We start from the raw sequence: 72,089 nt of genomic DNA, 5'->3' as shown, positions 1-72,089 counted from the left end.
ATTTGTATGTTTTATTTGTTTAAATGTGGCACTGTATTAGTGTAGTTTGATAAGGTTAAGTTCTCTGCCTAAGTTCTGGGTTTGTTAATTAGTAATGTACACATGTTAGACCCTGATTGGTCAGGTATTTTAATGAATTGGTAATTGACCTGAACCGGAGGGTATTTAAACTCAGCTGGGGCTGGTGACCAGTGAAAAGGTTTTGTAGTTAGTGTCTCTGCCGCATAGTCATTTGGTGTCAGAAAGTAACAATGTTTTAAGTCTTAGTCTTTAAACAGTTGTTGTTCTTTAATTGTAAAGTGGTTTCTTTGTTTTTGTTAATTCACATATAAGTATACAACGACCAGCGCTTAAAAAGCAGCGTTGTGGGCTATTATCCCTGCCCTGACCACACCATCCTGACCTCTCACCCTTACATTTTCCTATGTGTTGTCAATAAGCCCTAATGGCTTTCTTTCCTTACACGGTTTTCTTTAATGGCAGTAGCAAAAGGGCAGCTTCAAATGTATGAGCAATGGAAGAATGGCACCATTGTGGTAATACTGTTAACATACAATATCAGTATCAGTATATGACCAGTATGCAGTGCTAATGCTATGGTCTGAGTAGGGTTTCTTCAAATTAACAGACTAGCATTATAGCAGTATCCCAGTGAAATAATTTCTACAAGAGCTGGCCTTATTATGGATAATATCTGGTCACTAGTTATATACAGTATGAAAATAATGTACACAAGTACAAGAATAAAAAGTAATCTTACAAACAGGAAGATGTCAACCAGTTTGACTAATAGAAAGAGTCTTTCATAAATTAGGAATAAAGAGAAGAGAATAAATTTAGAGAAGAAAAATATATCCATAATACATTTACCTGACAACCTAGGTCATGGAATAAAAACATAATTGCTTAAAAGACTGCAGGCAAGAGGAAGTGCAATTAACCCAGTGACATGAGAGAGAGAGTGAAAACGTTTGGCCATTTAATAGAAATAACTTACTGAGGTACCCCCAAAGCATATTACAGTCTAAATACTGATAAAGAGCTATGTTAGACAGGGGGTGTTATTAAAAGAAACTTATCTCTACTATAACACATTTATTTTCAAAAAAAAAAAAAGGTATATAAATGATGGACATTAACAAAATGTTTTTGGCTTCTTTTTAATCACACAATCATTCATCCTTGACCATGACTCGCTTGAGTGACTATGACTGAAGCATGTGCCCTTAATCACCTGATTAGTGAGACAGTTGATTGGACACTGGATATGAAGTGATTTCAGCTGTTGAATTGCAAGTTTGAATAAAAGCAATAAAGAAAATCACAGAAAAAAATCAATATGCCACGTCTGTCGAGAGAGCAGCGCCTTCATGCAATTGGAGACTGGACTAGGGCATTGTTCTGTGGCTTGCCATCTTGGGTGCTCACAGCCAGCAATTTCAAACCTGGCGAGATGGTATAACCAGACATACTCTGTCAATAGGCCACAAACTGGGAGACTGAGAGTCACCACACCTGCCCAAGATCGGCAGATCATCTTCGTGATGTCAATTGTTAATCAGCACAATAAAAAGTCAACTACTCTAAAACAGAGTTTGTCATTTTTCAATCACATCTAGTGAATTTTATCCAAATATAAGTGATAAGTTTCTTTTGATGCTAAAATATAAGTGATAAGTTTCACTATGACAGTTAAGGAGATGCAGAGATCCCTTTAATTGGTAGGTTCTGCATATCTATGACTGCACAGATTACTACTGCTTCATGAGGAACAGTTTTTTTAAAGTGATGACTCTACGGGCCATTCTGAAGAACACGCCCGGCTTCACTTGAGGGATTATAGGAGGAAACTGAGCAATTGCAACCCTTCAAAATAATTCAAACTCCTTACTTGTCACATTGAATAAGAGCCATCCTGGATCCTGTGGTGGATTTACTGTGTTAGGGCAGGTGTTTTTTTTTTTTTTTTTTTGTATATCTCGATAAATTTTAAAATAAAAGAGAGGCCGAGGATATAATCCAGAGGGACACTCAGGTTGACCTCATCAGTTGAGGGAGAACATTTTGCCACTGGTGACATTAATAAGAGTGAAACCAAACCAGAAGGTAAAACCCAAGAGACGAGTTTACAGGTGGTCCAGTATTATTATAAATGGTGTCTGGCAGCTGTAATATCCAAAGGACAAGCCATGTCATGGGCTCAATGTCACTGCTACCACATGTGTCATTAGTGATTCTTAGCAGAGCTGCTCTGGTGCAATGTGCTGCTTCTACGACCAGGAAGGTTAGAAAGTGACATGACATTTTGCATATGCTCTTGATCTAGCACTGGCTTTTATTAGTCAGTGTAGCCACCACTGCAGTTTAAAACATTGTGAGAACAAATGCCATTTAAAGAGAGATGCTCATGATATTACTGTAGCTATGACAGGGGCTGGGAAGGTTCATGTTTAGGAAAGATATGTTTCTATAACTCCACAAAACAGTATCAAGAAATAACTAAAAAAATCTCATGAATTCCCATTAAACTTAATGTTTTTTTGATGTCTGATCTGTTTAATATGTTAACAATGTAATGTTATTGCACTTACTTTATTATAGTTTTGCTTTGGAATTTAGGATTGCATTTTTTGGGGTTTCATTTCCTTCACTTTGATTAAAGAAAGATTGTTGTCATTATATTTTTCGATTGCCGCCAAACAAAGATAATGAATTGTTATTACAACAGGTAACTTTCTTCTCATTATGTCTTTGCATCTAACTTGATTATTTCTGACATGATTATTTTTCTGTTCCAAAGGTCTGTTGTCCCAGAAACAGTGTCATATAGCCTTATTTTCAAATTTAGTTTTCACATTTAACAGCCTAATCTATACTTGCAGACAGATTAGACCAATAGACTTGGACATCTTTGAAATATTTTAATACAATCTCAATGACTTTTTTTTTTTTTATTATGTATGAATTTATTTTACTGAGCTTTATATAGGCACATAAGGGCATTATGTTATGAGGATCCCTGGGAGCAACAGTCTCTTACATCAACACTTTTCAACTATTACACTCATGCCTAACCCTGTAAAATAGTTTATTTCATTAGAACACACATATTAAAGGAATAAACAACCCAGCTATTCAATTTTAAAATAAAGCCTGCTCAATGGATTTCCATCCATTGCTATGACAATTATTCCCTCTGATATCTGTAGCATTAGTTCAGTGTCTGATTAAGTTAGACACAGCAGACAATATCTGTCACCATGACAATAACAATAATAATAATAATTAAAAAAAACAAGTTCAGCCAATGAAATTCCTTTGCATTCTTTAGGATACAGACACATCTATCCATATCCCACAACACAATCAAAAACTATGCCAAGAAAACATTGAAGAAGGCACTCGCTGAAACGTTTTTCTACAATCCAATCCCAATCGACAATTGATGCATGAATTAATAATAAAAGACAGTCACACAACCACGGCCTGTTGGTAGCTGATTGACTCCGCAGCGCATTCTAAGCTGCAGGTGCAGGGATGGAAACATGACTCCTGTTGCATAGCTGTTTAATCCATTCCTGGTTTTGCTATGAGTTTAATAAAACACACCTGCGGTTGTTGCCTATATCCCTGGGCTAATCAGGCTTGTATTAAAACCTGGAATGAGGGAATCTGCTATGCATTAGGAGTTTGGTATGTTGCTATTATCACAATGCTTTGTATTTAAGGAACATGTATGTTGACTGGTAAGATATGTTTTGGCTCTAAGCATTATGTTGGACATACTGAAATAGATCTGTAGCAGTCAAGGTCACTCTGATTAGAAAAATCTATAAAACTTAAGAGAAACATGGCATTCATTACTGTCAAAATAAAATACAGTACCTGAAAAAAACACATGGATTACGTACAGTATTAACCACAGTGGAATGTATAATAATTGGGTTTGCCTGTGGTATTGGTTTCTGATATTATAGGGTTAAATAAGTTACTTCTAAATTGCATTTTCAATCACGAAAGACATTTCAAGTAAAATGTGCTAAAGTTTACTGCTGGGATAATTAACTATATCAGAGACAATCATGTTGTGTCATTTGGGGTTTAAGTGACTAAATCCTATTACAACCAAAACCCAGAAATAAATTAAATATCTTAAGCTAATCATTTATTTGATAGAAATGAGTTGCTTGGAGATACAGTGAATACATTGTTCACACAATATATTCGTTGTGTGTGTCACAGAAAGCTATTTGCCAGCAATTCTATTCTTACAAGGTCACTCACGGTATAAGTGTATAAAGTTCATAAGGTACAATAGGATAGCTTTATTGTTAAGAAGGAAATAATGTCTTAGACCCAAAAGCAAAAACCATCCATTACAGTAATTGTAGAGTTTTTCAATGCTTATACTATGCATTTGCACGTACTTTGCTTTACCTTGATTTTTACAATGCTTTACCATAGTTACCAGTTATTCACCCTGGTTTATATGATTTTCTACACTTTGCAATGCTTATACCATGGCTTACCAAAGTAATTGTTTTTACTTTTTTTTAAATAAAGGGATGCCTGATCTGAGCAGGTAAAACATTCATATTTTCAAAACCCTTATTCGAAACTCTAAAGTAAAACAAAACAAAAAAAAAAGTCGACGCTGAAGCAGGTCTGCTCCGAAATGTTTTTCAACAGTCATAATGCAATTGACAATCAATAAATTAATTATTTAAAACACCCATGCAAATTTGATCTGTTGCTCCCCAGCACACCCTGAGCCACAGATATGTTTCTCATTGCATGTAGTTGTTTAGTATGCAGGACACAAAGGCTCATCATTAATGCACAGCACAGCCTTTAAGGTTATCAGGCTCCAATGCCACTACATTGGAACACTTTGATTTCATCAGCTGTTCTGATTATTTTAAACAGCATCAATCTATTATTTGAATGAAGTCCCAGTTAGTCATGGGAAGGATTGGGGGCTGTCTCTTTTTGAAGCAGGAATACGCTTAAACAGCAACCCATATGAAGTGTTCCTGAACGGGCTGTAGTTATTATAACAAACAAAAAAAAACATCACGTACTGTTGCTGCCTGCTGTTTAATTTTCATTCAGACAGCATCTTCTCATATAGTTCAGTGTCATTTTTTTAAATATCTTTTTTACTTTTCTAGCCGTCTTTTTTATTTTTATTTACTGTCATTAAATTACAGTAGTTGCAGTTGACAAAGCCTAACTATCACATGCACATAAAAAGTAAATTGGCACTTATTCTTAGGGAGCAAATAGAACCTCCTCAGTTAAACGTTATTATCAGGGCACCATTATGCTTTCTCAGATCCATTTCTTGTGACCTATTAGTATTGAAACTGATGCTTGTCAGTTCATTTCTTCGTGCATATACAGTGTTCTGTGTGAAAATGTATGAACATTTGACAAAAGTAATACTTTCTAAGTGAGGTTACCCGCGGTTGGGCTGTTCCGATCCACACACTGAGGTACCTGGGCTGGGGGAATTCCATACAACTGTCATTCTGGAACCTACCAGCAGGTTGAGGTGTCCGTTCTGGATACCTCCAACTCCTATAAAAGGAACCGAAATCTGGATCCCGGGGTCGGACTGAGAAACGGAAAACCGAGAAAGAGCTATAGAGAAAGAGCTAAAGAGAAGAAAAAGCCGACTTGTATAAGTATGAGCTATGGCTGACAGCAGCTTTGTAAAAGTGATTTATTAAGGCTAAAACAAATAAAAAGTTTAGCCTTGAAACCTTGTCTTGTATCTTTCTTGACTTTGTTATATATATACACATACACACACACACACACACTCGCAAGCATTTTCTACAGAAGTGAAGTAGAAATAGATAAATAGATTAAATCTTTTCTGTGGCAGCCCTCCATCCCAGACTGGGGGTCTATGACAACAGCAGATGTTGTGAGATATCAAGGACCCAATGTGAAACAAAGTGTGTGCAAAACTGATTTACCAAGGGCACGTGAAAAGAAAAAAGATTGCAGAAATATGTATAACACAGCAGGTAGCAACGTTAAATATTGTGTTTTGTGGCAAACCCTGCAGCCTGTTCAGTAACACCTTTGCAGAAAACTTGGGTAAAATACATGGATAAATTAGGGCTGCCAGTTAATTACATATTGGAGATAGAAGATATTTAACAATGTGGAATTGTTGTTATTCACAATAAATAAAGCAGTAACAAAGAAAACAAGACAACTACTAGAAAATTTGATAAAGTAATCAGCAAAAAAACCCCAAAAAACAAAGAAGGGCAGGACTAGAGCTTCTCTTAAAATTGATCCCAAGGTCCTTTCAGCCTCCTTATTTGAAGAGGCCCAGTGTTTCATATAAACTGGATCCAGTAGAAATAGGAGACCAGGAATTCCTGTTTGATCCCAAGACCTAAACAGGAACAAGACCAAACAATTCTGTGAAACTAAGGTGGTAATGCTCACGATGATGTTTAGTTGTACACAACTATACATTTCCTTGTTTTCTGTTAAAGGCATTATACCTCAGATTATCAGGGATCAGACATTGCTGGTGTCTCGGCTTGTTTACACTCCCTAAAGGTGGTGTGCCAAAACTGGTGGCGACGCATTGCAGTACATTTATGTCAATGTGAAACTGGAGCAATAAGGCCCCATTAGACCTTCTTGCCACTCTGTAAACAAAACAGGCTTTGACAAATTACTTTTTGTAGCAGCAGCAGGAGATTATGAATGACATTTCAAGCTCAAGTGTAGCTTGAAGCAGTACATACATGTAAATAAAGAATAATGGGGAGGATAGTTATTTCTACATCATATTTTTATTAAACTAATTTAATTGATAATATAAATTTTAATTGTTTTTCAAAAATACAAAACTAAATACTACCCACCCACCATCACCACCACCAACAACAGATGTACATATATGGTTACATATGAGCACAGAAGAATAACTGATGTATTCAAACACACAACTGCTAAACAATACTAGTTAAATATATTAACATGTATATTAATATTTATGTGTTTTAATTTAATGTCATCAATTTGGTTCTTTTAAGAAATATTTTGTCTTGGAGAGTATGTTAATTTTTTATATTCATAAAATATCTATTGTTAAATTAATATATGGCTTTGTTCTGTATTGCACAGGTTTTATTGTATTTCCCTCATTTATATAAATATAAAGATATATAAATAGATAGACATTTTGAACATGACTTGAGTCTTCTTTAGGTTCATTTTCAAACCCACTTTGATACTAGCCTTGTGTAATTCTTGTATTCTTATTTGTTATTCTTCTGGGCACGTTATAAATATGAGGATGTCATCAGCAAATTGTAGGTGATTTGAGTAGGCTCCTTTGATCTTCAGCCCCTTATTTTCCCAATCCAGTGTTTTGAAAATGTCTTCTAGGGTGGCTGTGAAGAGCTTTTGGGAAACTATATCTCCTTGATGAACTCCTCCAGCAATTGATGTCAATAGAATCAAGCTTGACAAAGTCAATAACTACGTATAAGTTAGTTTTGGCAACAAAGAACCAAATGTGTGAAATCAACAGAACAGCAAAAATGGGCTAGAGTGCCTTTGGAAGATTAAGCATGGTTCTGAAAGGGAAACTACTCTTATGCTTCAATAGGAAAGTCTTCGACCAAGTGTGTGCTGCCAGCGCTAACTTACGGATGCAAAACTTGGACACTCAATGCAAAAATGACTCAAATTACAAATGAGGATTATGGAGAGAAGCATGCTGGGAATAACAAGAGGAGACAGGAAAAGGAAGGAATGGATAAGAGTGCAAACAAAAGTATGCAATGTTATTATAAACTGAAACGGCAGCGGTCCGGACATGCAGCAAGAAGAACAGACCACCGCTGGACCAAGGAGATAATAGACTGGATCCCAAGATATAAAAAGCTACCAAGAAGACCTCCAGGAAGATGGCAAGATGAAATAAGGAAACATGCCGGAGCAACGTGGATGAGAGACACAGCATGCAGGCTTTTGTGAAAGAATCTTGGAGGCATTCATCTAGCAGTGGATTTAAAAAGGCCAAATATGATTATGATGATTTTTTTTCTCAATCAACAGAGCTGTCAATAATAGATTTCTTTAAGGAATGCTGCAACCTCATTTTTGTTACACCAGTGTAATTTACATTTTAGAATAAACAATAAATAGTAAATCCTAATCATGTGCATTGCAATCTTTAAGTAAAAACAGTCACATTTACATACATTTTCAAATGGAAGAAAAAAATGTCACCACAAACCTATTGATTCACAAAGTTTTATCCTCAAAAAAAAAACAAAAAACATAGCTGCCAGCATTTTAAGGGATGAAAAGTAGATTTTGTGCTTTTGAAATTGTACTCATTTAAGTGTTCATGCTCCTACATTTTATTTCATTAACACATGAAATATGTGTGCATTTAAAATCCCACCCTGTGTTGCTGAAAATTTCAAATCCCTTTCCAAAGGCACACATTTTCCATCTCAGGGCTACAAATGTGATGGAATAATCGGGCCTCCCACTGAACTGAAGGAGGAAAACAGCTTCATTGCATTTTCTATTTGCAGTGGATGGTGTTTGCCTCTGAGAGCAGCAGAAATTTAACATGACTCAGAAAGCAAGATACATCTTTAAGTTTCTCCGATTTTATTGTTCTAACAAACTCTCTTTGAGATAGTCTAAATAACATGTTAAACCAGTGTAATGATTATTTCAATGACAGGTGAATTTCTCAATTATATACTGCATGGCCAAGTCGTCTAAGCCTTGTCCATTATTTATATGAGTGTGTGTGTCTCTCTCTCTCTCTCTCTCTCTCTCTCTCTCTCTCTCTCTCTCTCTCTCTCTCTCTCTCTCTCTATATAGATATATATATATATATATATATATATATATATATATATATATATATATATATATATATACATACAGTTGTAGTAAAAAGTTTACATACCCCAATGGAAATTTATAATTAAAATAGTTTTGCTTTTGTGGATGAGGAAAAAGTTACAAGAAATAGATGTCTGCAATTATTTATTTCAGCATTTTTTTTTTTTTTTTTTTTGCAAAACTCCAAAAATGCTAATTCAAAAGTATTCATACCCTTTGATGCAATGATAGTATTGTCTACAAGGTGCTTGAAATTTCAATATGGTAATGCAGAACCTAATTCTAGAAAAGTCTAGAAAATGCTGGATTGTAGGTGAATATTCATAGAGAATATAAAAGTGTTAGGCATAGGATGATTGCTGTCATTACCAATAAGTCAATACGGGAAAGAGTAAAGTGTTATCTAAAAATTGTAGGCAGAAAATTATTTTTTGGCATAAAGCTGGAGAAGGATACAAGAGTAGTTATATTTTGAATTTTCAAATAGTTCATATTTTTGGCCTTTAACATCCTGTTTTGAGCCTTTTGTGCTCTTATCCTGTCTCCCAAAATGCTTTTGTAACCATTCTCGATGAGACTTAAATGAACCTTATTAAGGGCAATCATTGGAGCAGCATGCTTATTGAGAATGGGGTCCATGGCAGTGGAAACTCAGCTTGACTGCACATACTGGGACTTTAGATTTTACCAGTTGCCTGGTGCAACTTTTCCTGAGTATTAAAGAAACTGACAGCTGTCAAGCAGTTTCACTGAAATCAAATAATCTTATTCATAAAGAAATCTTTATAAAAAAAAAAAAAAAAAAAAAGAAAAACAGCTTTGCCAATAGAGTCCATTAATGCCAATTATTTTTCTCAGAGGGACAAATAACTTTCTACATCAATTTGCGATCAACTTTGATAAAAAGATGCTAATTTATAAGACTTCTAGGAATAATGTGTGAACCAAGATAAATGACTCAAGATAAGAACTAATTATTTTCATGGCAATTTTGTTCACACAGTTAGGCCCATTTTAGGAAGCAAAAGATAAATACATTGGAGTTTGCATCTCATGAACAAGACAGAGGTGACAAGCAAACAAAGCTTTCTGTGAGGCAATTAAACACACAATCTTATCATGGTTATCTGAATAAGAAAAACTGTTTATTAATAATTCATCACTATCTGTAAATTAATATGAGAAGGGAAGTACAGTAATCCTGGATGATATGCAAATTATAGGTAGAAGTGATTTTAAAATTAGATTTCCAAACAAGCATAAATCTGGCATATTCACCATTTGTGAAGGTGTCCCATAAGCCAGGCATCATAGGCATATATATTAATATTGGTTGTCTCTTTATTTCCCAAGGAAAAGGTCAACATTTTCACTTTGGTCTGAATACACTTCACCTTAATTCGGTATGCTCGTGCTCTGCATTTGTACACAACCTCTAGAAAACATTTTATGACAACAGACACTGGCATTTTCCAGCCACTAAAACTTCCAGTAACCTTGTTTTATTTCTAAGTTACAATAACATAACCTTTTGTAACATGATTATCCCTTCAGCTCTAGGGTCACCATCTGAACAATTTTGCACGACTTGTAGATGAAATGGATTTCTAAACATTTGTCCAGTGCTCTGCCCTGTACTCATCAAGAATGTAAACCAGAGCAATTGTTCAGGCAGATAACTCCACTCAACCAGTCAGTAAATCCTCAATTAGCAAGCAACCAGTCATAATCAATCTGGGGCAATAGAAATTTACAGCTCAACTTCAGTATCACAAAGGGCTGCTCAGAATGAACTGACAAGCTAATCAGTCACTCTGCCAAGCATGTAATACACAAATATAATGTTTTAGTCATTATTATTTATGTGGATTTTTGGCATTTCGCGAAAAAACTGAAGTGTTTTTTCAGCAAAATGTAATGTGTTGCTAGGCTGCTTCATAGCCATATTTAAGGAGCATCAATTTCTCGACTAGATAAGGTCACATTACCTAAAGTTCAGTTTAGACTAGAGAATAAAAGGCTTTTCAGCAGTCCTATTCAATTTCTTTTCTCGTTTTAAACAGCATCTAAAAAAGCACATGCAGGGACATTAAAATAGCAATGCAACTGTTTGTACTAATGGACAGTTGCTGCATAAGGGCAGCTACAATAATATGAGCAATTGGTAGAATGAAACAACAGTTGTAACTTTTCATATTATAACATATCAATGGCTTTACAATGACGTATACCAAAACGCACTGGCTGTCTATTGCAATACAATGTCAGTGGATATTTCCTTAAAATACGAATGTTGTGCAATTGGTTTCTTCACAGTAATATAGTGGTATTATAATGGTTAGCCCAGTGATATTTGAAAACAGTTAACATTTACATAGCAGCCCTTTAAGTGATTGTAGCTAACGAAAAAAAACAAAACAAAGACATTTTCCATGCTATATACCCATTAATTTTAGAGGTCTCAAATGTGAATGACATGACCTTATGTTTCACCAAACATGTGTTTTCTTTTTAAACTGTCTGGTACTACACATGTTTGAAGAAATCTCGGATTGCCAGTTTTCATTTTGCCACGAGAGTTGAGTTGTCCCAACCCCTTCAGGGATTTCTGTCCTGTCAATAACCAACCAGCTGCTTCCCTTAGCAGCCAATAAGATGCTTGACACCAAAGATACTGCTTAAGTGAATGACCCAGAAAATAAAGATTTCCTGGACTGTAAGGTAAGCAAACTGATAACTTTATTTTACCTAGTATATGTCATAGTTTAAAATATATATTTGTGGTATGTGTCTCTTTCAAAACTGCAGGTTTGAGAAGTCTACAGCAGGTAAATTAATAAAAATAATTGCATTGCAGCAATAGCTGTCCCCTTAATCCTTTAATATAGATCACATGTCAAAGATTTACAGCAAAAAATATACTGTAAAATATGAAATTCGACCTACAATACCAGCAGTGTGCAGTTACCCAATAAATAATTGATCTTGATCAAGTGCTTGTCTAGTTGAATGACATTAGACTGTAGCGAAGACATGATATATAATGTGCCAAGGTTAAAAAGTCTCTGCAGGAAGCTTCTCTGAATCTGCTGAGCGAGAAAACTGTTCATTTAACCATCAGAAGGTCAAGAACTCTGAATGATTGAGTCTGATGTAGTGGACAGCCAGCCCCCTGTAATCAGCCCCTGATGACCTACAGTGGCTATCTATTGGCAATAAATTATTTTTTGCTTTGTTTAAAGGCTGGTGAGAAGAGAGTGACAGGGTAACTTTAATTAATACTTTTAACACTTAAAGCTAAAAATCTCATTTTGATATTGTTTACAAACCCCTTATGACAACATTTTGACCTTTGAGCATAGAAATAACTGATGTTAGCAGTGATCCCTTCACTCTTGATACCTTTCTAAAATATTTACTTTGCCCTGCATGCTTTCTTAGAGTGCACCTACCTTAATTCAAGTTTAAATGAGCATTACTTATACTTCTTTTTAAACAGTTCTAGTTTATGCTGTACCTTGTTGAGTAGAGCCAATCTGTATTTATATGTCTCACAAAATCTTTGTTTGAGGTTAGGACAATGAATTATGTCTTGCATTTTATATAATTGTTACCCACAAGCCACTGGTATATTAGTTGCACTTTAATGACACAGTGATACATGGTGCTGTAATCACTATATACTAAATCCTGTTCAGCAACTAGAGTATTGCTGAACATCATTTCTGTTATACGAAAAACAACCAGTTTTCTTTTAGGCCGTCTTGTGTTTAATTTGACCCAACGCAACGGCTACGTTAGTCTAATGCTTTAATGGAGGTGAACTTTAAACTTATTGCACATTATTAAATATTTTGAACGTGACCTGATCTCTTCAATGGGAATGAATCAGATGGAAGACAATCCCATTTGTAACACATCAAGCAACCAACGTTAATTGAAGCGCAACTGGAAGCCTGTATATTTATCATTACAGTATATGCTAATCGACAACCCTTCTGAGGTAATTAGACTTTCCCCACACTTAGAAATGCCCCTGTTTTGAACTCCTGCTTCTGTTACAATTAAACTATGAAAGAGCTTGCTGTACTATTATATCCTTATTAAAGACATTCTGGTCTTTTTCACCTTCAATTCTGAATGTGATAGGATAGTGCATATCTGTGTTTGCTAGCTCATACATCATATAAAAGTTATAATGGTAATTATTTTAATGTAGGCAAAACATTAAGGACCTCATTTCTAGGAGCACTACCTGCTTGGGTTTGCATAATAAGCTCATATAATCTGTCACTGGTGTAGTTTCCTTATTTGATCCCTGACTCTTCATGTAAATTTTAATGGCCCGATCCACGGTTTTTGATCATGTAGAGCTGGTCTGTTTTACAAAATGACAACACAGTTAACTATTGTCATTATTTACAGTCTTTACATGAAAAGGTCCAAGAATCAAGACTCCTGAACTAGTGTCTAATTACTGACAGTAGACTTCTCGTAATCAGGTCGACTAAAATCGTCTAACAATGCCTTCAATGGTTGTTTGAACTATTCATCAATTGACTGTATAGTTTGCTTTGAAAGTTACACTGCCAGCATGTTGTTCACATGTTTGTAGTGTATTATTCTTTCAATATTTCCATTCAAGAGAAACAAGGCCCTATTTTTATTAGTTCAGCTTTGCAAGATGTATTCCTCCCTGAAAATGTGCTATTTTATCTGCTTCAAAACAGGACCTGACAGATGGTAGCGACTGAGGTTTAAACTCCCAGAGGATCTTGGCTCTGTTTTGCATAGCAGACAGCGTGTTGGTCTCTAAACTTGGTCTCTATAGATGGGGGGTTTGAGCCTCAGTCACTACCTTTTATATTGTATCACGGAACCTTGAAAGTCACTAAAGACACTGGTCTTCACTAGGATACCAGAGGGATTGCTACATTAGCTCTGGTGCTCCAGTAGGTTAGAGGCAAAACTGTCAGGGATTGTTTCTCCATAATCTTGCTACTGTGGACCCTTTTGGTAAGTGCCTGATGAGCTTAAACAGACACATGCAGGGCTGACCTTTGTCCTCCAGAGGTCTGTAGCTAGCTGACATCTGATTTCAAGTCGCTGGTTGTGAGACCGGAGGACCCTCACTGACCTTCAGTTTACCTGATCTGTGTGGGGAATTCCTGTAGTGATGAAACATGATTGCACATTCTTGTGGGTAAAACAATAAACAAAACAGTAAAAGTGGCATTGCCATTTATATAGGTACAATATACTAAGCAACTTACATTTTGTATTGTTGATAAACTGCACTAGGAAGTAAAAACAATAATGCAAATGGTAAAGTTCTCCCTTGGTTTCAAAACATGGAAAGACAAAGGTATGTGTTTCTCTCATGCAGGACTACCTTACATGCATTACCAGACTGCATGTTAGGTAAAAATGCAAAGTGTCCTGTTATAGGTAAGAATTATTGATAATAAAAGGTCAATGAAGAGTGCCAATAGAAATCTGATTGTATAATAAACACAGTGTACAGTATCTCCAAGCAGTGAAAAAAAGAACCACACATGTATCACAGACAAATGCTCCAGAGAAGGATTAAGCTGCAGTCCTGACTGAATCCAACTCACAAACACTGTCAGTGCTAATGAAGGCTCTGACCTTATCTCAATTGTGCAAGTGATTTTTTCTAAAGAAAGGGGTAAAGCATTATTCACCAGATTAAGAAAGATTCCTGTACTATGATTTCCTACGAGTACTCGAGAAGAAGCACAGTGTATTTTTATCCACTAAACCAAATCATCTGAATCGATTGGGCTCACCTTGTGTCAGCCAGTGAATGTCATTCTGTCAGAGTCAACAGTCTTCATGTCTTGGCAGGGGGGGAAAAAAGCTGTGCCGTGTTTGCTGCCAGCTCCCAGCACTAGAGACCATACACTTGGTTGCTTCCCAAAAGTTATGAGCAGTAAGATCTATACATGTTGCAGAAGCTATTCTATCTGACATGGAGATGAACAGTTTCTGACAGATAGTCCAAAACTTCATTGGCGGGGATGGGAATAAAGGAATTGATTGTGTGTGTGTGTGTGTGTATACATACACACACATGGCGGGTAGCCGTGTTATAAGCGGTATAAACCACTTCAGACAGTGCGGTTTCGATGATATATACCACTTCTGGGGTGGTTAAATATACCACTCCAGGCATGGTATATATCATGGGAACTGCACGACCAGTCGTGGTTTATACTATATAAATATATACTGTATATATTCACACTGAGTGTACAAAACATTAGGAACACCTGCTCTTTCCATGAAATAGACTGACAAGGTGAATCCAGGTGAAAGCTATGATCCCTTATTGATGTAACCTGTTAAATCCACTTCAATCAGTGTAGATAAAGGGGAGACAGGTTAAAGAAGGATTTTTAAGCCTTGACACAGTCGAGACACGGATTGTGTATATGTGCCATTCAGAGGGTAAATGGGCAAGACAAAAGATTTAAGTGCCTTTGAACGGGGTATGGTAGTAGGTGCCAGTCATGCTGGTTTGAGTTTGTCAAGAACTGCAATGCTGCTGGATTTTTCACACTCAACAGTTTCTCTTGTGTATAAAGGATGGTCCACCACCCAAAGGACATCCAGCCAATGGCAGGCCAGTGCTCGAAAATGGCTCATTGATGAAAGAGGCCAAAAGAGGCTGACACAAATTGTGCAGAGCAACAGATGGGCTACAGTTAGTCAACTGACAGTCCAGTACAACATTGGTGCCGAAAGACTCACAAAAGAATGCACAACTCGTCATACCTTGACACGAATGGGGTATGGCAGCCGACAACCTAACAGAGTTCCACTTCTTTCAGCAAAACACAAGAAACTGCGGTTGCAGTGGGCTAAGGAACGAAAACACTGGACACTGGAAGATTGGAAAAACATTGCCTGGTCTGATGAATCATGGTTCATGCTGTTTCATGCTGATGAGAGGACTAGGGTATGGAGAAAACCACATGAGTACATGCATCCATCATGCTGAGTGTCAACATTGCAGGCTGGTGGTGGTGGTGTGATGGTGTGGGTTGTGTTTTCATGGCACACATTGGGCCCCTTGATAAAAGTGGAGCAACGTTTGAATGCCACAGGCTATCTAAACATCATTGCCAATCAGGTGCATCCCTTCATGGAATCAATGATTCCATCTACTAATAGATTTTTTCAGCATGATAATTCCCCCATGCTACAAGGCTAACATTGTCCAGGAATGGTTCCACAAACATGACAGTGAATTCAGCTTACTGCGGTGGCCTGCCCAGTCACCAGATCTCAATCCAGTTGAGCATCTGTGGGATGAGATGGAACAAGCTATTCTGAGTAGAGATCCACTACCAGCCAACTTGACACAACTGTGGGAAGCACTGGAGTCAACATGGGCCAGCATCCCTGTGGAACGCTTTCGACACCTTGTAGAGTCCATGCCCTGATGAGTTGAGGCTGTTCTCAGGGCAAAAGGGGGTGCAACTCAATATTAGGAAGGTCTTCCTAATGTTTTGTACACTCAGTGTATATATATATATATATATATATATATATATATATATATATATATATATATATATATATATATATATATATATAGGCAGAGTAGGGAATCCTCCATTCCCGGATAGATGACCTGATGTAGGGTTTACGGGTATCAGAACAGCAACCAGTCCTGTCTGTGTTAAGGCTGGCTCTATCAAAGACGACGGAGCTGGTATTGTAATAAAGCTATAGTCAGCCAGGTGTATATAAAGCTGGTCTGAAATGTTTGAGGCAGCAGTCTGTGTTAAGGCTAAAGCCTGCGGAAGAGACCTGTGTTTTTCAGACCTGAAAGGTATTGTAATACTTTTATAGTGTTTGGTCACTGGTAATGCCAAAGCTGTTCGGTTTATACAACTGCTCTGTTAGTCTAATGTTAAAAATAGGTAATGGGTGGAGTTAGGTTTTGTTTTGTTTGATTGTTTGTAAAATAAAAATACATATATAGGCACTGCCCTGTTTACACCCCATCTATTTCAAGTACTCATTTTTACAAGAGTGGGTGGAAAAGGTCCCGAAGCGTGGCAAAGAAATGCCCACTTTGTATATATCGTTATATTGTTTATATATATAAGCTTTTGATTTTAAATGGCATGTAAATTCACGGCATGTGGAAATTTCAGAAACATTTTGACCGATTTGTCTGCCTGTCAATGGTAGAATTGTACAATATTCTGCCATTTGTTACTGTACATTGCAATGTGCAATGTGAGACAATATTGACAGACAGATATTAGTTTCTCAAACTGAATAACATCATGTATTTTAAATGGGGTTAAAAGTAGTAACCAATACATTTTAATGCCTCCCCTTTTAATATTATTCGCATCCTTTTTCGTTAATTTTGAAAGCCACACTTGAGTATCCCTTATTACTAATTATTGGTCATGTGTTTACATAATAATTACATTGCAAATACAAAACCATATGTTTAAATGCAATGTAATTGCAAAAACAAAAGAGGTACAGAGGCTGTAACTTTGAGGTTATACTGTATATGTAACGTATTAACTGATGTTTTTAATAGACAAAAATTAAGTACTGTATGATGTTTTGTGGTTCATTAAGTCCATAACAAATCTTACGATATATTCACATTTCAGTCTCACATTTCCTTTGTGAAAACGCATACTTTGTATCAAAGGTGAAGTGATGCTAATATATATTTTAACATTTACATGAATTATTTTGTTAGCTATATGTACTTCTACAGCTATGTATCTCACGGGTAACAATGCAATTATTTTTTTTACATTTTGCAAACTTATTAAAAATGAAAGAATATTTGGATATTTAAAATATATCCTGTGTGGATTTCAGAAGTCTGTGTCTAGTTACAACAAATCAACACCCACCTCCAAAGCTTCATGCTGTGTTGCCCATTTTTGGTTAACATCTGAGTTGCCCTTGAGAAAAGAGTAAGACTTTGACAGGGATATTTACTGCTAACAGGAAATTGTATTTAAATCTGCCAATCAGAGTAGTGATATTATAGCAGTGGACATCTGATATGCACCATAGCACATAACAGGAGCACAAGCACATGGAGGAAGGCAATTGAGAGGATGCTTTCAGAGCAGATGTTGTTAGGTGAGATGACATGTTGTGACAGAATGCGAGATGTCATGCACAACTGTCTCTGACATGTACATAGAAAAAGAAAACAGGAATGTAGTGTAGTAGACATGCACTTTCACTGCTATGGTTCCTTTCTTACTGAATTTGGTATGTGTGGCAAAGTGGCTAGTGGAGGGGAACAGGTATAACGGTGATGCGATGCAGGAGTGACAGGCAGACAACAGTTTCCAGTGAAAAGGTGCTTTTATTTATAATCCAGGTCTGGTGACCGTTAAATAATAAATCCCCGGCTATACACAACAATGTGTAAAGCACGGGGATAGCAATAATACAGACACAGTCCCGAACAAAACGAACACACGGTCACCAGTCCTGGGTGAGTGCAGACGTGCTTGTGGTGGGTGAAGACACTGTATTTCGTGACGGTTCCGTGCAGTGGTGATCCGGATTGTGCTGACCCTGGTCGACAGCTCCGGACCGGTGAGTTAACTGTCTGGTGGTGCAAAACGCAGACAATTACAAACAAACACAACAAAACACAACACGTAATTCTCTTTACAACGAGAGCTCCTCTCTCGCTCCTTCTCTCTCCAAGCGTTAACCCAAACGAAGGAAAAGACCAGCGTTACCCTGGCCCCTATATGTAATCCCGCATGATATCAAGATAAACGGTTGCAGCTGCCTTATTACTTGCAGCTGCCTCTCGTTTACCTTTCAAATCAATACGGTCTTACAACAGAGTCGCGCTTCCCTCCAGGCTGACCCACTTCCCTGACCCGGAAACGAACTGTCAGGCCAGCCCTTCCAGATACTTCTCCTCCCGTTCTTTAGCGCCCTCACAGGTTGGGAGGAAGATTTATCACCAGAACTCATCTTTCCGTCACATATCCCACCGCTCAGAGTGGAGCCGAAGGAACACTCGGCTAAATCTACCTTCCCCATTACTCCCCCCTCCCGGGAAAAATAATCCGCATTTTGGTGGTCTTTCCCCGCACGGTGTACCATGTGGTACATGAAGGGCTGCAATGCCAGATACCACCGAGTTATCCGGGCATTGCTGTCCTTCATTGTGCTTAACCACTTGAGTGGGGCGTGGTCTGTGACCAGATCAAATGAGTGTCCCAGCAGGTAGTATCGTAAAGAGTGAGTAGCCCATTTAATGGCCAAACACTCTTTTTCGACTACGGAGTAGTTGCGTTCCCGAGGTAACATTTTTTTACTGAGGTATAATATCGGGTGCTCTACTCCAGCTACTTTTTGGGACAAGACTGCACCCAAACCTACATCCGATGCGTCGGTGTGGAGGATGAATCTCTTGGTGAAATCTGGAGTAATAAGAGTGGGGGCCTGGCAAAGTGTACGCTTAATAGTATCAAACGCTCCCTGACACTCAGCTGACCATTTAATTAAATTTGGAGCACTCTTTTTGGTGAGGTCGACTAACGGGTTAACCACTGTGGCGTACTCGGGGATGAAGCGGCGGTAATAACCGGCTAAGCCCAGTAGTGACCTCACCTGAGTCTTGGTTTTGGGGATCGCTGCATCAACCAAAGCCTGGATTTTGGTGACTACAGGTCTCACCCTTCCATTCCCCATTAAAAATCCCAAATATTGAGTCTCTGTTTTGGCAAACGCACATTTCCTCAAGTTAGCTGTCAGCCGGGCTGCCCTTAGAGACTGAAGAACGGCTGCAACCCTAGCCAAATGCTCTCGCCAGGTGGAGCTGTATATCACCACGTCATCAATATACGCTGCTGCATATTCATGATGTGGGCGTAAAACCTGGTCCATCAGTCTCTGAAAGGCAGCGGGCGCACCATGTAGCCCAAACGGCATGGTTTTAAAGTGGAACAGCCCTTCTGGTGTTGAAAATGCGGTTTTCTCTCTGGAGCTGCGGGTTAAAGGGATTTGCCAGTATCCCTTCGTCAGGTCCAGAGTGGAAATAAACCTCGCTTTTCCCAGTCTGTCTAAAAGTTCGTCGACCCGAGGCATGGGATATGCATCGAACTTAGCAATAGCGTTCACCTTTCTGAAATCCACACAGAAGCGGTTGGTGCCGTCTTTCTTAGCCACTATGACGATCGGACTGCACCACTCGCTCCTGGAAGGCTCAATCACCCCAAGCTCGAGCATATCCCATACCTCTTTGCGAACGCCACTTCGTCGACTTTCCGGGATCCGGTACGGTCTCTCTCGCACTGTGACACCTGGTGGAGAGATAATGTCATATTCAACTAAGTTTGTCCTGCCGGGCACGTCAGAAAAAACATCGCTGAACTCCTCAATAAGCTTACGCAGCTCTCTTTGCTGATCCGGAACCAATTGTTCCCCCATAGAAATCGCTCTTGTGCTCGGGGTCTCTGAACAGGGACCTAAATCATCCTCCATATTGCCTGGGGCTATAAATAAGACCTCCCTTGCCTGCCAGGGCTTTAATAAATTGACATGATAAATTTCACGTTCATTTCGGCGATCGGGCTGTCTAATTTCATAATTTACTTTCCCTATAGCCCGAATCACCTCATACGGCCCCTGCCATTTAGCACACAGTTTCGATTCAGATGAGGGAAGTAGCAGCATTACCTTGTCCCCTGGTCGAAAGGTTCGAATCCGTGCATTTTTGTTGTAATGCTGCTGTTGTCGGTGCTGAGCCGATCTGAGGTTGTCTTGGGCCAAACGACCGACCAAATCCAGCCGATCTCGTAGTAGGAGCACATACTTCACTACATTTTTAGACGAGCCTTTGTGCTCCTCCCACCCCTCCCTCAGCAGGTCGAGAATGCCGCGAGGCTGCCGGCCGTACAGGAGCTCAAAGGGGGAGAACCCCGTTGAACTCTGCGGCACTTCTCTCACCGCAAAAAGGAGGTAGGGAAGAAGCGATGCCCAATGTTTCTGCTCCTGTGTTACAAATCGCCTCAGCATCGACTTTAAGGTCTGATTAAAACGTTCAACCAAACCGTCCGATTGTGGATGATAAACGGACGTCCTGATGGGACGTATTTTTAATATTTTGTACACCTGCTGTAACGTATTGGACAAAAAATTGGTTCCGTGATCCGTCAAAATCTCCTTGGGGATCCCTACTCTAGCCATAATCTGCGCTAACTCGGTGGCTATTGCAGCTGCACTAGTGGACCTCAATGGAACTGCCTCTGGGTATCGCGTTGCATAATCCACCACTACTAATATATGCGTATACCCAGAGTCAGAAGGTAGCAAAGGGCCCATTATGTCCATTGCAATGCGCTCGAACGGAGTGGAAATAATCGGCAGTGGGACCAAAGGAGCGGGGCGCACTCGACCTGGCGCTACTCGCTGGCAGTCTGGGCATGTGGCTACATATTTCGACACATCAGTATGAAGACCGAGCCAATAGAATCGAGCCAATATTCGCTCCCTCGTCTTCTCGGCTCCGAGGTGCCCCGCAAAAGGGATATCATGCGCCAGCCTCATGACCTCGGTCCGACAAGACGGGGGAACCAATAATTGTGTTACAGGCTGTCCTGTGCCCGCGGCTAGGTTTACCCTATATAGTAATTGCCCCTTTATACTGAAATGTGGATATACTAGCGGCCCAGCGCCATCAACATCCTTACCTTCAATGGACCGGACCTGCCCCCAAGCGTGCACCAGTGACGGGTCGTTCTTTTGGCCCCACACTAGGTCCGCGCTTGAGTACCACGGGTCCGGTATATTGAGAGGGGCTGGAATAACCTCTGCCCTAGTCGGCCCAGTAACCTCGCTCTCTCGGTCGCACTGCGTTCCCACTCCCTTCGACTGGCGTTTGTTACCATTACAGCACTCTCCCACCAGACCCCAGCCTTGTCTCAAAGACGCTCCCTCCCATTTCGCGGTCCGTCTCTCCTTATTTGTTTTTCTAGGACGGAACAGAGGGGAAAACATTTCAGGATGAAAAGGAAACACATCACCAATCCGTTCCTTTTTCCCTTTTTCTGCCACGTTTACGTGTGTGGCTGAGACTGCCATTATTTGCACCAATTCTTTGAATTTTGGCCAGTCTCGGCCCAGAATAACTGGGTGCGGCAACCTTTCCGCCACCCCGACTACAAGGTGACGTTTTATCGGTCCTACCGATAAATATACTTTTAGGTTGGGGTATGCCGCCGTGTCTCCATGGATACAGGAGATGGCCACCTGACCTTGTGGCCGCCACGACATACCGCCCAAGAGAGCTGTCCTGATCAAGGTTTGCTCACACCCTGTGTCCACTAACGCGTGGGTTTTCACATTCCCTAAAACCACGTCAATCAGACAGGGCCCCTCCCAACCGTTTTCCCCCTGCTTACCCGTTCCAGGTGTCCAGTTGCATGCAGCCACGTCACACTCCATAGCAGCGGGGCATGACCTGGCCCTATGTCCTGGCTGGTTACACCTAAAACAGAGTGGAGGGACAGAGGGGGCATAGGTTAAATATCTGTCCCGCTGCTGGTAGGGCAACGGGGCAGGGGCAACACCTCTACCCCAGCTGGGGGCCATCCTCGGTCTCCATGGGGGGGAGGCAAGGGGGCCCAACGGGGTCGGCGGTCTGGGAGGTCTGGGTGCCGGGACCGAGGGTGATGGTGGTGGTGTTGGAGGAGAGGGAGGGAGAGGTTGGTTCCTGAGCAGGGCAGGGGCTGACAGGATCCCGACCCGGGCTGACGTCAAAGAGTCCTCAAAATCTTCGGCCAATTTGACCGCCTCCTCCAGGGTGTCAGGGTTGTGGCGCCGTACCCACGCCTGAGTTTCGGCGCCGACCACATGGCAGAATTGTTCCACCACAATGGCTTCCCCCATTTGTTGAGCGGTCTTCTTCTCTGGGGTCAGCCAATGGACCATGTGGTCGCACAACCGCTGTGCCACCACCCTGGGGCGTGTCTCCGGGGCTCTCCGGTACTCGCGGAACCGCGTCCGGTGGGTCTCCGCGGTGATGTTGAGACGACGGAGGATAGCCTGCTTGACTAGGTCATAGTCAGTGGCGTACTGGTCGCTCAGGGCTTGGTAAGCTGCCTGCGCTTCCCCGATCAGGCAAGGTCCTAGCTGGCTTGCCCAGAACTCCCGAGGCCATCCCGCCGCGGTTGCCAGCCGCTCGAACGCCACCAAAAATGCCTCCGGATCATCCTCCGCCGTCATTTTCATGGCCCGTGCCTTCGGGGCCGACATCAATGATGTTCCGGTAGGGGTCGCTCCTGCAGCAACGATCAGCCCTACCCGTTCAATGAGCGCCGTATAGCGCTCCTCCCTCCGTCTCTCCTCTGCATCCCGTCTGGTCTCCAGTGCCTGCAGCAACTCCGCCAGCGCGTTGCGGTCCATAATCCCGTGTTCTGACACCACGTGTGGCAAAGTGGCTAGTGGAGGGGAACAGGTATAACGGTGATGCGATGCAGGAGTGACAGGCAGACAACAGTTTCCAGTGACAAGGTGCTTTTATTTATAATCCAGGTCTGGTGACCGTTAAATAATAAATCCCCGGCTATACACAACAATGTGTAAAGCACGGGGATAGCAATAACACAGACACAGTCCCGAACAAAAACGAACACACGGTCACCAGTCCTGGGTGAGTGCAGACGTGCTTGTGGTGGGTGAAGACACTGTATTTCGTGACGGTTCCGTGCAGTGGTGATCCGGATTGTGCTGACCCTGGTCGACAGCTCCGGACAGGTGAGTTAACTGTCTGGTGGTGCAAAACGCAGACAATTACAAACAAACACAACAAAACACAACACGTAATTCTCTTTACAACGAGAGCTCCTCTCTCGCTCCTTCTCTCTCCAAGCGTTAACCCAAACGAAGGAAAAGACCAGCGTTACCCTGGCCCCTATATGTAATCCCGCATGATATCAAGATAAACGGTTGCAGCTGCCTTATTACTTGCAGCTGCCTCTCGTTTATCTCTCAAATCAATACGGTCTTACAACAGAGTCGCGCTTCCCTCCAGGCTGACCCACTTCCCTGACCCGGAAACGAACTGTCAGGCCAGCCCTTCCAGATACTTCTCCTCCCGTTCTTTAGCGCCCTCACAGGTCGGGAGGAAGATTCATCACCAGAACTCATCTTTCCGTCACAGTATGTTAAACAAAATGGATGAATTATCCTGAAAACTAAAGAACTACAACCAGTTGAAGGATAAAAAGCTAATGAAATAATTCCCTATGTCTTTCCTCGTTCCTGTTGACTAACAACCAAATGATGCCTACAGTATACCCAGTGGAACATTTAGATGTAATCACATTCTAGCAGCTTTTAATTTTTATTTTATTTGACTAAATAATGAATTAATTGCATTGTCAACCATGAGTAATTTCAAATGTTACATTTACTGTGTCCCGTTGTCTATAGAGCAGCCTTATATTTTGAAGTATATTACACCCTCTTGAAATTTATTAATCACACATCATACATCATACATCAACATTTACTTGGGAGTGTTCCTCAGGAGAAAGACCATTTCTCTTCTAAACATCATCCAGATCATACTCCCTCCTGCAACAATGCTGTTTTTTTTGTTCCAACAATACACCACTCATTTCCATCACCAGCATTGTTGCGGGAGGGAGTGTGATATGGAAACATTCAAAACATGTTTTGAAAAATAATCTTTCTCCTGATGAACGCTCCTGATTTAAAAGTTGAATTTCCTATTTACCTAAGATTTGTGAATAAAAATATCAAAACAATTGGGATTATGTTGAAAAATGAATTGCTGTAATTTGGACAATATGGGATACAGCAGGTGAAGTAATGTGTTTATTTTAAACAATGCAGGGGGTTGTGTAACACCTCAAAGTGGGCTTTGAATATTCAACAACAACTTCCAAAGTTGTGTACTTTTGTTTACTGCTGACCAATTAAAGTTTATAGATGCCCTTATACCACAGGTTGGGACCCCACTGCGAAAAAAAAAAAAGAAAACCAGAACAAAATTTGATTGGATTTATAGAAAGGGCTTGGACATGCAAGCAGTTATATTCATGTGCAAATAAGTCGCAAGCACAAAACCATTTCCAAGACTATTGACTTGCAAATGTACTTGCAGAGCAATGTAACTGTTTAGGCATCAGGATGTATGCACAGTGTGAGTGGAGATTTTGAAAAGCGTTTTTGTGGAAATCAGATTGATAAAATAACAGAATACCAACACCTAGGACAGTAAATAAAACCACATGCATTTTATCAATAATTGCTTTTGGAAGAAAGGGAATTCCTATTCAACCTTTTTTTTTTTTACAGCTTTTATTGGTTAAAGTAGCTGCTGATTTATGGTGCATTGTCAATCAAATTTGATAGACAGATAACTTACCAAAATACCAATCAAATCATTAACACCCACCCCATAGGGATACAGGATATCAAGACTGTAATTAACTTGATGAAACAGTGGTGTAAATCACTTTCTCTTCAGGTGTCCATAGGAATAATAGATTTCTGAGGATCGCCTGCTGCATGACGTACCATATTGAGTTTCTAACGTGCTTTATTCTCAATATCGATATGGTTAACATCACCTGCTTTAAAAAACAAACAAAAAAAAACATACCTGAGGGACATCTCGAAATTTCATTTAACTGCAAAGTCAATCCAAATGATGCTATCACAATCTGCTAACTGCTTTACATGTTTAACAGTATTCTCTTTGCCACTCTTTTCAATGAAAATCACAATGGACTAAATACAATTTGGCCATAAACAGAAAACAAATATTTAATTATGATATCTTCCTGGTCAGTTTTGAGATGATTAATGGCAGAGAAAGGGTGTCTCCAAAGTATACTCCCCCCCACTTTCAAAATGTATGCACTTCTCCTTAGTCTCTCAGTCACAGCACTAAGCAGATACAGTCTCACTCCTCAGGTCTCTTGCACTCAATCTATTAACGGTATTGATTTTTAGGTTGCTATCAGGGAACAAAATATTTTTTTCTAAGAACAAGGGCCCATATGGTATATGCTGTTGACCAGACTGCAAAATTGAGTAGCACATAGTAGAGGACAAAAAAGGTTATTAACTGACTACACACTAACAAAAGGTTACATGAAAAACAGGAGCTTCACTTGGGTTTTTTGGTTATGTGATAACCAAATATAATATTATTGTATTAAACTTGACACTATTGCACATATAACACCAATTATCTCCACAGTGTCCACGAATATTTAACTTTTGGTTACCATAGCTTGGCTTTAGTTTGATGTCAAAACACAACACCGTCTCCATAAAACAGTAAATAATTCCGCCTTATTGACATCGTAGGAGTCATAAAAGGGTGCTCCTGTCTGACAAACCCCTTAGAAGTCACTGCAACAGTGGACACAAAAAGAGCCTATGACATCATATAATTGGACATACAAAAAGCCCAGGAAATCCAAAAAGATTTAGACTGCATATAGAACTGGGATGAAACGTGGCAAATGAAGTTCAGTGTCAACAAATGTAAAGTGTTACACTACAGTCACAAAAATGTAAGATCCAAATACCAAATGTGGGGTAGAAGGAAAAAACAGCCACACCAAGAAAAAGACCATGTTTTTAGATTCATACCGGTCAGCAACCATCCATTGCAGGAAAGCAATCAATAAGGCAGCTTGGATATACAGCCAAAAGGGTACAGTACAAATCCAAGAAAGTTATGACAAGGTTTTATAATGCACTGGTGAGACTGCACTTGGAATACTGTGTTCAGTTCTGGTCACAACACCAACGGAACATTAAAGGACTGAGCTACAAGACTTAAAGGATTGCTTTAAAATAATTACAGAAACCAAGATCTTCAATCTATTATGTATTTATCATGAACCTTAAAAACAGAATCAATTCAAGCGTGATCTCATCTATGTATCATGCATGCTATTTCCAATTCTTTTGTTGTTTCTGTTTGTCATTACATCATTCTTTTTTTTTTTTTTTTTTTTTAGAAGTTCATAGCAATATTTATAGCACCATGCATGGTTCATAGCAATATTTGGTATGCTAAAGACCATTAAAACATGAATCAAGTTAGTAGCCCACAAGAGCTTTTCACATCATCAATGTGAGACAAAAGGTAAGAGAGTGAAACTAATTGAATAATGAGACTAACTGAGTAATTAGTCTCACCTTCAATACCTGTTTGAGCTTTCACGGAATGAACAATTAAAACAACAAAAAAAAAATCAGGTTTTTACATCTCATTAAATTAACTCAACTGGTCCAGAGCGGCAACATTGTCAGCAGAGAAACTTGCACAGGTGTAGAAGATTAGTTTCAAACTCATACCGTTAGTCTAACATTGCTGAAGCAAGCCCTTGTGAAGAAGTATCTAGAACGGGGCTTCTTAAACTTGGTCCTGGGGACCCCCTGTTGCTGCTGGTTTTCATTCCAACTGAGCTCTCAATTACTTAACTATACTCTTTAGTAGAGGACATATTGCTATGAACCATACTGAACTTTCAAAAAATAATTTTCAAGGATTTCATGAAAAATGGAAGCAATATAAGAGTTGGAAACCAAATAACATGACTGGTACATGGGTAAGAAAATTATTTAATTTAATATTTATTCAACCTTTAATGGAAAAAAGCAGCCAGGGAAATACACCAGAAAGGGCTGTACAAATACATTGTGTAATGAATAAAGATGGAGAGCAGCAGTGGTTATTGCGATTCTTCTGTTTCCTTTTCCAGTTTGTTCCCAGAGGATATCAGTGTTATTTATTTAGTTTCACGTCATGAAAAAGCCAATTCAGTTTGCTGTGGTTTCCTGGGCACAGTTTCAGCATGCTAATTTTCCTGCACACTGAGTGACATATTGCCATGTATTCCAGTCTCCTGAATTCCATTCACTTTAACCAGTTACCTGCCAAGGAACTTTGATTCTAGACCGCTATAATATTCATTTAAACAAAGTATATGTATCTATTGCACCTGAACCTGCACTTTCAATGGATAGGTTTGCATTTATTGAAATAAAAAGTGAGGGTTGTGCATTCGTTTCAATCTCCTTGTTAGTGTGCTGACTATGGCAGTCTTGTATTTGAGTAATGTGTTCTGCAGCTACCTTAGTTCAAGGAAGAAGACACAAATAGAACGCTTAAGTAGTTATAAAAAATGTATCCTTGATAAATTGGACATGTTCTTTTGAAAGTGGGCATCTTAAGAGAAAAAAAAATAAGTAGAAACCTTAGTCTAACTATGACTCATAAACTACTTGTACTGTAAATTGAAGGTAATCAAACTTTGTCATTACAACATGCAACTACACATTACAGAGCAATTAATCAGGCATTTCTTAGTGTTTTTCTTTCAAAGCAGCACATGTGAGACCTACGTTGGTTACGATAGTTTACAACAGGTACCATTTGTGGAATTCTTTTGTTAGCACTTGAGATGAAACATGTCTTTTTTTCTGTTTCCTTTCTAAATTTGTATTGGCAAAGTATAAGAACATAGTATACAGGTCACAGTACACAACAGAGCAACATTACCATATATTCTCTCTCAAGATTTCTGTAAAAAAAATCCAAATTAAATAATGGAGTGATGGAGTATGTTCTCTACCTAGATAGCAGGCACTAGTACCCGAGGCATAAGGAGTATGCGCTCCATCTTGAGTAAGGGCGGGTGAAGTCAATCCTGTATGAAGCTGAGGAGTTCATTCTATTTGGGGGAGAGAAATCATGGCATCAAGAAATACTTTGGGTACGGCAGGATGTTCATTACAAGAGGTTCATCCAGTTGAAGAAGGGCATAATGTCTGAAATGTCCCGAATTTTCATAATAAATCAGTTTAAGTTTTACTGCTCTTATTTATTATAACTGTTTTGTATACATCAATTAAACCATCTTTTCTATATTCAGTTAAACCTATACCACTTAATGACCTATTGCGCCACATTCAATCAGAGTCTTACCCAAAGGCAGGAGACTTTGTATACTCCAGAAACACTCCCCATACAGGTGTGTTTATTTATGGTACATTTATAGTACATACTGTAGTTGTTCATGTGACATAATTTACAAATAGCTATATTAAAAAAAGATATCATCCAAAGGAAACCTCTGCATTGTGTAAAGGACTGTGTGCAGTGTACAAGCTTCACTATTAAATAAAAAATCCACAACGCTCCTTATGTATTGATAAGCAAGTATGAGACAATCTCAGTGCAAGTCAGAGAGATATAAAATACTTTCTCAATACATCTCTGCAAACATGAGAGTCAGAGTGAATATTAATGAGGAAAGCATCACAAGCGCTCCTTCTCATCGACTGTCCACAACCGGATATCAAGCCTCGTATACTATCCTCTGCTTGGGTGCAGATATGCAAATTAGCTTAATATCAAATATTACTCTTTAAGGCAATAGACAAAAGTGCATTACATCTAAAACAAATAATGTATTCTACAGTACAGAATAGTGTTTCTCTCCTTTCTTTAATATAGAATTGTATGACGTACCAGGGTTATTTTACTCTGTTAATTACCTGCTGTCTGACAGATTTTTTTAGAGAATCATACTTTTATCTCCTAATTCCAAATTTAACACTATTTGAATATTCATTTTCAATTTCAAACAGTATTCAAACATGAAAACTCTTGTTTGTCTCAGCATTAAAACCTTATCTACTTGAGTGTAACTGTCCAACTCCTTTAGCCATTGTTTGTATGTTGGAGGACATTTATCTTTACCATGCTTTTTTAAAACTGGAGCCATGTCAGTAAACTACAGCTTCCTCAGTGTCCAATCTCTGATACTCCAAATTAGTATCTAAAATTCTACTGTAAGAACTCAGGAATGAACAATGTATTGTATTCCATGTGCACAGTGTACATAAAGTACATTTATCTCAAGAGAGTTAACCAGTGACTGTTATATATTGAAGGAAGTGGTACATCTTTTTTTGCATTTCAACCTATTTAGTTTGAACTGATCATCCAATTGTGATTCAATTTTACATAGACATTCATTATAACAAGTTGCATGCTGGTGTTACAGTGGTGGTACACATCCTATATTTATTTTAATGATAGAATTAAGTTAATGAGGCAAAATTTTGATTTAAGATTGGAAGCATGGATGTTCTTGGAGCATTTGACAACATCCAGGTCATTTAAACAACCTTATCATCTTGTTACTGTGGTACTCTTAACCAAATGACCCTTTCACTAAAAATGAAACATGGCATTTTTGTTATGGTGGCATCTGTTTATAGGGAAACCCTAATATAGCTGATACTCTCAATATGGGTTTGCTTGGTAACATTCATAAATACAATACAACTGTATTTGGCACTTCACTTCATTGCTTTAACCAAACTACAAAATACACTCTTTCAAGGGTTGAAAAGAGTACAAAGCATATTGTCACACAAAAGCTAATTCTACTTGACAGTATTAATATTTGTAGCTGTCATTCTATCTGCCCCTGGATGATATACATCTTGAATTTTGCAGGGAACTGTTTGGGGCACAAACCCAAGGAACATTTCTGGTAAACATAAAGTAAAAGATAGATAAGGTTGCATATCTCTACATTTCAGATTTTAATGTAATGGTAAGTCATGCTTTTTTTTTTTTTTTTTTTAGTTAAGAGACATATCCGCACATGTCAAAATTTGCACTTTACAATAAGTCAATGTACATATGGGAGCATTTGCAAAAGACCCCAGACCACAGCCCCTGTGAAAAAGGATAGGGTAACCAGCATGCCGGTAAATGCCAAAAAAATCCAATATCTCACCAGTAATCAAATAAACTGAGGCTTAGTTCCAAGCGTGTATCCCCAGTATGCTGGAAGACTGTTTGACACTGCAGTTTACCATTCCTAATTCTTCTGACAACGATCACACCGGCGACACTTTATTTGATTGTTGGTGCTATTTCACAGCTCCCAGTGCTGGAACACTGCTTTTCTGAATAAACTCAAGAAAGGGTCTTTTTTTAATTCCCAAGAAAAAGGAGGCTTATACTTGTACATGCTTAGAGGCCAATAAACCCTGTAAACATGGTCCCAGAAGCATCCTAGCTCAGCTGTGAAAAAGAGGACAAGACCAAGAGCAAATACACCTGCTCTCGGGCAATAGAATGATCATGCGCACATCATGGATGGCCCTACCTGACCTATTAAATGAAAAATAAATACATACACTACTAAATATTGGGAAAGATGCATAAACGTAGAATACATGCAGTAGAGCATTTGATGCCGATTATACCCCACTGTGGCAAAGGGGTTAGTAAGCGGAACAGGTGTAGCGGTGATGCGATGCAGGAGTGATGAACAGACAACAGTGATTCAGTGAACAAGTGTTTATTTGTGCTATTTCCAGGTCTGGCGACCGTCAAATAATAAGTCCCTGGCAGTACATAACAATGTGTAAAGCGCGGGGATGGTGAAGAACGCAATACAGTCTCACACACAAACAAAGGCACGGTCACCAGTCCTGGGTGATATTCAAACGTGCAGGTGCTCTGTGCAGTGGTGCTCCGGATAGTGCTTTACGTGGTGACAGCTCCGGAGGTGTGCGTTAACTGTCTAATGGTGCGAAAAAGACAGACAATTATAAACAAACAAAGACAACACACAACACGCAATACACTTTGAGAGCTCCTCTCTCAGTCCTTCTCTCCTCACGTTACCCAAACGAAGGAAAAGATCAGCGTTACCCTGGTCCCTATATGTAATCCCGCATGATATCTTGGTAAACGGTTGCAGCTGCCTTATTACTTGCAGCTGCCTCTCGTTTACCTTTCAAATCAATACGGTCTTACAACAGAGTCACGCTCCTTTCAGGCAGACCCACTTCCCTGACCCGGAAACGAACTGTCAGGCCAGCCCTTCTAGATACTTCTCCTCTCGTTCTTTAGCACCCTCACAGGTCGGGAGGAAGATTCATCACCAGAACTCATGTTTCCGTCACTCCACTTCCACCCACTCACACTCCCTTGCTCAAATTATTTTTTATTGATTTGCAGAACGATGAGAAATAGAGACCTTGTTATCATGTCTGGAATCACTACTCAGAGACACTTTTTTGGAGGCTAACTGTAAACACACACATCCAAGGCACATGGAGCAGCAGACAACTAGTGTACGATTAGGGGGATTAGTATCAAAATCGGCCTACTTGTTTTGTCTACTGACATTACAGGGGTGGTAGACAATAACTTACTTTAATATCATGACATTCCAGATCTTATCATATCCTCTATGAATATTTATAAAATATTGTATTGTTCAATTAGTCCCACAAGTACAGTGGTATTCCAAATGTTACCCATTTACTACAAATGCAGAATGACTGGCGGGCCATTTTCATTTTACCAGTCCTGATACCAATATTACAGAAACACTGGTATTGGGGGTATAAAATAAACACATTCTACATGTATTAATCTGTCTTTAAAATAATGCAAGTAAATTATTCCATGTACAAAATATATGTATCTAACATACAGCATAGATTTTCTACATGTAAAAAAGTAAAGTTTTGAATAACTAACAAGTCACTATGACAACATGACTACCCCACTGCCAGGGCTCAAGGCCCTCAGATGGATATCTAATACATTTTTTCCCAAAGAACTAATTAACAAAAACAATATTAAAGAACCTCAGCTTCTAACACTGAAAAAACATATTTAGTGCCAAATTGTTTTACCCATGATTTTCTTCCCAATTTCGAATGTCCAATTACAGTCCCTCACTGCAGCAGTTCCCCATACAGCTCAGGAGAACCGAAGATTCAGTGGGCCTCCTCTGAACTTACAACCAAGCCAATTTCTTCTGGAGGGCAAAGGCTAGCCCTAGAGGTGTCTGCATAACTTTGCTGGTGTGACATGGTCCACTGTAGTGCTATGACTGTAGTGCTCTCCCTCCCTCTCATGGAAGGCCCAGACCCACTGCAATGCAATCCCCAGGGAAGAAAGAACCTGCGCTCCCCTGCGTGTATGACTCACCCTGCACTTGGCTGTGCTTTTACCAGGTGAGCCCCTCAGGGACCCCAAAATGGTACTTTTCAAATGTTTCAACTTCCAAGACATGTTGAGACCATAAAAATGATTTATGCAAGATATTGCTTATGTGAAATCCCTTAACGAACATTTATTTTAATTTTATTTTAATAATGATACAACTAGTGTGACGCTACCTTTTCAATCTGGATTTTAATGCAACACAAAGCTTAACTATATATTTAAGCTGTCTTAATTGACAATGCTAATTAAATATATTATTATTTAGTTGCAGTGTCCTAAGAATAATGTTCTGTGCTTCTGTTCACACTCTTTTGTCAGCAGTATTATTATCAGTATTTGTTTCCATGACAACACAGAATGAAACAGATACAATTCTATGCATTGTGATAATTAGGTTGTATGATTTTGTTTTAGATTTACCTGAACAGCTCGCCTATAAAAAGGGATTGTATTCAGAAGAGTACCGTCTGGTTAAAGGGAAAATAAATCAAATATGCACACAAAAAATATTGATGAAGCCTGGAATATGGAAATAAAAGACATGCATGTCTATGCATTCCTAAGCTGGGTGCACAACTGTTTGAGGCAGATAAAAAAAAAAAAAAAAAGAAAGGAAAAAGGAATAGTGATAAAAAGGAGAGAAGTAGTAAAAAGATACAGATACGTACAGGAAGGGGAGTTAGATGAAAGAACTAATGTTAATTTTCTTGGTAAAGTGGGGGTGTTTTGTTAATTCCAAACAGTTTATCAGTCAATATCAATTGTTGCTCTTTTTGTTATCAATGTTGGTATTCCCCACTGAGTTTTACTTCTTTTTTTCCACTTGGTTTTACACTGCAGGCTGTGTGAGATGGCAACTTTCCCTGTAACAAATGACTGAATCGATGTCATTAATTTAATGACAAAAATCAACGATGACAAGAGAAGTGTGTGTGTGTGTGTGTGTGTGTGATTGGGAGCCTGACCATTACCTTGGAATAAAAGGTCGACTTGCTCTGAGCAATGGCTGAGGCACCAAGCCGTGGCTTCTGTTTACTAATGTGGAGGCCTTTTATGCAATATGCAATGGTTGTACTTCTTAATCATCACAGCTATTATAATTCATGTGCTTATCAAAGACAATGTTATCCTGTTATGTTATCATGTGTAGCTCTAAACTACAGTCAATTCATAATATTACACATAGTAACTGTTGTTGTAATTTTTTTTTTCTTTCGGGGGGGGGGGTCTAATAATAATGTATCAATGTTCCTAAACTGTATAACAAGAAACATCAGACTTTTGGTTGACATCATGAAGGGTCTTTGACTTTGTGGATCTTAAACTCCTGTTAATAAAATTGGTAACCTGGGTTTGACTCCCTCTGTTCTTCCTGGGTTAGAAAGTATTTGTTAAACGGACAAGAATCACGAATAGTCCATGGAGAGCAGGGAGGGGCAGAGTGAAGGGCACATGGGGGGTGGGCGGGTCCTTCTGTTGTTCATCCTATAGAATTGAGAGTTCCACAGTGGTCCATACTGGTGCCAAGTCTCTCTTATGGAGCTGATAACTGAGGTGTTAATAATAGCTCTAGGAAAGCCTAAGGACCTTCATGGTTTTACTTTCTCGAAGACAACTTAAATTCAATTGCAGCCTAAAGCCCACACAAATTGCGTTGTATTGTATTGATCTTCACAAAAGCAGTTGCATTTTTATCTGTACGGGGTTACGCTCCTCACTCATGAATTATGGTGGGTCTTACACCTCACTGGTGGGGATAAATATTCCTTGCCATGTCAAGACCTACAAATGGAACTGTAAACCACCTGCAACTGCCTGCCTATATATGTATAATATATTGTACAGCCCGAAAGAACCATATAATTAAGGGATTATTGTCCATCTATCTAGATATATATATATATATATAATAGATAATATCATATATAATATATATTAATATATATATACACACACACACACACACACACACACACACCACACAGTGGCTTGCAAAAGTATTCAGACCCCTGACCAATTCTCTCATGTTAATGAATTACAAATGGTACATTGAAATTTCGTTCTGTTCGATATTTTATTTTAAAACACTTAAACTCAAAATCAATTATTGTAAGGTGACACTGGTTTTATGTTGATATTTTTAAGAAAAATAAAAAACTGAAATATCTTGCTTGCATAAGTATTCAACCCCCACACATTAATATTTGGTAGAGCCACCTTTCGCTGCAATAACAGCTTTAAGTCTTTTGTGGTAAGTATGTACCAGCTTTGCACACAGTGTCGGAGTGATTTTGGCCCATTCTTCTTGGCAGATTTGCTCCAGGTTGTTCAGGTTGGTTGGATGACGCTTGTGGACCACAATTTTCAAATATTGCCACAGATTTTCAATGGGATTGAGATCAGGACTTTGACTGGGCCACTGTAGGACATTCACCTTTTTGTTCTTGAGCCATTCCAATGTTGCTTTGGCCTTGTGCTTGGGATCATTGTCCTGCTGAAAGGTGAATTTCCTCCCAAGCTTCAGTTTTTTAGTGGACTGAAGTAGATTCTCTTGCAGTATTTTCCTGTATTTTGCTCCATCCATTCTTCCTTCAATTGTAGCAAGATGCCCAGACCCTGCTGATGAGAAGCATCCCCACAGCATGATGCTGCCACCACCATACCTCACTGTAGGGATGGTGTGTCTTGAGGCATGGGCAGTGTTAGGTTTGCGCCACACATAGCTTTGTGTCCTCGTTTGGGCAATTTCTTCCATCTTTGCAAACTGGGAGCTTCCACAGCACAGGGGTTGAATACTTGAGTTTCAGTGTTTAAAAATAAAAATTCAGTAATATCAAACAGAACAGGGGTCTCAATGTACTTTTGTAATTCAGTAATATGAGTGTGTTGGTCAGGGGTCTGTGTGTGTGTGTGTGTGTACTATATGTGTGTATATATATATATATATATATATATATATATATATATATATATATATATAGACTTAAAAAAAAAAAAAAAAAAAACTACAGATGACAGCTAAGACAAACACAGCTGAAGGCATTTATCACTCGATTGCATTTGCAATGGTCATTTCTGTGCTATAAGTTTCAGGACATATAGACAGAGCAGGTGGATGATTTGAAGAGACAATTGGATGATGTGTACAAACGTGAGGTGGAACTAGCTCTGAAAACAAATGTCCAATCATGTTAGTGTTGGGATTTGTATCCATCACCTTGACAGGACTCATAACCCGTCCCTGCTGTGTCATCAGACCTGTTCATCTATCATCACCTGCTCTCTATAACCTGACTTGGGGGAGGGGGATAAGGGTGAAGGTCCTGCTTTGCATAAAATTCAACACTGTCCTATATAATTAACAACACTTCTCCTCACAATTACTTTGAAACAATAGTAAGCAGTTGGGGCCCATCTGTCATAGCTTTATGTCTGCTGTTATTGACTGGAGAAGGGAGCAACACTCACATTCCTAGAAAGGATGTCATACTAGGTTGACAAAATGTCTTTCTGTCATGGAACCAATCCTATTTAAGTGCCTGTCTTACATGCATCGACAATAAAACATTTTTTTTTTTAGTTTTTTTTTGGAGAGCAAGTCATGGGCTGAGCCAACTGCTCCATTTTAATGTATTGACAGATTTTTTAAATTTAGCTGGTTCTCTAGTGTTGGCTATGAAATCTAAATATGATAAATAAATACATTTATTAAATAAATAACTGTCAGTTAAAACATTTAAGACGTGCCAACCAAATCATAAAATCATATCTTTCAAGTGGTAACGTTATGAAAAAAGCCTCAGAGGAATTTTATAAAGGCAATTCATGTCACAGGAATGTATCTGTTTATTCTGACAATTTTATTGCAGCAGACCTCTTTGATCAATGTGACACACCAACAGGCCTACCTCTGACATTAGAATTGATTCGAGCTACATAATCTTTCCTAGAAGCCCCCTCAGATTCACAACCAAGCCTTTGCCAAAGGTCTGACACTTCTGTGAATGTCGTCAATCAACAACTGCATCCTTTCTCCTTTGTCTGTCCTTCATTTAAAAATAAAACAAATTCCAATACGCCCCAGAATCTGTGAAGAGAGATAAGAGGTCTCTGTCAGATGAAGTGTTAACTTCAATACTTGACAAATTAAAATGAAAAGGTGGAACACAGACATTAAAGAAAGAAAATTCCCCTCCAAAAGCAGGTAGTGAAAAAAGGGGAAAAAAAGTTGTTTCCATGTAGTTTTCTTTTAGGGAGAGAAATTCTTCTACCAAATGCAAACGACCTAATTAAAGCAAGTGGAACCAAACCAAAATCTAGATAGTGTTACACACACACACACACACACACACACACGCACAAAGTGCAGCCCATTTTCATACTGGGATAATCTTAATAGCTGCTATTTAAATAAAACCAAACGCACGTAACAGAAGACCACCAAATCTTCTCAAATTATTTTCTTCTCCCTATCTTATATAAAAGTATGGATTCCTAGATTACTCCCCAAATATAGAAACTTTCAGAAAGACTACAAAAATTCCTGGTTATCCCAAGTGAAAAACTTAAGACCATCTTTGTGAGGGGAGACACACTAAATAATATATTAGTTAGAGCAAGACTTCCACAGGATTCTCCTAACATATTACAATAAGAAACAAAATAAAATAAACATATATGCTCTTGGGTTATAATAAAATATATGTTCTTGGGCTTTATATTGATTTAAAGCTATTCATACAATTCAAGGAACTGATAATTTAATCGGTTTTTAAGCAGATTAATGAGAGAACTTAATCTCACAGAGGGATCTTTTTTTATGAAAGAAACATTATAACTGCTCCCTTCTCTGATCTGTAGGGCTATTTTCTAGAAATTAAACTACAATTTTGTGTGCCGTATTAGAAAGACTACATTTGAAAGACAGAAACAAGTAAGACCCTGTAGGGGGGGTAGGTATAGTTGCATTTGTATATACAGTCATATACAGTCAGCACTCACATATCCGACCCTATAAAATTTTGACTTTATTGATGGTTAAAGCAGTGTGACGCATATTTGATATTACATTTTGACCCGTTACAACCTTTGTACATTTTTTTCTTGGAACACAAAGCTACAGTGTCAAAAATACATAGGTGAAAGGACTGTAAAATAAGAAGGCTTCCATTTAGATGTACTGTAGTTGGTTTTGTTGGTACAGTAATATATTTTCAACAAGATTCATATATTAATTCTGGACTCAATGATTTTGAAAATATCACTTCCCAAAAGAGACGATTGTGGACACGTCGACTATAATACAATATTTGTAGCAGCATGTAAAATTCCCTATTAACGACCAAACAGCGAAATGAAATCAAAATGTTGACAAACAAAAAAAAAAAAATTCACAATTAAAACAGTATCCAGTCAGTATTCAAAATTGCAGAGCATAGTGCTCGATGAGGCCCTAATGTCACAGTTCACTTGCAAATAAATGAAAATGCACAAAAGCAACTAAAGATCAGAGATTTAAAAAAATATACACATCACAGTATCTAAAACTGTTTAATGATTAACTGTTTTACATTACAGTAGCTGGTCTTGTTCATTTTGTTGTTGCTGTCTTTTTGTCAGGTAAAACCGTAGGAAGCGCTTTGTAACTGCATGATAGACAGACTGATTTGCTTATGCAAGAAAACATGTGTGCATTCATATATATATATAATGGGGATTGATTTTATTCTTAATACAAGGGCTGTAAAACACTACTGATGTTTATCTGAATGCTGTATATCCGAGTGCTGACTGTATTTTATTTATTAAAGAATTTAACAATTGGTATTTATTATAGTAAATAAATCCCTTGTGATGTCATGCTCTGAAAATAGCATCAGATTTACATGCTATAACAAAAGGTAGGCTATTACTACTGATTCTCTCTTGATTCACGTTTCGGACTGAGGCTGTTATATATAAGTAAGCTTGCAATTGAGACAATGCAGTTTGTTTAAACAATAATGATTTAGTTTTTCAACATGGCAAAAAAAAAAAAAAAAAAAAACAATAATAAGATTTGAGTAATTAGTCAAAGCAACTTATTTAGAAATAACTATAAGAGATGATCTCAAAAATCACTTGGCTTAAAACTGTAAATTGCAAGCAATTACAATGAGGACTATTCACTAGTTCCCCATAAACAAAAACAAACAAGAAACAAACATTAAGTTATGGTTCTTTAAAAAAGCAATGCTTCATTCATGAAATATCTGATTCCCTATATAAGGTATTTTCAGTACTATAGAATGTGACAAAGTACCTCTTCTAGTATTATATACAAGACACTGTTGATTATGTTTTCCTATTTGATCAAATAAGCTTGCCAGGGCTACTTGTTCATAAAGAATAGCTTGGTACTGCCTTTAATTATAGTAGAAAGTTGCTTGAAGTTACATCACCACCAGGAACTGCTGAAGTATCGTAAACATAAGGTACAGCTTACGGACATATTTCCATGCAAAAAAAAAAAAAAAGTGCCTGCTTTTTAGTGCAAGAAGGTGATTTAACCCCCCTTTTAGGTCCTACCTTGTTTTGTCCATGCTCTTCCTATGGCTTGATATGTGCGTGACACTGGCGTTTCTAAACTATGGAAACCCGGACATGCTGGAAGCAACTCTCTAGCACTATCGGACCATTTGGTTGCACAACAGGTACATGTAATAATCCAAAGTACATTTTTTTCTTACATCAAATGAATTAACACTTTTAATATTGACTTGAATATGTTACAGGCACAATGGGAGAGCATTTTACCTGTGCATAATTAACTTCTAAACCTCCAGCCTTTTCATGTTGCCTAATCCAAGCTGTCATTTTGACCCCCATCCCACCCCCCCAATGTACCAGATAGGAATGAAACAACTCCTCATGCATTCCAGAAGTAGCCCTATACATTTAAAAAGGCTTCTTGTAATCCATGTACAAGCTTCTACAGCATCAGTACGGTTTATTGTGCAAATGAAAGCAATCACCAGCCAAGATTAGTGTCTAATGTGTGTTGATTATTATTATTTTTTTTGGTTGTTCCCACTTCAAAGGTCATATAATCAGCAATGATGTGCATTATTTGGAATCAGAATACAAAATACTCTTGTGACTTTTAATATGGCTCACACAACACTGATTTCAAGGTTTGCTTTTAGTTAAGTGGATTTCTTTTAGAAATAACGCTTTTGAGGACAGGCTGGCACACCATGTATCTTACTTACCTACATTTCATTTCCAGTGGCTTTTAAACAGGACTAAACCACAGTGCTTATCCCTTGCCCACTGAATGGGTGCGTGCTCTCTCTCTCTTGCTAGATAAACAACGATACCGCTTTATTTGAATGGGATACTTTGCAGTATTTATAAAATGTGTATAACTACATGCATAATCCTTTCTAGTCATTTTGAAGTCGGACAACATGCATATGGGCATTGATAACATTTGTTACTATAATTTGGCAAAAATTATATTTGAAAGACTTCAATAATTGCAGTGTTAATGGCTACAAAAATGTTTCAATTGTAGTACATTTAGTTTGTAACAAATAGATACCAACAAGCATGCTATGTTGGGTTTCAAAGTTAATATGAAGGATTATGCATAGTGTTACGTAGCCTTAATGAAGTTGTTCTGAATAATTCATTGTATCCAGTTTAAATAAAGCGACTTGCCAATGATTTAAAGGGCAGTGATTGTGGACATCATGTTATATATGTGCCTATGTATCTGAAGTTGCTTGTACAGATGTCTGTTAAAAATACACTGCATACAGAATGATGTTGTTTTGAGATGCAGGTTAATCCTTCTGCTTTAAAAGTGAATGATATCAAGGGTAATACTGTAAATGTGTAACCACTGACTACATTAATGTGGGGTGTGGGTGTATATTCATTATACTGCAGCTGTCCTCATTTTACTAATTGTAGGCAGGACCTTCCCACTTTTCCCTTCCCTTAATACAATTGTCCATGATTGCGGTAATTTTACTTCATTATACAGGGCTGTTGCCAACCATTTATAAGATTGCAGTAAGCACACATGGCTAAGGATAGACTGCTATTTGCGAGTGGACTCATGGAAGGACATTATGCGGGAGTCATAATTATAAAGCAGTGTTAAGGGCCTCAAAAAGTGGAAGAGGTGTGGCAGACCAATCATCTGCATTTAAAATAGCGCTCTGTTCACCATGGTAAAGAAACAGCGTCTTCCCACTTATTATTTTTTAAAAATATTTTCATTTCTCTGGCTAATGTACAGTATGTGTGACTCTTGGTTCAGCATTGCTACCCTCACTCCCTTCCTTTACACTATAATAAAACACATACCAAACAGAAAAGTTTTTTTTCTGTTGAACAAAATCAATGTCAGCTCTCTGTGTATACAATTACATCTCTAACTCCCTGATGGGTAAGATTTGAATAAGCTGGGATATGCAAGCTTAATCCAGTTTGGCCCCAGTCGGATCAAATCTTTTAACTTTCTGATGGTATTAGAGTCTCTGTTAACGGATCTTGCTGACTGTAGTCCTCTTTTTCTCTTCCCTCAATGCTGCTATTTCATCACGCAGTACTGTATAGCTACTGTAGGTAGGGTTTGATGTTGTTTGTTCAGCTGAAGACCACTACACAAGTATAGAAAAAAATCAATGCAACCAGACCAGACTGAGTGCCCAGTGTGCAGCAGAGGTTAAATTAAATATTACAGGAGTTCGTTTGAAAGGGAACTAACAGATGACAATGCTGTGCACAGCTATATTCTATAGGCAATAAGTACTGAAAAATTTTGCAACGTTTTTTTCAAATTGAAAAATCAGTCTGTACTGAAGAAGCTGTTTTTCTAAGGTCTATAATATGTATGCTCAGTTTCTCTTCCTTTGTTTACAATCCACACTGCTCTGTATGGTTTTTATTACTTTTCTATTTGGGCTACAGTATCTAACTGTAATACCTAAGGATGTTATTCTCATAATTCAAGAAAGCAAACAGCTCAGGTTCAGTTAATATGCTGTGTATTCTATTGTATATAATGAAGTAGAATCAGTTTCCAACAGAGCAACAGTTTAGATCCAAGTTATGGCAAATACATATCAAAAACTGTATTCACTTCTTTCTTGCACACAGAATAACAAGAAATAGGAACGCTTGAATCAACATTGTACCCAAAATGTACAAACCCAAAATGCCAACTTGAGTCTATCTTTTATAGATTGGTTCGATTTTCAAAAGTTACTGAGTCGAAGAGGGGAACAACAAGATAAACTCGCACCACCACTAGATTGTATTCTCTTAAGGTTGGTAGAACTCTAAAATGATATTTGCTGTTCTTACACTCTGGGCTTAAATTCAGCAGGAGCTGTCCGGTGCTGAGCTCCGGTAAATATTTCTGCATCTTGACTTCAGTCTGAGGCTGTTCTGTAGTGAAAAAAAAAAAAAAAACACCAAATACAACTTTACCGTAAATAATTATGAACTTTTATTTTCATGGGATTGTAGCAATGTATTTTCATGGCAATTATAACAAGTGAAAATATTTACGTATATTATATGGAGAGCAGCATAACAATAATGCCACTTCTGTTCTGTATGTGTGCGTCTGTCCTTCCTTTCCCTGGTTGTTGCTAGTGCTGTGTGTGTGTGTGTGTGTGTGTGTGTGTGTGTGTGTGTGTGTGTGTGTGTGTGTGTGTGTGTATGTGCTTGAGTGTACAATGTGCAACTGTAAACAACTTAACTGCTTTGTAAACCTGATGCAATGTATTTGCTTTGTTTCCGTATTTTAAATAGCAGACCTGCTGAAGCAAGATATCGGTTTGGTTGCCTGAGAATGTACGAGCTTAACTAGTTTCAAACATTTTAACAAAGTGAAGTACTTGACTGAATCATGAATGGCCTGAGAAAAGATTTAGAATACTGTCAACACTAGTTTATGAAAACTTTTTTTATATTTTCTTTATAGAAATTTGTGAATCTAAAAACTGAGAACGTAATGTCTTTTTATAGCAATGCAATTCACTCAATGTGTTGGGAATTGCACCTGTTGTTGATTCACGCACCTGTCTTATTTGAAGTTGGAGTTTTTACTTGTGTACTTGTATGGAACTTCCTAGTTAGCGACTGAAACAGAAAAACAAAACTTGTAAGAAATGCTTAGAAAACCTGCGAACAAAATTCTTCTTCTTCTTCTTCTTCTTCTTCTTCTTCTTCTTCTTCTTCTTCTTCTTCTTCTTCTTCTATTATTATTATTATTATTATTATTATTATTATTATTATTATTATTTTTTTTTTTTTTTTTTTGGGGGGGGGGGGGGGGGGGGGGGGGCTGTGGCGGTTATGCTCTGGGAAATATTCCATGACAATTTAAGCCCTGCTTCTGCTTCAAAATTAAAATCATGAAGGTAGTCATCACTCTTCCAGTAACCACTGCAACAACAAGCGTCTGTTTTCTGTTTTAAGTTTGGTTAAAACCTATTTACGAACTTCCATGACCAATCCTCGTCTGAGGTTCTACTGTACTTTCCTACAATACCAATCATGCGAGCTGCGTATTGAAAGAGGAGCTTCCTGTAAACTAATTCACTGCTATTGATTGGTCTAACGAAATTGATTATCCAAGTCAGAAGCACAGCAAGCCCAGGTGCAAGGAAGGTCAGACACTCTGCTCCTGTAATCTAAACTCTGAAACACACTTTCAATCACAGCTGCAGATCAACAGAAAGTTATCAGTTTCTTCTAAATATCAAAAGTCTGCCAATACATTTTTCTGTTTGTGCACAGCCTTGCTTAATACTGTCCATTATTTGAAATGGACTTCTTTTATTATATTGAGGCTATGTTAAGTAAATGCAAAATATGTTCTTTTATCTGTTCAAATTCCTCATATCACAAAAGGGAACTCAAAGAACAGCATAAGACAGTGTTTTGTCAGCTTGTACCTGTTTTTCTGTGCTAAAGGTTGTTACACATATATTCTTGGTGACATACAAGGATTCTGGAAAACCTGACATTTGACTTTCAGGTCATATTTACATAGTAAAGGTCAAGGCTAATCCTCTATTTGACAGTCTCAAGATTGGCAACCGATGATGCAATATGGATAGCTTTTGTATAATACTGTTTGCGAAACTTGGTTTCTATTACTTGACTATAAATCAATCTGTGAAACTGAGATAGATGACGACAGCCATCAAAAAATAGGCCCATCCTTTGTTTTAGCCTTTCACAAGATCAGACTGGCGATGATCTGACTGGGATACAATGTTGTAAAATTGCACAGAATTGGTTCCTTTAGATTTTTACAAGGTAATCCGTGGAAGTAGATCTTTTACAAAGTACAATGCCCATGCATATTCTCTGCTTAAGGTAATGAGTGTTGATACATAATGAGATTAATTATGAATTGCATAATGTTATTAATTTATATTATTTACATAATTATACAAATCTATAAAAGCAATGATCACATCATTGCTTGAATTTCCTACAGTAGTCATTTAGTGTACCAACAATTTAGGTACTATATTCAACACAATAGAATTTGCATAATATAGAATATTCAGTATTTTGAAGTGCAGTGTTTACTGCAATTGGATAGCAAACTGCTGGTAGGTAACATATCATGTTAATAATAAGGCAGTATCCCAATCTTCCAATCAGACTTTGAAAAGATGCTCTTCCTAGCTGGTCCATCCAGATTCTAGGATTCCACATGTAATATATATAATAGAGGTGGCCAAACTGCGACCCCTGGGTAGTTCAAGTGCGGTTCCCAGTAAAATGTTGGGTGATGCACACTTTGAAGCTTGAATAAACTGAAGAAAGAATAATGAACAAAACAAATTATTCTTTCATCTCTCCCCTTGTCTATCTTCAGTTTCTTTGAGCCTGTATGTCTTTGCTGTGAACATTTTGTCACTTGATGACATTCAACACTGCACATCGGCACATGCGTATTTCAATCACCTCGAGTGAAAGCTGGGTGTGCACAATACCCAGGCTATAATATAAAATTTAAACCACCAATCGGGAGGCACCACCTCATAGTATTTAACTAAAAAAACCAAATGTCATTGATAAAATGGTGCCACGGCAGGTGTTGTGTGCATTCAAATAAGGCACTCCCCCTTTCTGAAATTGTAAGAAGTGTTCAAATTGAAATTGTATTACTTTTGAACTCTTTGTTTCAATGTAGGGGATGAGAATGCATGTTTCAATGGTGGAGTAACCTCTGCTGCTCAGCTTGATCTATAATGACCCCAGTCCATTTTTATTTATTGCACATGATGGATCCATTTTCTGTTCATGCTTTAAGACAAGCAAATCCAATGTCCCACAACTGTACAAAAGTTACCTTTTTCTAAAAGTATTTTCTTGCATAGAAACAGAAATTCCATGACAACTGTTAAATGGCTCAGAATATAACATTTGAAAGGGGTAGTAATGGCCTACATTCTGTGATTGTATCTGATTTCCTGTCAAAACTGTGAGATAATAAACATGTCCATAATGACTTTCACAAATATCCTTGTTTTCTGTTACATGAATCTAAATTTCATCAGGAAAAGGGTCACCTTGGTCATACAATGTATGATTACACTCTGGGGAAAGAAGAACCAAAGCCAGGCTAAAATGGTAAACAGAATAGAAATGCCATTCAATCTGTACTTCTTTCAGTAGGTTTCATTGTGCAGCAAAAGTTTTGGATATCAGATTTTAAAAAAAAATCCTTGAATATTCACCCTGTTTTTTTAGGAGCAACTAATGGAAATGCATGATGTGCAGTACTGCCGTTGTATGTCTTGCAGAATTTTAAGAATAACTTTTTATAATCAGGATGCCTTTGTGTATACTCAGATAATTGTATTCCAAATCCTATATTTACTTAGAAATCAAATCAACCACTGCCTTAGATTTGGTAAAATGAATATTTTATTTTTATGACCAACAGTGTCCTATCTTTCTTCTTTCTACGAGGCCAGGAGGATGAGCAGGTTGTATGAATGATAAACTGTCGTTCTCCTGGGAGTCTCGCTCTGGGTGATTGTATTATATTGCTTGACGCAGCATGGGTCAGGGAGGTTGGCGCATCAGTAATTTAACCATGAAAGCAACACACTCACCACATTGCTTGCTCAGAGAAAGCGTTATGCCAAGGTGAACCAAGAAAAATAAGTTTGTCTGACAAACTTTTGAGACAAGATTCAGTTAGTAATCAAAAGTCATTCATCTTTCAAGCCTGCACTTGGATTCCTGATAGACTATTATTGAGTCGGTCAAGGTTGATTTATTTTGTTCTTACAGATTTTCCGAACCTACTGGAGATAATCAATGTATACCAGGGTTCTCCTGTTGTAAGGAATGAATAATCTAGCTGTGCACTATCACACTTAATCACTGCAACCTGAAAAGTGAGAGTCATCTCCCTGGTGTATAGTAGTGAAGGCCATTAGAATAGAATTTGGCCAATAAAAACATGCCATAACACTGTCAATAAAGTGTAGATCGACCATGGTCTGCCAAAAGAGCATTGATTCAAAGTGTGGCGTTTAAATTGTTCTGGCAGGATACATGACCATTCGTAGAAATTAAACATAAATATTCTGCTATGGGAAAATTGCCTACTCCGTGTATTAAGTACAAAATCAGACCCTACAGTCATCAATTTTAAGACACTTCTTCATCATGATTTTGTATACAGAAGCAATTAATACATATTTTCTGTATTACAGAATACATGTAAATAATTTATGAATCAGTCATGTGAGGGCCAGCCCATGTACACAAGTGTTTTTCTTATAATAAGTGTTTCAAAATTGTGTTTATCAAACCGGGCATTCAGTGGCTACCCTTTATCATGTAAATTGGTTTGTCCCTGGTGCGTTAGGCCTGCAAGCCAAGATGAAACATGTAATGAATGTGTACGAAGCATTAAAAAAAAAAAAAAAAAAAAAAAAAAAAAAAAACTGTTTTTGTTTTTAAGTCAAATCATGGCAGGTGTTCCAGAAGGTAATGAATTCAAACAAAACAAAATTGTACACAACAAAGTCCCTTATTGAATTTTTTGCCATAGGGTTGCATGTCTTTTGCCTATCATATGTTCTTACCTTCAAAATGTTGTTGCCTTCATCATTGTGTTTTTTTTTTTTTATTATTTTTTTTATGCAACTGAAGCCATCAGTGCTGTTCTGGCATTTGGCACTCTTGCTCTTGCTCTGACTAGGTACCATGTACACCACATAGTGAAGACACCATGGTGGTGTTATTATATATAAACTAGGGATATGTAGATACTCTGGTTTTCTTGGTTTGTAACAAGCTTAAATATATTGGACTTCATGCAGAGATAGCACACCAAAAAGCCACTGTCAGATAATAGTTTGTAATGGCTTTAATTAATGAAAGGAAAGTAAACACTCAGACAGTGAACACTATATATATATATATATATATATATATATATATATATATATATATATATATATATTAAACTGCACAGTATCTGAGCTGTTTCTTTCAGTATTTCAAAGGTTAAACTTAATTTTGGAGGAGAAAATTATTTAATCAGGCACCCTTCTTTGCCTCTATTCACAATACTTGTTGTTTAAATGTGACATAATGATTCAGAATGGCAATGCATAGTCCTGTAATCTTTTATTTCTGTTTGTTTATGTATCCTTTTCAAAGGCATAAATAGTTCCTGTTTTTCCAATGAATTAGTACAGAGGTATTAATTAAGTCTTGGGAAACAATCATTTATCAAAAATCAAAAATAACTTCCAATTAATACAAGTTATCCCATAAGTATTAAAAACAGAATAATGAACACAGATGGTGGAGCACTGAATGTCTCCCCACTCATGCCATCCATTAATACTGTGTAATGCATTTTTCAGCAGGCCACAGATTATTAACTCTAATGTGAATGAGTGAGGTAAGTGTTGGGCACAGATTTAATGAATCTGCAGGATTGTTTCAAGCATTACCTAGGAACACAGTATTAGTGAAATACATTTGACCTCTGAGAGTCACTCCAAATATACAGTATATATTATACAATATATCTAGAATAATGAAGTTGTCTTTATTTAAAAATAAATAAATAATCTATTAAAATATTTAATTAATGTAAATTGGTTCAGGTTCAAAATGCATATCTTGCATATAGTCAAATATCAGCTTATATATTGAATTTAGGTATTTGTGTTGGAAGCAGTATACATCCACTAGAGGAAAGAAACAGGGAAAAAAAGGAAATTTCCAAATGTAACTGTTATTCTTCTACACACATAATAATAATTTACTGCTATAATGTATCCACATTCCAACTTACAATTGAAATGAAAAGAATGAAGCAGTGTTCCACAAACGCAGGTGTGTGAGGCAAACTGATGCACTGGTGAATACTGGGTCGCAATTTTGGTACTCAGGTGCCAGTCTGCGGGGGGAAAGGGAGCTATCTTGGCAGTGAGATCTATCCGAAACAAAAACACACTGGAAATGTGAAAAAAACACCAAGTTATCAAAAGTGCCCTGGCATTTAAAGTGGAAATATCAAAAACACAAGCCAAGTTTCAAGAAACCGTTGGGGCAACCTTGCCCAGCACAAAGCAAATAGGCACAACTGTAAAAGTGGAGGGGGCCAAGGTTGCCTCAATTGTTTCTCCTAGCTTGGCTTGTGTTTTTTGATGCAAGTTCAGTCCGTTTTTACTTTGCCTGAAAAACACAAGCCAAAATCAAGAAGAAGGAGAAGGTCATGTCTACCGTAACTTCATCTTACTGTATGACAGGTATTAACTTTTTTAAATCTACATTTCACCTAAGAGTGTTGGGAACTATAAATTAAAAGTGAAACAGTGCTTTTGGCTGATTTACTTTTGCTGCACCAATACCCTGAAAACATGTAAACCATCCTTGCTGTAGAGAGAATCTGGCGGTTCTCGTGCTTCGCTGATAACTTTGCGTGAGGAACTACCATTCCTCTCAATTTATAGTGAAAGCAATAGCCTTAAATACCTAAGTGCTGTTTGGTATTTAATTTGTAGTCCTGTGCTAGTAGTTGACCATGGGAGAATACAGAAATACCTAATTTAGCAACACCTACTTAAATTCTGCAATTTATTGAAATTCAGGTTTTTTTTTAAATGTTTTTATTGAATATTAAATTATAGCTAACAAAAGACGAATAAATCTTATAATTATATTACATTAGGTACTAGGTAAAATAAAGCTCTGAATTTGGTTGCTTTTCATTCCAGAAATAATGTTACATTTATATTTGAGGTCATTTCACCTCATCTGGTTACAAAGCATGTCAGTCATTAGTGGAAGCAGCTGATTGGTTATTAACAGTAACGAAATCCCTGAAGGGATGAGGACAATTTCCCTGTCCAGGTGACATGACCATAAATGTCATGAAAAACTATCAGAAGCAAGGCCTGCAGACACATTGCTTTAACCTAGTAGAGTGCCAGAGGTCATGTTTTTTAAAATGAAAATGCATTCATTGTTTTCAGAACTACGCATTTCAGACCCAGTTAATGAATGGATGTGCATGGCTTGGACAATATACAAACTTATTTTGGTTGCTACAATGGCTTAAAAAGAAAACACAATAAACAGAAACATTACCATCTGCCTTTTTCGTTCATGACTGGATTACTGTTCATAGCTTTTGACAAGTAGTGTAAAAAAAAATCATTGATCCAGTCAAATACATTACTCCTACCTTCCAGCTGAGTTACCAGTACAATGTACAATTCTTTTGAAGTTCTCACAGTCTCTCAATGTATGCCTACCTTTTCAGGGTCTTTCAAGAATATAATCCATCTACCCGAATGGTCCATAAAGAAAGCTTGACTGAGAGCATTTGTTGACCTGGGATTTTTTGGTAACAATCGTCTTGTTAATAGAATATATGGTATTGCTCCCTCAGAGCCCTTCAATTTACTCAGAGCACTGTTATAGCCTACCAGTTTTATGGTATTGGCACGCTTGGCTAAACAGTCTGCAAAAAAAATTAGCAGTCGTGATTTTAAAACCTGTTTATTTTTTAGAGGGAAAACTATTTTACAGGGGGTGGGGGACAATGACAAAAATATCCACATGAATGTCCATTTACAGTAAAATTCTAAATTCAAGTTATTATAAACTACACTATTAAATGAACTGCTCCAAATGTGTTTGAGTTACCACCTGGATTTCCAGTAAGTGTACATTCTATATCACAACTCTTTTTATTATATACATGTCACCTATCTGAATTCCCCTTGGGAAATGTTAACATTGTGTTGCTTAGTTCCTGAAATTAAAGAGTAGTAGAGCACAATTCATTTTAGTACATGGAAGTCATAAAAAGGAGTAAGATCTTTAGTTGTCAGATTCACAGAAAACAATTCAATATACTGATGTAACATTAGGCCCCATTTTTTACCAAATAAAGCTTTCTTCTAATGAAAGTCTGGAAAAGTTGAATGCATACAATACTTAACCCATTACATCTTTTAAATAACTCCTAAATAATAACTTTGCGCATCGAGGCATGTTCTACTAGAATGATGCGTTTAATAGATCAAATCACCTGAACAGTGTACAAACAGTAATCTATATGTAAATTGTCTGAATACTGCTGCTATGTTCCCATAGAATTGCACACAAAAAAAAGGGATTATAAATTCAGTAAATGGCTAGAATGTTGCAGGGATAGATTATTTTTTAGCAGGTTTTGATAAACATTCTCAGACTTTAATATTTCAGATGTAAGTACCACAAAACAATTGTTTTCGGCGTTTTAAATTCAGAATGTAGTTTGGGTGCATTTTTTTTCTCCTATTTATTGACATGCCACGAAAAATATTGAAGCCCTTGTTATCATCTAGTGATTTACAATTATTGTGTCAATTTAATGAATTTTAATTGTGTGTATTAAATGTATTATTAAATATTCACAATGCTATTTTACAATTTAATTATTCAGCAAAGGTTGGATTTAATATGTTATGAACATATACAAAAATAGGTTAGCGATAATGCTCGACCCCCGTCAAATATTTAGTCTCAATCAGGTTAATTAATGAACCCCTGAATCAGTCAAACATCATATTGGATTGTGACACAAAAATATCAAAGCAACAAACCTTGCACCCAACCCTAATAGCGAAATTAAAATCATATGTATTTTAGAGAAATAAATTACACAAAACTAAATACCAATTTCAATCAACACTTTAATACTATAACAATAAATACTGCTTTTTGTGTTTTATTTCACTGGCAAGCTATCCCTTGCTGTGAAAATTCCTCACCAATTTACTCCTGCTGTCTGTATGTCCAATTGGAAAGCTTTTCTGTTTGTGTTGAACTCTTTCATTTAATTTGTATAATATGTCATTTGTACACTGTAGTTGTGTTCAACAGGTAAGCAATACATGTATTAAGTATGTGGAATTAATTACCTATCCTTTGCATTGTGCCTAGATACTAGTTTAAGGTTAGTATTCTGGATTTAGCAGGGTGCCAAAACTCGCTGACACAGATGTTTGTAGCCCAGGGGTATTAGTATGTCACATATGTTGGAGTAAACTTCCAAACGGTAATAGGAATTGTATTTTGAGCTTCTACATTGTTGAATGGGATTCAAGTCTGGGTTGGGAGTTTGCTATTTGTTTTTGATTTTTTCTTCTTAAAAGCAGTTTTCAGTTTTCTTTTTAATGTTCTTTTTGAGCATAAAGGAGTTTAAAGGTTTTGTTAGTTTGGTACATTTGTTATTTATTTTGTGTAAAAGGAAAATACTCTAGGAGCAACCTGTGGAAAGAATTATCCCTTTATGTATAGAAGCGTTGGAGATGTGTACATGTGTAGACACCACTGGAGGCTTTCAGAGGATGGAAAGATAACCTGCTGGTCAGTATGGAAGGCTGTGGATGTTTAATTATTTATATTTCCCCAATAATAAAATACCACAATATATTTTTTTTAATTTAAGAGCAACTAGAGGGTTACAGGAACAATATAGTATACAGGACATGTTTATGGTTCATCTGCGTATCATTGTGAAGGATTACATTCCTTTTAAGTACCCAAAAGGGACACCAAAGCTCATGTGCGCATAAGCTGTAAAGAACAGAAAGATTCTCCGTAGTACAGTATGTGTCAGTGTGTGTCAGCTGAAGGATATACATCATTTAACCAGTGGAAATGTTTTTTTCAGCTCAAGGCTATGACACCGCTCACATATGTACAATCTTTTTTCATAGATTTAAATACAATTGCTTTAAAAAATACAGCTTTTTTACTGCTGTTAAAATGTCTGAGTTTCCAAATGGAAATGGACCAGTAGAACAACAGTAACAGTATCTAAATGACAAAGAGCCTTAGAAAAGGTAAACATGAGTGAATCATCACTTAACTTTTATTTGAAACAATCTTCGAAAATTAAAAAAGCTATTGGGAATCCTTCAAAGAGTACAGTCCACTGCAGATTTTCTTCTAGGGAGTTCATCATGGAATATAAATCAGAAAGCTGAGAATACATTGGTAAACTAGGTTAAATTATGATACATGATAAATTATACACATATGGTACCTTACAGTAGTTCTAAGCAGGTGTTACATCCAGGATATGATGCCATTCACTGCTGGGTATTTCTTTATTCTGTGTACAGATCTCCTACTGTGCATAGCATATACAGTAGCTCTCAAAAGTATTCTAATCAATTGAGAATATGTGGAAAGAGTTGAAAATTGCTGTTCACCAAAGATCCCCATCCAACTTGACGGAGCGAGCAATTTTGCAAAGAAGAGTGGGCAAAAATAGTAGTGTCCAGATGTGCAAAGCTGGTAGAGACTTAACCAAATAGACTCATGGTTGTAATTGCTGCCAAAGGTGAATCTATCAAATATTGACTCAAGGGGGTGAATTCTTATTCTTAATAACAATAATAATAATAATAATAATTATTATTATTTTATTTTCTGTTTTATATTTGTAACTAATTTAGAACAATTTGTAGATTTTATTTTTCACTTTGACATTATGGACTTTTTTTGTGTTGATCAGTGGCAAAAACTCCTAACTCCATTTTGATTCCATGTTGTAACACAATAAAATGTTAAAAATCCAAGGGGGGGTGAATACTTTTGAGAGCCACTGTATGTCTCAATTTGAAATGTAACATTTTTATGTTTGAACATCATAAAATGTTAATGTTTTGTGTATCGTCCACAACAAATCTCTTAGCATATTTAGCATATTCAAAAAAAAAAAAAAAAAAAAAAAAAAAAACACCAATTACAATTTTTAAAATGAGTAACAAACAACATGGGTCTATTTTACAAGCCACTAAATTAAATGTTCCAGTTGTTTATTTTGGTAACTTTGGGGCTTGTTTTTTTCATTCAGAATAAAACTGTGCTAATGACGATTTGGATTAATGCCCAGAACATATTCACTTGTAAAGTATAATAGCCCAGTGCGAGGGATTTTCTCAAATATGTGTTGGTAATGCTGCTGGGTGTGTAGCATGTGAACAGGTACCTGTTTGTCTGCAGGAGCCCCTTGCTTGGTGTCCCCCGCTGTCACTGCAAGGGTTACAGCAGCCTAGGTTGCTTCAGTGGATTGCTGGCTTGTTTGGTGCCTCCAGAGAAACAAAGGTTCCCCACACTGACTCTTCATTTGATGGAAGGGTGTGCTATAAAATGCAATACTCTGGGAAATATTTGTAATGGTGTCAGTCTCTTCAATGCTAATAACCTCCCCACTCAAGACTTGACTCTGATTTGTTAATTAAATGCGCACCATAACACATAAGGGAAAAATGAACAATGAACTAGTATTTATTTTTCTTTCAAACTGGTGATTTCCATTACATGACAGTAGATGTTGAACTTCATGCTGTTTTGAACTTGGCTCTTGCCAAGATAAACACCAACTAAGACGTAGCTTTGCAGTAACCTAATGTGATCCATCTGCATCTTCATCCATTTGCATGGTTTTCCATCTGATGATGTAGATATCCTTCTGTCTGGTGTTGATTGCTGGTGTAATGCTGGCTCCAGGGATCAGCTCATTTTGCCTCCCCAACACATCAGCACACACAAAGGCTGCGATGCTGGCTCCGGGGATCAACCCAGTGCGGTATCTCCAGCGCATCAGTATGAGTAGCTAAGTAGGGTACATCTCTAGAGTCTTCAAGTGGGCACCTTCCATCCTTTGTGTTTCGTCGTCTAGCCCACGACAACTCAAGAGGGCTCAGTAGTGATTCTGGCATCCCAGCATCACCCCCTTCATCCCCCACTCAGCTCAGCCAAGCTTACTTATCTGTATATCAGTGTTGCTTTCTTTCTATTGTGCTTGAGATCTCCATCCAGAATCTTTCTGTCTCAACCACATCCAGTTGCTGCTCCTTTCTGCTACTTCAGATAAGTTCTTCACTGACACAACTCTTGGCCACTGAACCCGACATCTCTGAGAAACCGGGTTGTAGAGTGTGCCACAAATCCTCGACAACCCACCTCCACTGGGTAAACTCGGACTCTCCATCCTTGCTGTTCCGCTTCAGCAGCAAGTTGAGCATACCAAAGTTTCTTCCTCTCATACGCCTCATCCACAGCATCTTCCCATGACACTGTTAACTCTACCAGATGAACAAGAAATGCTGATCCATACCACAAGACAATGTCTGGTCGAAGGTTAGTGGTGGCAATCTCAGGTGGAAAAATAAGCCGTTGACCAACATCTGCCAGCATCTTCCAGTTTCTAGCAGCTTCCAGTTGTCCTGGGCGAGGCATGGTTTTATTGAATCATAATGGCAACAACAATAACACTAATCCAAGGCTAGAATTATTGTAAATGCTTGAGCTCGGAAATTCAAAGGTTCAATAACAACTCAAAATAAGTAATTAGTAATATTATTTACAATGGATGTTATTATTTACAGTTTCGGTTTACTCTCTATGAGCGCTCTTTGGTCTAACCCCTCCACTCCCACCTCCACTCCCAGTCCCTGTTTTAGTCTTTTGGAACGTGTTATTTCTATAGTTTGTAGTTCTCTTTTTGTTTCTCAACCTGGTTACATCCTATCTGCTCATTCCAGCAGCAAAATGCATGGGGACTGCTCGCGCTACACTCCTGCAAATGCAAGTCTATACACAGTCAGGTAAGTAAACACTGTGCCAGGGGTGGCTACACAACCAAATAAATTTACAGTATTAAGATTAAGTGACCAATAAGAGTTGGGAATTGGAAACAAATATTAACTGGTTTCCTGCTGGATACCTACCAATATGCAAAACCAGCATACAGCTTCAACACCATTAGATTCATTTAGTGTAATCTGACCAAAGCTGGCAAATGCCTGGATTGCTTTCCATAAAATAAAAGGGTATATTTCTGTACCAAAATTACAATGATGTGTACATTTGTAGGGATAAGATAGATCCCTCCCAAAAGGTTCTCGTTGCATTCACTCTCCTGTATTCATCCACAGGCCAAAAATGATTCAATTCAATTTAATTTCTCAGGTGCACATATTCATGCATTAAATACATATGTATAAATCATTTATTTCAGAGTTGAATGAACTTTTATTCAGAGGAATGCAAGCAGTCACATTACGACAATCCCACTAGAATTACAATGATAGTCTTGCAGTTTGTTACGTTTTTGTAAGCCTGACACGATAAACGGCTTGATGCTGATTGATCTTTTCATGAGCATCTTCTGTATAAAATGGTTATCATGAACATTATTACACACAAAAAACAGTCAGTGTTCATCGATGAGAGAACCCCCCACCCTCTCAAGCAATCAGCATTGTACATTATCCCCGATTTAGATTAACTGCCGTTACAAAATAAGCTTTCAACAAACTATCCATACTTCAGAAAACAATATTCAAGGACTTCCTTTCTGCTGCAACTGAATCTGTGCTGGCACTTGCAGTGCATCTACACTCTAGCACCAAGTCCTAGCATGGAAATTGAATTAGTTAAGAGAACGCAGCACATTTATTGATGTCAGATTAGTTTAGTTTGAAGAGAGATGTAAGGCTACTTTACAATAAGGCTATGCTTATTTAAGATGTCTGCATGATTAAGTGTTTCAAACGCTTGTATTATGTTAAGATAAGTTGCATCTACTTATAGGAGGCAGTGTGGTCCAGTGGTTAAAGTCCAGAGCTTCTAACCAGAAGGCCAGTGGGTTAAATCCCATCTCTGCCACTGACTGACACTGTGTGACCCTGAGCAAGTGACTTAACCTCCTTGTACTCCATCCTGTGGATGAGATGTTAAATCAGTGTCCTATTGTAAGTGACTCTGTATATAATGCACAGTTCACAGCCTACCTCTGTAAAGTGTTTTGTGATGGTGGTCCACTATGAAAGGCACTATATAGTCTCACTTTCTTAATTCAACACTTTTAGATTTTTATTAGTTAGATATTATTTGCAATAATAATAGCATTTATTTTTATATAGAGCCTTTCATAGTGGACCACCATCACAAAGCACTTTACAAGATATGAGACTAGGGTGTGTGAACTATCCATCAACTGCAGTAACTTACAACAACAACATTTCACCCAAGATATGGAGCACAAGGAAGTTAAGTGACTTACTCAGGGTGACACAATGAGTCAGTGCCTGAGCTGAGATTTGAACCAAGAACCAGCTGGTTACAAGTCTGTTTCTTTAACCACTGGACCACACAGCCTCCTATGAGAAATTAATCAGATTTTGCACAGAATCTGTGCAGAATTGTCTCCATGAAATCATCTTGTAAAGAAAAAACTACAGTTCAACTTTGTATGAGAATAATGGGCCCAAAGTCAGTATGTGACTGCAACACTATACAGAAACCAAACAGAGAAGAATGATACAGACTTGTCAGCTGTTCAATGTTCGTTTTGTACTTTATGGGTTTTCTAAATGATCATTTGTAATAAACTATAATTGGTCTCCCAGAAAGTAGGGATGACTGACACTAATAATTGAAAACTCGAAAGATAAATTAGTAGTATGTTAATTAGTAGACTATTAAGGACAAAGTAAAACTGTCTGGAGATGAGCTGAATATTTTTATAGTGCTCCTTTTCTGAACTTGACATCTTGACAGTTGAGAGAAACATTCTCTTAACCCTTTAACACAGCATACTCAGCATTTGCCTAAAAGCCCACATTAAAAAAAAAAAAAAAAAAAAAAAAAAAAAAAACTGTAGCCATATAGTCACAGTATCAATAAAGGACTCATTTATCCAGAAATATTGTTGCTTGCTAGTACTGAAATATTTTGGGGAGGTTTTTTAAAGTGTCATAATTTTTGTTTTTTTTTCTTCATTCTGTGCATTTTCTTGAAGTTCACTCTTATGAAGCTGATGTAATTGAACACCATTGTGGCTTCCTGGTCCTTTTAATGTTAATGAACTGTGGCGATTCTGCAATTTCCATGAGGGTAAATCTGTCTAATAAAAGGAAAAAATTGTTTTGCCTTTATTAGATGGGCCATTCTTTGCCAAATCAGAGGGACCATAGTTGCATAATTTAACAATGATACAGGATGTCATGAAACTACAGTGTCTTAGGCATGAGTCCCCTACAGCACAATAGACAGATGACCACTAAGAGAAGGGGTCTTCATAGTGTGTGTTTGTTACAGGTAGGAAACCTCCTAGATCTCTGTTGAAGTAAAACTGAAGCACAATATATAGATAACAATTTACATTGTGTTTCTAACCAGGATGTGATCACTGAAACAAAGTGAATTTAAACAAGATGACGAAAAATGCATTCACGATAACATATACATTATATCATTACCATACCAAGATGATCTTAAAATGAAACTAAAGGATTAATCGGGGAGCAGGGGGAAGGGCATTCCTCTCTGCATCACCATTGTACAGACTTAAAGTAAACAGAGCATTACTATTAATGCGTGATATCAATTTGGTATCTAAATTAAAACTAGCAAAGACACCCCTATGCTTCAATCCAGGGAGCATGCTTGCAGTATTTGTAAATCGTTTGTAACATAGACAAATACCCCTATGTCAAACAGTGTGTGAGCTCTTTTCTGATTAGCAATAAGGTGTGGTGATTTTTACATAGAAGAATGTATTTATACTTTATAGTATGTGAATCATTTACATAAAAAAAAAAAAAAAAAAAAAAAAATTCCTGGAGCATTATCCATTGGGATATAGTGTCCAATTTTCCATAGTCCTGGGGAATGGACAATGCAGCAGTGGTGCATTTTAAATATTCACAGTACAGTTTCTGAATTACCGGTATGGCAGTATTGATTTAACATGACAGCAAGGACAAATGCGGGTCAAGCATAAAACTGATTTTGTTTTTGAATCTCAGAGAATATTTGATAGTTGGATGAATTCCAAATAGAACGATGCCTTACCATGAATGACAACTTTATTTTATTTATTTATTTATTTATTTTATTAATATGAACATTATTATTTATTATTATTATTATTATTATTATTATTATTATTATTATTATTATTTGTCTATAATTCTTTCTTCTATTTGATTATTAATCTATATTAATTTATTTATTTATTTATTTATTTATTTATTTATATTATATATGAACATTGCAAGACATACAGACTTTTGAAAATGGCTTATTTTTGGAGCGTCTGTAACTAACAACGAACACTCAACCTACTGTAATTAGGTCGCCACGTAGCAACCTACTGTATGAGACAATAGACTGGTGTTCAGGAAAACAAATACACATGCTGTAAGTAGATTACCCATACAGATTTTATACTGTTGTCAAAAACTTCAATATAAGGGGGATCGCATGATCTACTGCAGGTTGTCTAAACATAATTCTTTCTTCTACTTTGACTATTTGGTGTTGCAGTCAAATAATCTATATTTAAACTTTACATGTCTAAGCGTTCTTATCTTTGTTCCATTGCTGCAGTAAGCATTTGAATGGCGCAAGGTATAGAGACTTGGATGTCCACTGTGTAGAATAGAGGCCACATCTGAGTTGGGAGTCTGCCAGACAAGAAGAATCTGCATATTATATTCCAGAGGTGCGCATTATACAGTAGTGTTATACAAGAGATGTAACCCAAAGCAGCTCAGCCATTCATTTTAAGCATGCAACATACAATACAGCATGTTATGTTCTAAATTACTACACACTAAACAGGACTGGTTATCACTAGAACTACCTTTCTTTATGGGCAACGCTAGTCTCCTTGTTAATGGCTAATGGACCTACTAACCTGGCAGGGTCAAATGGCTTAACCTTTCTGAGATTTACAAAAAGAACAAAATCTACAGGTAGAAAATATAATAGAACTACAAAGCGTTTTTATACCAGTGAATAGCGTGTGTAGGGGGTCTTTGTGTATGTCATCTCGTGCAGTTTGGGGCGAGAGGAACCAGAAGCGAAGCTGAGTAGTTGTGGCTGCTCAATCTGTGTAAAATGACGTCTTGATAAGAAGTTGTCTTAACTTACTGTAAATCACACAAATTAAGAGAGTACTCAGGAATAGATTTAAAATGATTTTTTTTTTGCAAAAAGTTGATTTTTAAACATTGGAATTAGGTGTGGTGTTCTATGCATGGGATGACACCTGTACACAGGTGTCATGATATGTAATTTTATAATACTAAACTTACAGTAACCTGGGGATTACCAAAATCCATGTTGCAAATGTTTCTAATGAATGTTCTGTATAAAAATAAATAAATAAAACATATCGTTATAAACAGCACTTTCACACAGTTAAATTATTTTAAATCGAATTTTAAATAAATAAACTTTGTTGTACATGCAACAGATTCTGACATGAACATTCTATACTGTATATTAAAAAGTATATCACATTAATTAAAACTTCTTAAGAATGAAAATAGTTAGGATTGGTACATATATCCAGCAACTGGTGAAAGATTTACATTTGCAATCCATCTCGATGGTTAGTGTACAGCATGATTTACCATGTAATGTGGGACATTATAGAAAGGACAAAACTGTCAGTAATTTATCAGCTATGATTTATACTTGATTGTTTCTCATTTAAGTACAGGCAGTTTGCAACGTAACATTTCTATAGGATATGTTCAACACTGGTTTAGGGTGGTGGGAATTGACTTCTGTTTTAAAGGAAATACAATGTCACATAATTGGTTTCAGATTGCAGCTGTTAAATGAAGTGTAGAAAATTGAATAGCAGTAAGAAAATATTAGTTCAGTCTGTGTTTCCCCCTTTTTTTCAGAAGATTCCAGTACATTTTTAGTTTTCTATAATTACCGACTGACAATAATGGTATAAATGGTATTTTGTTCTTTTACTTTTCTTTTAATTAAAACACGATTTATAATAAGTTAATAAGAACAGCCGACACTATCTTTCATAGTATAAAGCTCTTTTGCATTTGGGTGACTATCTTTCAGCTTTGCTGTGCATTCCTCCTGCCCACCCAAAGTGATCATGAGAAGAGACTTATACCATTACAGACCTGTGCATATTAACCTATATAATTCGAAAAATTACAATCATTTGGAAATTATTTGCAATTCTTTGGAAAAAGGTTTGGGAACAGGGTGCAGTTAGCATGAGGTGATGGGATGTTGATGAATGACTGCCATAGCTGCATTTCTCCAGTATATGAGAGTGATATGTAAGCACAGCTGTTGTTGAACTACTTGTTGTTTTGTTGACAAAATGGTGAATTTAATAACTGAACAATAGCTAATGAAATATATCAAATACAACACCATAATACTTATGCATCCAGTCAAGGGCGAGCAGTACTAGTCTCACTTTTATTCTTGCAAAAAATAAATAAATAAATAAATAAATAAATAAACATATTTTAGAACCACAGCATTGATTTACAAGAACTATTCAACTGGGTTTCATTTTATGGTAATTAAGGATATGCTTATATTTAAGTTATTCATATTAATAACAGTATTATGAAGTGTATTGCTTAAGATTTGTAAGGTAGGTCAAAAAATCATAATTTTACACACAAAGTTATTAAATGAATGAATAAAGATTCTTGCTCAGAATTTTGTAAGGGAATATTTTCCTAGAATATGTTAAAAAGAATGTATTAAATCAGCCTTCCAAAAGAAAATGAGAATAGTGTTAGACTGAATGTTTATGCCTAGAGGAACATTTTATGGCAGGAAAACCGAGCATCTGTGTACTAGCATATTAGAGCTCCATTTTCACTCTAGATTTATACCTCAGTTTTTGATGTTTTGTGTAACATGCTTTAAGAAAGTTTTTATTACAACAATGTAAAGGTTCTGTATTTATTGATGCATAAACAGGTAATATTATAGTTATTGTTGTATTAAAAAGGTTAGCAACACTGTACAGGTCTGGCACTGATTTGTAGGTGTTTTAAATGTGAAATTTGATATTTGGCATTAAATACCAACTTTACTGCCTTCATTTTAAGATGGGGGAGAAAATTTGAAGCAAAGTCCACATCCAGGTTGGTATTGTATGTACTTTCACCCGTTTATCAAAGTCTGCCAGATCTGCTCATTTTGACGAAAGTAGACTTTAACAGTGTGGTGCTTCTGTTATATATTAAATTAAAGAACACATTACAAGGGTTACATCTTGCATAACAAATTAATCAAATGATGTGAAAGACACAATTTACACACCTGTGTTTTATACTCCATTGTTTCTTAAGATGGTATATGCATATTTTTAGTGATGATCAGTTTTTGGAATCAAGAGACAGAGGACATGGACAGTATAGAGTTCAGTACTCAATGGGCTTAATTCAATCGCAACCAGAAAAAGGTCAAAACGGAAAATAAATCAATAGAGAATAAAGAACAGGGCATAACCACAACGACATGGTCAAAGTCTAGTACTACAGTGACCTCCTGTTTTATTATTAGGAAGTAATGTTGCCAAACAGATAAGTAAAGCAATGAAATTAATTTAGCAAGTCAGTTCACGCTATCACATTCACTTTACATAGTGATTTAAAATCAATCCATATGCTGTTTAGAGAGGTGACCAGGTGGCAACCTTACCACATTGCCAAAGCAGTACATAAGAAAGGGTGGCGATTTGTTTAATGCAGACTAACATACAGAACAGCACAACTGAGAAGAGGGTTGTCACCAACCATATGCTTTGGAATTATATTTGTTGCCAAAGATGAAAAGGAAACTAGATTCTCTGTCAGGTAGCAGAACCACTTTTAACCCTTGGAATAACACCAATAAATGTACTTATTTCTCTACACTGTCTTAACATGCACTCCTACTGTCAACAGCTTGTTTAATGCACACCATATAGAGTAGGCTGTGGTGTGTTAAAGTGTACCTCCCTGTTATTATATGTGCCGGATTTTAATAACAGGTCATAAATCAGTAAAACACCAGGGTTAATTTGAGTTAAAGAATGGCCACATTTAAACCCCATTATCTTACAATTCAGTTTGACAGGAGAGGCAGACTACCATAACCCATTAAACAGATTATAATGTACAGGCACAATAAACTTATCTTGATGCAACGTGCCTCAAGTGATGTAAAGTAGCAAGGCTTACATTATTTTGCAACATTTGCATATAATTCTAGACTTTAATTAGGTTCTTTAAACATGTATCTAAACAAGAAATAAATAAATAACCCCACCATTATTACTTTCTAGAAAACATTTTTCTGTCAGTAAATAAATTTCTGGTCATGGTACAGAAATTTCTGTAGTTAACTCCAAAGGCCTTTAGTGATTGCCACTGCAATGTGTAAGATGTTTCTGTGGAGCACATCACAGGACATCTCCAACATTTTTTGCCAGCCGATTTCTATTTTAGATGCAGCTGATTTTCTTTGAACATATTTCCTAATCTGCTGCCTGGTATTGCTTTTTTGCAGGTTGATCACCTGCTAAGATACACATCAAAATCACAGCCACCAAAACACCCAGCAGCATCGATACTGCAGGGTCTGTTTAAATAAGCACTTCTCAATTACTCTAACTGGAACCTCCTTGTGTTGGTATTGACCCTCCTCCCTTCCCCTTATATACCAAGTTATTAATATGTGTTAAAAAAAAAAAAAAAAAAAAAAAACATTTAGATGTAGGTTTTTAAAGAAATCTTAATCAGACTTTCATAACACCGTTTACTACAGAGCGTTCACTGGACTGACCTTCATATTATTGTAGTTGTCTTTCAAAACCCACTGGCCCAAACAATCAAGAAGACAATTAGTCCAGAAGTAAAAGGGACATCAGTGCTGCTTCTAGCTAGTGCACAAGCTTTTTCCACATGGAACCAATATTACTTGATGAGCCAAATTGGCATGTTGTGCTTCTACATCTTACATAAAGGAGAACAAATCAGGAGGCTGTTACTATGTTGAAACGATGTCTGTATTGATGTGTACATGTTGCATCAGGCTTGGTTTTTTTTGTCTGGGCACATTTTCTCAACGCTGTTTAGAAGAAGCTTAATTCAGCATGTAAACATCATACTTTAATTAATGAGTATATAGCAAACCATTCATTTGAATGCCCTTTTATCTCTTTGCATATTTGTTTTAAGGGAAGCACAGAGGTGTGTTTTGGCTGTCAATATTGACAAGCCCAGATTTCTAATGAGATTTCTCCAAATCCCTCAATGTGATTTTACTAGTGCGACATAAATAAAATATTCCAAAATATAGTATGCCGAGGATGTAGCTGTTAAATATTGAAGACACTATCGAACAAATGCTCATTCAAAAACATGAAAGTAAAACAGTGAATGATAAAATATCTTGACATAGATAGAAACAGATGCGCTAATGCACTGACTTACAAATAATTCCCTTTGCATATTGTATGATTGCTTGCCTCGGTGGACATAAAAGTGACTTGGTGTTTCAAGATGTTTTTCTGTGATGTGTTTGTATGTTCTCCAGGAGGAGGCATTTTCAAAAGCCTTGCTCATACTATAACCTGTACTCTGAAAGGACAGAGAGTATAGGTGAGTGGACTATGACTTTCTGAACTTCTGCTCTGAACAGACTCATCTATTGTATATAAATCAGCTTTATGGGGCTTGTTCAGTGTACAGGCCACAATAGTCAATATTATAGCAGAACCAGGTCAATCCTGATTTTTAAGTAAAGCCCATGCTAAATGTCATCAGTTTAGAGAAAAAACTGAATCTAATCATATAATAATTATATATTATATATATAATATATTATATATATATATATATATATATATATATATATTATATATATATAATATATATATAATAATGTATAGTATGCAAATAACATATTTATATGTAATGGAATCGGTTGTCTAAAAAGTACAACAAAAGCAATAGAATTTTCTATGAAATTATAAAAACCAACTTCAGCTTATACCAATAACAGTAACAGTCGAACAAGGTACTTGACAATTTGTCTGTGTTAAACAAGACACTTGACAATCTATCTATCTATCTATCTATCTATCTATCTATCTATCTATCTATCTATCTATCTATCTATCTATCTATCTATCTATTATATTTTTTATCCAGAAAATGTGACAGCAACTTTAATGGTTCACAGGTGGAGGCCAATGGTAAGGTAATCGTGTCCTCGTTAGGGCAATTTCTTTCATTGGTGCAACCTGGGAGCTTCCACAGCACAAGGGTTGAATACTTATGCAAGCAAGATATTTCAGTTTTTTTTTATTTTTCTTAAAAATATTTCCCAACATAAAACCAATGTCACCTTACAATAATTGATTTTGAGTTTCAGTGTTTTAAAATAAAATATCGAACAGAACGAAATTTCAATGTATCATTTGTAATTCAGTAATATGAGAAAATTGGTCAGGGGTCTGAATACTTTTGCAAGGCACTCTCTCTCTCTCTCTCTCTCTCTCTCTCTCTCTCTCTCTCTCTCTCTCTCTCTCTCTTCTCTCTCTCTCTCTCTCTCTATATATATATATATATATATATATATATATATATATATATATATATATATATATATATATATATATATATAATTATATTCGTGACGATTGCGACTGGTAGTAAAATATATATTTGTGGCTGCTTAGCTTGTGGATTGAGGGACAGGACTATATTCCATGGGCTCATGTCACTGTTTCCTCTACAGAAAAAAAAAAAAAAAAAAAAAAAAAAAAAGGACTGGCAGGGAATACATTGAAAAATGGATAAGATGATCACATACTGTATGATGCAGAGATACAAGACAGGTTGTTCCTGACCTTGCCAATAACGTTCAATCGTTCATAAAGAAATGTTCAACAGCATTTAAAATATAAAATAAATTCAACTTTGTCAGAGGGAGCATGTTATCCAGCACAGTAGAAGACGTTATTAAGGAAATCAAATACACAAGCCTAGCTCCAGGAAGACCAGGGTTTAAAAATGTAAAACAAAAACAAGTAAGAGGAAGGCTCCACTAGAGGCACTGTTGGAGAGCTAAATGCTGCAGTAACAACATGAATTAATATTAACAGGCGTACACATTTAAGAGCCAGAACAAAAGCAAGCAGAAGCAGCAGGTTAGTCTGCAATGTTGGCATGCCTAGGAAGCTGACCAGAGAAAGACGAAACAGCAGAGGCAGCTACCTCACGAGGAACAGCATGAGCAATCAGATTTGTCACAGTTGCAATAGCAGCCAAGATTGTTTAACTCATGTCAGCTACAGTATGCACAATTCTGTCTGGAAAACTAATTGGGAAATATGTGTTATTCCGAATCTCTATCATTATCAAGTAATTGAACCATATCAGCAGCTGATTCTAAATTGCCAGAAGCCTTGTTAAAGAAATAGATTTATTTACAAGGCTACATTTATTAATAGTTCTTGGCGAGGCAGCGAAGCAGGATTCTCAGCTTTATTTAATGTTTTAAGTACCGATTTGAGAATATGGAGAGGAATACTGTAGCACCTGCTAGTCCTGATAGACAGTAGGAGATATAGTCATTGATCCTGTTAACCTAAGAGAATCTGAATCAGATGCAACCAAAGCATCCAGTTGCAAATTGTCTATTAAGCCAGTGAACAATGCTCTATCTGCAGATCTGTGAATCTACACATTTTACTTGACATCGCAAAGGGGGGGACCCATGGCTTTTTAAGTGTCCTAAGCGTTCTTGTTATTTCAAAATGTGCAAGGCAAAATGTAACCCAGACATTAACAAGAAAATCCATAATACTTCAAATATAGAGAAATGCATAATACATTATACTGAGTTACTACATTATATACAGTGGAAAGTACACAATACATGATAGTAACATAATACATGAAATAGTAGTAGCATCAGAGCAATTAATAGCAGATATCAAGCTTAAAGGGCATTGAAAGCAAGAACAAACAGGTGGGTCTTTTAATCTATTAAAGTGTGTTGAAGGCACAAGACAATGGAAGCGTGAAGGTGTGCAAAACTATACCAAATTCCATTAATTCAATTTCCAGAGGTATCTCCTGTTTCCTGTGCCAGATAAAGTCGAGCATGCAATCAAAATAAAGGACAGCATTGCTGTTGTGGGGAATTGCATATGTACAGTCATTTTAAATGTGCAGGCGGCTTTGCACCTCCTTGCCTCTGACAAGTGGTTGAATTTCCTTGACCATGGCAAAGTAACAATGGTGAAAGTGTTTCATAAGCGAGTCAATATCTTTAAATATTATTATAATTTTACATCAGTTGCTGGGTGGCTGCTTGGTCTCAAAGAAGAAATCTGAAATTAATTTGTATTTCAAACTGCCATGTTTTCCCTTTGGAATTTATTATTTCCCTAGACTGTCTGCTTTACCATTGCAAATAGTCTACTACAGAACTGTACAAACCATTGAAGTGCACTGACTTCTGTGCTGTCACAGTAACCTTTGTCTTACATGGATGTGACACTGGGATTGCAGCTATAATTTCAAAACCTCAATCTTAAATCTTCACTAATAGTAAAAGAAACAAAGTATAATAAACAACACACATTAGCTTTTGTGTATTGTTGGATTTTTATTTAACCTGTAAAGTATTTTTTTTTTCTATAGTAATAGAATATCTATTTATATATATATATATATATATATATATATATATATATATATATATATATATATATATATATATATATATATGGAGTCGCAGTACAACTGCACATGAATTAATAAAGTGCAATTCCTTGTGCTCACATATTATTACATTTTACTTGCATGTGAAGTGCTGTGCAATCCTCACATTTTAAACACTTGTGTTACACAGACCCATTTATATCCCGTGTACCAATGACTATACACCAACATTAACACACAACACAAAATACACACAGGGGCGGGCACTTTGCCAAAATACACACACACACACACACACACACACACACACACACACACACACACACACACAATATTGGGTACTAATAATAATATGTTTTATTTATATTTTTTACATTATATTTGTATGCATTGTATTGCAATTAAATGCACTAATTCATATGAATTCAAAGTTCTTAGATGGAATTTGTTGTGACAGTGCCTGGTTTTGGTTGGTATTCTGATTCAAAAGCGAGCACAACCGTCACAGGTTTGGAATTTCGGGTCATAAATTATATTGTATTATTTTTTAACACTGAACCACAATGCAAACAATGCACTCAGTCTTTTAGAGTGCACTGCAGTAATACATAAATTGATAAAACACTTATTCATTTCAGCACTACAACCACATATTACAAAACACACCTATTAAGAAAAGGTTATTAGGGAATATTGATATCTATGCTAATTAAATCTCATAGAAAGGCTACTCAAAATGATGGTGGATATATACTGTACACATAGCTTAATTTTGCAGCTGTTTCATACAAACATCTCTATCTCAATTAAAAAAAAAAACATGACACATCACCATTTTGAAATAGCCCCATATTAGCACTGAAGTGATAAATGTAAGCACTGGGTCATTTAATCCTTAAATGTTAATCTAATACCAAAGAGCACCCCAATGAATTTTTTTATTGTTTATTAGCGTACTTTGTTTTGGATCAAAATATCTTGTATTTCGCCCTGTTTAAAACTGTTTTTTACTGTAAAATGTCAAAGAGTACTATGTTTGTGTGGCAACAAGCAATATGAAATTATTACCTTCATATAAACCCTTTTGATCACAAAGTGCCGGGGCTTATTTCAATAATGAACAAAGACAACAACAATTTACATTTGTATAGTAGCTTTCAGGAAATAAATGATCCCATAGCACTTCACAGGTTTTGAATACAATTATACTGCCAGTATAAAAGAAGCAGGTACAGTTCTTTTGAATTTGGATATTATCTCTACTCCCCTGATTTCCCTTCGGGGAGTTCCAATTGGAGATGCAGGGGAATGCATGCTCCCCTAAAGTGAATCTGCAAGTCAGCCAAATAACGAGGGTCCGAGTCCATGAAGGATAAAGCTGAAGTGACCTCAAGGTAGCCCACCAGCTGTAATAGATATTCCGGGCTCTGACCTTAAATGTCTGCCTCTAATAGTAAATTGTCTCTGAAATATCTGTATTACATGTAGACTAGGAATGCCAAATTGATAGATAACCCAAAATAACTACAATCACCAGACATGGAATACAGCTAAGAAATACTAGATTTAACAAGTATCAATGAGGGTTTCTGCAGGCTTAGCCAACCTTACTAAATGATCTTTAATGGCAATGAGGGACGTAACCTCAATATCACATTCTGACATACCAGTGGTATCAAAAGTATTGTCGAGGTAACACTGGTAATCCATGTGTGTGTGCAGTTGTTGGCTCCAATAACATTTTTGAAACATGCTAGTTGATTAGTCATAAGATTGCTGTAAGGGCACATTTATTAAAAGGGTTGAAGAAATATAACATGCTAGTGCCATACTAACAGCATACAGAACTACAGGCGCTTCAAATCCCTGTTGTCTAATACATTAAGGGTTCAAAGCACCATCACGTGTGGTTTGCATTAACGTGTTGAAGCTGTCCAGAAGGGAGTTGCTGGGGAATGTTCTTATTCTTTTTTTGTCTTTGTCACTGCAACAACAGCTACAGATGCTGCTCTCAGTTACTCAGCCCCTGTAACAGCTCTGTTGACCTTAGGAGAATTGGATAATAAAGCATAAAAAATCTAGTAAAAAGAAAGAAAAAAACCAGCACTTAAACAATAACTTGTAAACGTGGAATTTTGCCCTGCGGCGGTTGCTAACTGCAATGGGTTGTTCTAATGTGACCAATATTTTGCTCACATAAGAAAAGGTGTGTGTGACATACTGTAAATCTGATGTCATTTTTGTCATTTTATTGACAGAAAAGAAGGGTGCTCTGCATTAGATAGATCAGAATTACCCTGTAAAAGGTACTTGTAAACAAAGACAAAAAGTAAGAATGTTATATTTTACAGTCAGCAAGATTTTAAAGATTTTGCAGCATGGTTTCATAAAAAAAAAAAAAACACACAACTGGTACAGGGCAATATCATCTAAATTTAGTCTTACAATTCCTTTTTTATTTTTATTTTTAAAAAATCTGATATTTTTTTATCAACTGAAATTGCCAATAGAAACATAAATGGAGTGGTATGCTATCTCTTTAAACAACGTTACTTAAGTCTTTGAGTTCCCCAATTTCAAATCTCATGTAAGTTTGTCACGTTAACCTGGTGATTCAGGCTCAAGCATGTACTTATAAATACAGGTCTAAGTGTCTGTTTTATTCTGAAGTAAGTAATGGAAGATGTTGCTCGCAGTAACCGGTATGAATCATCTAATATTCATGAGTGTTGCAAGGAGAAGGTAAAGGTGTAGTGTAGTGGAACAGGGATACACAGAGACCGGCAGCAACACTTATAACTCATAGTTATTAACACAAATAGTAGGACTGTGTTACCGTTATGTCTTTGTAATAACAAGCTTCACAATATGTACATTTTTGCATGAGCATATATACAACATTGTTCCCAGAATGCACCACAACCTCCCACCTTAGTTCTGTGGCTCCCTTTCCAATCACCCCTCATCCCACCCCACCTGACCCCACCCCCACACAAAAATTTGGGATGCCCATGTAGACTCTTCAAACTTTAGAGTGTATTAAGAACTTTAAAACTATGTACCTAATTTTATTTAAGATTTCGTCACCATTTGTGCATATGAATAAATAAACCTAACCTAAAAGAAATGTAATCTGCAATTTGTTTTTGAAAACTATAAGTTGCTTTCCAGACTCTCAGATGGGATCAAGGATTTTCTTGGCAGAGGAGCACATACCGTGACATGTCTTATTTTATACAGGTAGAAACTGTGCGTTTGGGAGAATGAAATGACAAGCTTTCTGACCGTAGTTATGTAATTGATGATGCACATTTAGTTAAATTGGTAATGCTGTAAACATTTTCCTTTTTTCCTAAGACATTTTAAAACACAAGGGAAAAAAAAAAAAAACGTAATATGTATATAACACCTAGGGCCCCATTTTGATAACGGCAATAATTCTCAGGCAAAGTAAATAGTGTTTTCTCAACTGCAGTTGACAAAAGCTTTCAAAAACTTTTTAGAATTCAGTGCAGCAGATTGCAGTACTGTTGTTAACATTTTCATGTCTAATGTGTTTTCAGCATCAACACTGGTACTTACTTAAGTACACTGAACAAAAAGATAAAAGGAACATGAAACAATTTCTAGGATTTTACTGAGTTACAGTTCATATAAGGAAATCAGTAAATTGAAATAAATGCATTAGGCCCTAATCTATGGATTTTACATGACTGGGAATACAGATATGCATCTGTTGTACACAGATACCTTAAAAAAAAAAAGGTACTGGCGTGGATCAGAAAACCAGTCAGTATCTGGTGTGACCACCATTAGCCTCATGCAGCGCGACACATCTCCTTCGTATAGAGTTGATCAGGATGTTGATTGTGGCCTGTGGAATGTTGTCCCACTCCTCTTCAATGGCTGTGCAAAGTTGCTCGATATTGGTGGGAATTGGAACACGCTGTCGTACACGTCGATCCAGAGCATCCCAAACATGCTCAATGGGTGACATGTCTGATGAGTATGCAGGCCATGGATGAACTGGGACATTTTCAGCTTCCAGGAATTGTGTACAGATCCTTGCAACATGGGGCCGTGCATTATCATGCTGAAACGTGAGGTCATGGTGGCTGGTGAATGGCATGAAAATGGGCCTCACAACATTGACATCAGTAAACCACTCGCCCACAAGACGCCATACACGTTGTCTCCCATCTGCCCGGTACAGTTGAAACCGGAATTCATCCGTGAAGAACACACTTCTCCAGAGTGCCAGTGGCCATCGAAGGTGAGCATTTGCCCACTGAAGTCAGTTACGACGCCAAACTGCAGTCAGGTCAAGATCCTGGTGAGTATGACAAGCATGCAAATGAGCTTCCCTGAGACGGTTTATGACAGTTTGTGCAGAAATTCTTTGGTTGTGCAAACCCACAGTTTCATCAGCTGTCCGATTAGCTGGTCTGAGATGATCCCGGTGAAGAAGCCAGATGTGGAGGTCCTGGGCTGACGTGGTTGCACGTGGTCTGCGGTTGTGAGTCTGGTTGGACGTACTGCCAAATTCTCTAAAATGACGTTGGAGGCGGCTTATGGTAGAGAAATGAACATTCAATTCTCTGCAGACAGCTCTGGTGGACATTCCTGCAGTCAGCATGCCAAAAAATTGAGACATCTGTGGCATTGTGTTGTGTGACAAAACTGTACATTTTAGAGTGGCCTTTTATTGTCCCCAACACAAGGTGCACCTGTGTAATGATCATGCTGTTTAATCAGCTTCTTAATATGGCACACCTGTCAGGTGGATGGATTATCTTGGCAAAGGAGAAATGCTTACTAACAGGGATGTAAACAAATTTGTGCACAAAATCTGAGAGAAATTTGAGAGAAAATTTTTTGTGCATATGGAAAATTTCTGGGGGATCTTTTATTTCAGCTCATGAAACATGGGACCAACACTTTACATGTTGCGTTTATATTTGTGTTCAGTGTACAATACATTACACTTTTAAAGTGCTCAAAAT

This window comes from Polyodon spathula, chromosome 20, assembly GCF_017654505.1.
Source record: "Polyodon spathula isolate WHYD16114869_AA chromosome 20, ASM1765450v1, whole genome shotgun sequence".
In the NCBI taxonomy this organism is placed as follows: Eukaryota; Metazoa; Chordata; class Actinopteri; order Acipenseriformes; family Polyodontidae; genus Polyodon; species Polyodon spathula.
This window is presented reverse-complemented; position numbering follows the sequence as displayed.